Raw genomic sequence first — 72,089 nt, 5'->3', positions numbered from 1 at the left:
CTAACACCTGGGATAATGCCAGGCATATAGCAGATGCTTCATAAATATTGTTGAATGAGTGAATCCGTGTGTATGTGTGTGCGTGTGTGTGTGTTTTAAGATAGAGTCTTGTTCTGTCACCTATGCTAGGGTGCAGTGGCACAATCTTGGCTCACTCCAACCTCTGCCTCCTGGGTTCAAGCGATTCTCCTGCCTCAGCTTCCCAAGTATCTGGGATTACAGATGCCTGCCACCGCACCTGGCTAATATTTGTATTTTTAGTAGAGACGGGGTTTCACCATGTTGGCCAGGCTGGTCTCGTGCTCCTGACCTCGTGATCCACTGGCTTCTGTCTCCCAAAGTGCTGGGATTACAGGCGTGAGCCACAGCACCTGGCCGGCCATGTGTTTCTTTTTCCCCCAGTGGGAAACTTCACCACAAGGGGGACCCATTTTCAGCTCAAATCCATTCAAGAAGGTATTTATTTCACCAAAAAGCCTCTAGATATACCATGCTTTTCTCCTTGTTCCACCACAGGAGACTGCTAATCACTAAGAACAAACAGGAAGCTGCTCTGAAAAGTAAATGTTTAAATAAGAAAGAGGGAGAGAAAGCTGCAGGGCTTTGTCACCAAAGAGAGAAAATGGGAATTCAGTCAGGCTGGTGGGAAAAATTTTAAGATGAAATTATAGGAATTAAACACAAACCCTCTTGGAAGGCCTGAGGGTTTGCATAAAGTGTTTGGCTGAAGGCAACTGAACTCTCTTAAAAGCTTAGGGCATAGATACATAGGAATATAGAGTAGTTTATCTAAATAGCTTATTTACTCATGTGGTCCTGAGACGAACCTTTGATCAACCGGGGTTGCATAATTGCTCTCTACTAGGGGATCAGCAACCAGGTCAATTACCCTCTAGCAGTGTTTACTCAAGACCTTTGTCATTTAATCCATACTGAATAAATGTGAGCTTTGCTGGTTGAATGGGGCCATGGCTACTACTCTTTACAGCACCTTCCTTGGTATCTGTGAGGGTCCCTGACCCTTAGCCAGACTGACAGGCAGAATATCTGTGTCAGTGTACATTATTCATCCATCATTGGGTCAGTGTCTGAGGGACAGACCCCCACAAGAGAAGTCATTTGTGGGCCAACAATTCACATAGTAAGCAGGAGAATTCTTCATGGCAAAACTATTGGCAAAGTCTCTGTTATGAAAGTGTCCTTTGAATATACGTTGAAACAGGCATTGAAAGTACAGGTTCTGGTCCGAGAAAACAGGGCAGACTGTATTGGGATGAAAACAGCATAAGACTCAGAAGAGTGGATCAGCAGATCACAAATAATGAAAGAATATTTGAAATCTGGTGTAACAGTTCCAGTGGCTAAGACTTTGACCAGTTCCTTGGTGATGAGAAACTGGAAATTAATGCTAAACCTATCTCAGTAGATATGGAACTGTGTGCATGCTACTGGAGTTGTGCAGTAAATGCTACATGGTTCTCATGCCATAGTCTTTCTTTTTGTTGTTGTTGTTTTGTCTTGTTTTTTGAGATAGAAAGTGATTTGCCCACCTTGGCCTCCCAAAGTGCTGAGATTATAGGCGTGAGCCACTGCGCCTGGCCCCACAGTCACTCTTAATGAATTGTTTGCTGTTGTCATCAAGCCCTGAGTTAAACTGTACCTACAAGTATAGGCCTGGGTGAACACATGTGACAGATGCTCAATGCTGAGATACAGGATTACCCCCTCTCCTCACTGGTTTAATGATGTTTGTTTTTCTCTTAGAAGGTACTTGCAATATGTCTGCATGTCCGTTCTCTGCTTAGAAAACACTGTGTCTTGACTCTCAGCTCTAAGTTCGCTTTTATATCTTCTTTTACAGCCAGCATAAATGTCACCCTTTCCCAAGTCTTTCCTGACTCTCCCAAGGAGTTATTTTGACACTATCTCCACCATCCCATAGCCTTTGTACATACCTCTCTTATAATGTAGCTACTTATTTACCTGCTCTTCTCTCTAGATAAACTGCCAACTATAGGTTGCACCTGATTCTCCTTTAATCTCCCTCTTATTCCCAGAAATCACCAGTATGCAGTAGGCACCTGTAAATGCTTGTAAGTAGACCTTGGTCTGATCACCAGGACAGGCAGCCAAGTCTCATCAGTTCTTGGAAGATCTTAGTTAAGGGACAGTTGACTTGCTGTGGGCAAACATCTGGTCTTTAATTATTTAGCTGGTTAAATAGACCGTGATTGTCTCCGGTTGGTAGTTGCTATCTTTTTTACAGGAGAAATCAATCTGCTGATATATCAGTTAGAAGAAAGATAAAGTTATAGATAATGTTTATACATGGTGACCTAGTTGCCAACTGCATTGTATAAGCTAAGAGTATCATAACACTTTGACTTAGAAAGCTTATTATCATTATTATTAAGAAATCATTTGAATTTTTATTGCTGGAAGGACTTCATCTGGAATAAAGGCCCAACTAAAATGCAACAAAATTCTGCCTTTAGAAAGCTATTCAGCTTAATAATTTTGAAGACATGCCAATGGCAAACTACAAATTTAACTAATGATATTATGTTTCCTCCCTCTTTTTCCCTTCTTCTTTCTCTCTCTTCTCTCTCTCTTTTTCCTTCCTCCCTTCCTTCTTTCACTCTTTCCTTCCTTCCTTTTCCTCAGATATTTATTGAGCACTTACATTTTGACAATTTTGTTTTTTTGAGATGGAGTTGCACTCTTGTTGCCCAGGCTGGAGTGCAAAGGTGCGATTTCAGCTCACCACAACTTCTGCCTCATGGGTTTAAGCAATTCTCCTGTCTCAGCCTCCTGAGTAGCTGGGATTAAAAGCATGTGCCACCATGCCTGACTAATTTAGTATTTTTAGTAGAGATGGGGTTTCTTCACGTTGGTCAGGCTGGTCTTGAACTCCTGACCTCAGGTGATCTGTCTGCTTTGGCCTCCCAAAGTGCTGGGATTACAGGCATGAGCCACCGTGCCTGACTTGACAGATCTTTTTTATGCCTGACTTGACAGGCATAAGATACAAAGTGAAGGAGCTGTAACCCCCTGACTCCCAGTTGCTTTCTTTCTGGGGCTTTTCATTTGGAAAAAAGGAGAGAGAAGAGAGAGACTTTGAAATTTTTAAAAATGAATTAAGAGCAAGAGTTGGCAGCTAGTGATCAGCTTTGCACCGGTTGAGACAGAAAGCACTAAAAGGGTAAAATGTGACACCAGATAGTAAAATTCATTATTTAATTGCCATAAATGTAGACTGTATTAATTGTTCTTACTATATTCATATTGTATCAAATGAATACAAGATGTGGCCCCTGTCCTTGGGAACTTCATCATTAGAGTTATATCTTTTATGGAGATCTAAGTTCTTTGTCAACATGATGAAAGGCTAGCATTTTTATGTCTGTGGAAATGCTGGAGGAAACATGGTTCTAAGGGTTTGCCTTTCTAATCTAGATTAGTAATTCTCAACATGCCATCCGCAAACTTCCAGCATTATTGTCACTTGGGAATTTGTTAAAAAGGCAAATTATTAGGCCCAAGTCAGAGCTACTGAATCTGAAACTCCGGGGTGGAGTGGGGCAGCAATCTATGCTTTAACAGGTTTTCTCTCTGTAATTCTGATGAATGCCCAAGTGTGACTGAGAACCACTACTCCAGTCTTGACCCTTGATATGCACAGTGTGGTCCCTGGACCAGCAGCAGTCACTCAGAGCTTGTTGGAAATGTAAAGATTCCCATGTGATTTGTAAGCACATTGTATTTTGCAAAGCACTGCTCTAGACTAGATTATACCTGGAAGAGCACTGAGTCAGAGCCAGTCTATGACTCCTCCCATCTCAGTCATCAAAGCACTGAAGTAGAAGATAACAGGCTGTTCTTTCCACTTCCCTCAGCACTTGTGTGCCACTCTCTAGAACTGGCATTTTGCAAATTTGGACAACACTGCAGTTTCTACAGAGAAGACTCTGCTCCTGTCCATGAAGACTGGGGGTGATACCACATGAAACATAACCGGTTTGCTGGTACCAACAGATTGCTATTAAAATTATTTCAGTGTCAGGAGATTTCCCCTTTCTTAAGATACAATTAAGTTTTCTGTCTGGAGGAGGTAATACAATTTCCAACCTAAGTGGGTCAAACAGATTTACAAAATAATGAGTAATAGGAGAAATTTGGAATTTCTCAGCCTGGTATTACTTTGGTATCAGGAAGGGCCAGTTCAGTTAAAGTGATTAATACAAGATATTATAATTCTTCCCTAATGGATTGGTAAATAGCTGCTGTCCCATGCCACCCCAGCTACCTAGCTCTTCCTTTGGACTCTCCCTAGAGTTCCATATGACTCAGCAGTCTGCAATCAAGGTGTTCTTGCCTGGCACATCAGGAGTCCCTAGGACCTTAAATAATGTGGTTTGCAACTCTTCTGGTTTGTTAGTGCTCTTACCCTACCACTTGTTAGATAGAGTCACTGTTTACTATTTGCAGATTCCATATTTGTGAATATACTTACTTGATACAAATTTATTTGTAACTCCCAAATCAACAGTTGTGACGCTTTCACAGTCATTTGTGGACATGTGCAGAGTGGGTAAAAACTTGAGTTGTCCAACAAGTGTGGTCACAGGCTCCAAGGGTTTAGCCAGTAAGCTCTATCAAACATTTGTAAAACAAGTAATTCCAGTCTTAGACACCGTTTTATGTAAAGAGACTCATTTAATGAATTTAGCATAACTTTGATGTCCAGTCTCCTAAAGTGTGAATGAAAAAATCATGGGAGAATCTTGCTTGTAACTATGGAAGCAAAGATGCTAAGCAAAAAATCAGGAAATTCAATAATGTGTACAAAATGTCACATGAACAAAATGGATTTTTCCCAGAAATGCAAGGATGGCTTAATATTAGAAAATCGTTTCATGTAATTCTCCACCTTAATACACTTATGCCATGATCTCAATAGATAAAAAGAACCCCAATAATATTCATCATTTTAAAAAGAAGAAAAACTAACGCATCAAGAATAGATGGGAATCGCTTTAACCTAATAAAGAGTAGCCCCTCTACTCCCCCCAGTAATTAAGATGTTGTGACCAAAGGCTTGCAGGAACCTACGCTGTATTTCCTTAGGAGCAATGGTTGAGTACTTGCTAATTGAGAGTTCCAGGTAAATTTATAGTACATAACTACCATGCATAATGGGAATTAACTGTATTTAAAATATCACCTTATAGGTGTGGGTTTATAAATATTTTAATCTTTACTCTTGAAAGCTTTGTGAAAAAATGTGAAGAGTGCCATCATCTCAACTTTTCATTGGATTGTGACTGTTTTAAAGTACTTACCAGGTGGGAATGGAGGATGGAATAGTCAAATGTTGCAGAAGGATATTCTCTGCATGAGCGTCTTCATCTTTGCATTCCCAAGGCAGCATTTATTAAATGTTTCCTGAGTATGGTTAATTGATCGCACGTCTTCAAGGGGAAATTCCACGAACCAGTGACATAGTTGTGAGGAGAGATTGGGATCTAGTTAGATCCTTGGGCAATGATTCTTACAAAATTCTTGATTCTTTTTGCTACAAAGTGGATGTGAGGTGCCATAGGGAGAAAGTAGTAGGGAGAGCACAAAGCCATGAGCAAGACAGACATGTAAACAAAAAATTCCCACTTTGTAATCATAGCTATATTTGAATGGTTGTAGGAGAAGCTGTGGGAAATCGGAGGAAATGCCTGCCTTTTCTAGGCAGTTTCATGGAGAAGGAGATATTTGACTTGCGTCTTGAAGTATGGAAAGTCGTTTTATTTATTTATTTATTTATTTATTTATTTATTTGAGACAGGGTCTCACTCTGCTGCCCAGATTACAATGCAGTTTCTATGTTGTCCAGGCTGGTCTCAAACTTGGGCTCAAGTGATTCTCATGTGTCTGTCTCCTAAAATGCTGGAATTACAGGTGTGAGCCACCAGGGGAAGGAGTTCTTTAGGTAGGCAAGAGGGTGACAGTCAATTGAGAATTGAGAGGGGGCCGAATTTTAAACAGAGATAGGGGAATTAGCAGAGGAATGGACTTGTGTCCAGAGTGTGTGTGTGTGTGTGTGTGTGTGTGTGTGTGTGTGTGTGTGGGTGTGTGTGATATGTATGTAGAGTGTGTGGAGTGTGTGTGTAGTGTATGTGTGTGGTGTGTGTGAGGATGTGTGGGGCATGTGTTTGTGTGTGTGAGAGGGTATGGTGTCTGTGATGTGTACATGTGTGTGGTGTGTGTGTGTGTGTGTGGTGTATGTGGTATGTGTGAGAGTGTGTGTGGTATGTGTGTATATGATGTGTATGTAGAGTATATGTGATATGTATGGGAGTGTGTGCACGGCATGTGTGTGGTATATGTGAGTGGTTGTGATGTGTATGTAAAGTGTAGTGTGTGTGTGTGTGTGTGTGTGTGTATGTGTGAAGGAGGTTGAGCAGATAAGAAGGGGACAAAATGTTGGGGATGGGGTGAAGGGTGGTGAGTATCCTGCACAGTCAGGGGTTTGGACTTGATCTTGTAGGCCCCAGGAGAGCAGTAACAGGTTTGTTTAGGAAAGGTCACCCTGCCAGCAGTGGGAAGGATAGTCAATTAGAAAGTCCCTATGGTAACAGTAGTGCTGGTGACAACCCCCTTCACACTGCCTCTCCAGAAAAGTCTCTGTGCTCTTGGGGCCTTGAAAAGCAGACCAATACCTCTAATACGATTCTCTAAATTTAACCTTTTCAGACTTGAGTGGGCATACAATCTTCTTGTTGAAATGCAATTATGGTTCCATAGGTCTGGGTGGAGTCCGAGTCTCTGTAGTTCTAATGAGCTCTGGGTGATGCCAGTGCTGTTGGTCCACAGGCATGCTTTGAAGAGGAAGGCTTCACCCTGTTTGCACACTAGAATAGCCTGGGTTATAAAGAAATATTGATGTCTAGTGCCACCCTAGATAGTCTGATGCAACAGGTGTAGGTGTAGGGTTTAGGCAGGGCACTGAGAATTTTAAAAGTGCCCCAGGTGAGGGATCAGTTTTTTTGTTTGTTTGGTTGGTTGTTTTGTTTGTTTTAAATTTTTCAATCCCTTCATGATTTAAAAAAATACATTAAAAATAAATTAATAGAAAAATAAAATTGAGAAAAAAGACTTGCAAATATAAGCCAGAATTTAAAAAAAGTATTGTTAGATTCAACAGATGTGAAATGACTGTGTCAAGTTGCTATACAGGTTCTGTTTGCTTACTCTTCATTTCTGCACTTTTCTTGTTAGTGACCAGTAACAAAGAGTAGACCTACAATAGTCCTTGGACTACACTTTGAGCAGCGCTACAGCACACTCATATCTGAAACCACCAGCCATTCAAGGAGGGTAGAGAATAGGGGATTCATCGTTCCAGGAGGGCAGGAGCAATTGCTTTACCCTGGGATGGCTACTGATGGCTTAGCTTGATGGAATGAGATTTCTTGCTCACTGTATTTCCAGATTCTATGGTACCTGGTGAGATCTAGGGCTCTTTAATGATTCCCTGGTGGTGGTGGTGGTGGCGGTGGCTTTGCTTGTCAGAAAAATCATTATGGAAGAAGAAGGAGGGAAACTTTTTCTAGTTTCTTAGGTCTTTCTCTGTAAATCTTCTCTCCTTGCCTTCAAGTTTTGTTATAGTATAGATATTGGCTTTAAACTTCCTCCTTGAGAATGGTGACAGCTACCTTCTCCCACATTATATTGTGCAATAAGCCTTGTTATTTTATACAGGTTATTTCTTTTCCATGCCTTAAAATGCTAGCTAAAACCCTTAGCACAATGTTACATGGAAGTAATGAAAGTGATTGAGTGCCCATGAGTTGTTTCTGACTTCACAAAAAATGCATTCAATGTGTTACCACATTTTTTTCATTTCTTTTTTTTTTTTTTTTTGCTGGGGGTACGAGTTTGTGGGGGTTACTCCTTATTAGGTTAAAGAAATTCTCCCCTGTTCTCGATATGTTAGGAGTTTTTCTTCTTCTTCAAAATGATGAATATTATCGAGGTTCTTTTTTATCTATTGAGATGATGACGTAAGTTCATAAATTTATTAAGTGGCGAATTAGAAGATTTTCTAGGCTGGGCGCGGTGGCTCACGCCTGTAATCCCCGCCCTTTGGGAGGCCGAGGAGGGCAGATCACGAGGTCAGGAGATCGAGACCATCCTGGCTAACACGGTGAAACCCCGTCTCTACTAAAAATACAAAAAATTAGCCGGGCGTGGTGGCAGGCGCCTGTAGTCCCAACTACTTGGCAGGCTGAGGCAGGAGAATGGCGTAAACCCAGGAGGCGGAGCTTGCAGTGAGCCGAGATGGTGCCACTGCACTCCAGCCTGGGTGACAGAGCGAGACTCTGTCTCAAAAAAAAAAAAAAAAAAAAAAAAAGTGTTATGCCTTCTGATGAAAGTATTTCTGTGAAAAATCCATTTTATTCATGTTGTATTTTATATATATCACTGTATTTGCTTTGCTTTGTATTTAGCATTTTTTGCTTGGTTAGTAATAAGATTGTTCTGTGACTTTTCTCATTCATACTTCATCATATTGGACATCAAAGTTATGCTAAACTCATCAAATGATTCTCTGTTTACCTGAAAGAGTTTATAGAAGACTAGAATTACTTGTTTCATGAATGCTTCATAGAGCTTGCTGGTTAAACCCTTGAAGCCGGAAGTTTTTATTGTTGGCAGATTTTTAACTAATGACTCAAAGTCTATAATTGTTGTAATGTTCACTTATTTTTGTAGTGTGAATACTCCCACCCTGGCCAACATCAAGCTACCAACAGTTGAACAATCAGCTCACAAAATTCGTTAATAATTGACTCAGTAATTGACTCCTGGATTCCTGTCTGAGATGGATGCATGACACTCATTGATAGGGTTGTATCTTCTTGATTTTTAATTGAAATTGCATTATATTTTTCTACAGATTTATTCGTTTCTTTGTTTTCAAATTTATTGGCATAAAATTATACTATTCTCTTGGTATCTTTTAAATCTCTATACCATATTTAGCTATGTCCTTTACATTTTTATTCGTTTTTTTTCCTTGCTCAATCATGCAAATAGTTTGTCAACTTTTGTCTTTGTTGGTCCTCTCTACTGTATATGTGCTTTATATTGCATTAATTTCTGCTTATCTGTACTTTTTCTTCTATCAACTTTCGCTGGGTTTATTCTGTTTCTCTTAACTTCTTAAGTAGGATGCTTTGTATGCCAAGGTCCTGGCAAGAAATAAATGCATACTCAAAGGAAGACTTAAGAGAGTTTAAGGAGGAGAATATTTACATAAGTGTGTCAGGGTTAAAGAAACCAGTAAGAGATGAGTTATCCAGAACTAGCAGTAGTAGTAAGCCTCAGTACTAAGTTGTGAGGTGAAGGTAGACTCTTTCCAGACCTTTGATAGAGGGGCTGCTCAAAAAAGCCATGACCTTGGGCCTCTGCTAAAACCACGGCTTTAAGTAAGGAGGGAGCAGATATAATAAAAAACCTTATCGCTCTTTCTAACCTCTGATGTCCTGTCAATGTCACCCATTGAGTAAACCCAACTGGAAGTCAGAAGGAAAGTAGCTGGGATGATGCAGTCTTTACAGGCAAGCCTTTTGGAAGCACAGAACAATGGACAGAAGGGCAACCAATAGATCTAGAGGGGTACACTGAAGGTGATCAGCAGAGAGACTTAGCTTATTGATTTCAGTCTCTCCCATCCTCTCATTGGTATATTTAAGGTTATATATTTCCTTTTAAGTACTATTTTAGTTGCATTTCACAAATTATAAAATGAGGTAGTCCATTATTGTTTATTGCTGGATATATTGTAAGTCCTATTAAGATTTCTTCTATAACCCATGGAGTATTTAGATGTATGTTTATTTCCATACATAAGGGGTTTTGTGTGTTTGGTATTTATTTCTAACTTACTCACACATTGTGATCTGAGATAGTGTGTCTGACACTAATTCCTGGAAAGTTTTTGAGACTTTCTTTTTCGTTCAGTACATAAAGATTCTCTCTGTTTTTGAAAAGATAGAGTGTTTTGGTTGTAGTATTCTGTATACATCAGTTAGTCCTCAATAGATCAAGCTTCTTATGGTTTATTCAAATTTTCTATGTCTTTAATGATTTTTGTCTTGATCTATCAATTACAGAGATGGGTGTATTGAAAACTGTCATTATGATGATATGTTTTTTTCATTTCTCTTGTTTTCTGTCAACCTTTGCTAATACATTTGAAAAATATTTTATTAGAAAGAATTTAGTCAATATTTCTTCCTGGAGAATGCATCTCTTTAAAATATGTGCTGACCATTTTATCTTTTGTTTGTCTTTCTGTCTGAAAGTCTGTCTTGATGGACAATAATGTAGCTCTACTAGCTTTATTTGGTTAATATAATAGTGACATTTCTTTTCATCTTGGCTCTTTCATCTGGAATCACTTTTCTTCTGTAGGATGAACATTCATTACAAATTTCTTTAGTGAGAATCTGTTGGTCCATCTGTTAGGCATTTGAAAATGTCTTTACTTGTTCCTGTTTTTCAAAAATGTCTTTCCTAAGCATGTATTTCTGAGTGAACATTTATTCCTCAAGGGAATTATTTTCCTCTTTACTCATTTCCAAGTTTTAAAGTGCAATTTTCCTTGCAATTTCTGGGAGTTTGGATAGGGGGATCACTGAGGGCTAAGTGTAGGTTGAACTATAGAAAATTGTTTTTCATAAGTCAAAAATAATCAAATATTGGCAATTTCTTATGGATCAACCTAAATTGTCTATCCTTATGTGCAAATTGGATACCTTTGGGAAATCCTAGCTTTAGATAGAGGTGTTTGCTATAAGATCATCCATGTTGGTTGGGCTGTGGGTTTTGTCATCTGTCTTCCATATTCTATAAGGTCATGGAAACAGAAAATCAGTAACTAGACCAGGCAACTGACTTCAAGGTAAGAGCCAACTTTAATATTCAGTTTACTTCTTTTCATTTTTATTTTGGCCTCTAACTATTCCTTGGTTTCTTGCAAGCTTATCAATATATTTAAAATATATTTTGAATATTTTGGTGGCATCATTTTGTTTTCAGTGGGAGTGGTAATGGATTCAGTCTGCCACACTGCCAAAAAAAGAAGTGCTTCTCTTTGTCCTTTTTTCTGATATATTTTAAAACTGAGGTATAATCCACATAGCATAACGTTCACTCTTTTATTTATTTATTTATTTTGAGATGGAGTCTCGCTCTGTCACCCAGGCTGGAGTGCAGTGGTGCAATCTCGGCTCACTGCAACCTCTGCCTCCCAGGTTCAAGTGATTCTTCTGCCTCGGCCTCTTGAGTAGCTGGGACTACAGGTGAGCACCACCATGCCTGGCTAATTTTTGTTATTTTTAGTAGAGATGGGGGTGTCACTATGTTGGCCAGGCTGGTTTTGAACTCCTGACCTTGTGACCCACCCACCTTGGCTTCCCAAAGTGCTGGGATTACAGGTGTGAGCCACCGCACCCAGCCACATTCACTTTTTTAAAGTATGCGATCCAGTGCTTTTTAGTTTATGCACAAAGTTATGTAAATATCACCATTATTTGAATGGAAAACAGTTTATCATCACCAGAAGAAACTGTACTTGTTAGCAATCACTCTATTTCCCCTTCCCCCAGTTCTTGGTAACCACTAGTTTACTTTCTGTTTTTATAGATTTACTTATTCTGGACATTTAATATTAGTGGAACCACACAATACATTGGTCTTTTGTAACTGACTTCTTTTATTTAACATCATATTTTCACAGCTCATCCATCTTGTAGCATATATCATTAATCCATCCATTTTAATGGCTGAATAATATCCATTGTATGGAGACACCACATTTTGTGTATCCATTCCTCGGTTGATGAACATTTGGGTTTTTTCTACTTTTTGTCTTTTATGAATAATGTTGCTATGAACACTTGTAAACATGTTTTTGTGTGAACCTATGTCTTCAATTCTCTTGGGTATATACTTAGACATGGAATTGCTCACTCATCTGAGGTCATAAAAGGGTGTCTTAAGATAAATATCTACATTCTAAAATCAAATTGTGAGGACTTGCTTGAGAGGTGATCTGCGGCCTTGATGACTTCAATCCCCCTGGCTTCCTTTTCCCCACTTCAGCTTCCCCTCTTATCCCTGAACGTGCTGCTCCCTCTGCTGGGAACACTTTTCACATCCTCCTGTTACTTTACCAATTCCTGCTAATCTTTCAAGGCCCAGCTCATATGTCATTGCCTCAAGGAAGTTTTCTTGACACCCCACATGAGGTCATGCACCTGCTTATGTGAATGATTTAGCATCCTCATTGTCTCTTTTTAGTTATTTTTTTTTTGTAATTTTACATTCATAAGTGATTATTTGATTTCACATCTGTGTTCTTTATTAGATTGCAAGATCCATAATGGCAGGGAAGGTGCCTGCAGTTGTTCACCATTGTGTCTCTAGCACCCAGAACAGTCTTGGGAATTAGCAAGCTTTCAATAAGTATTTGATGAATAAATAGATGCAGTGAAAGCTGATTGTAAAGATGCTACATTAGTTTGCTACAGCTGCAGTAACAAAGTGCCACACATTGGGTGGCTTAAACAACAGAAATTTATTGTCTTCACAATTCTGGAGGCTGGAAGCCCAAGATCAAGTTATCAACAGGGTTGGTTCCTTCTGAGAACTGTGAAGGAAGGATCTGTTCCGGGACTTTCTCCTTGGCTTGTAGACTGCCATCTTCTCTTTTTCAATTCACATTGTCTTTCCTCTAACAATGTCTCTGTATTCAAATTTCCCCTTTTTAGGAGGAGAAGAGTCATTTGGTTTAGACCCCACCCTTATGATATTTTTACTTCATTTCCTCTGTAAAGGCCCTGTCTCCAAATAGTGTCACATTCTTAGGTACTGAAAGTTAGTACTTCTACACATGGATTTTAGAGGGATATAATTCAACCCCTAACAGATGGTTATAGACTACTGCCTTTAATGGCAACTGGAGTTTGAGGCTGAGAGGGATGGCAAGTTCATGACAGTGTGTGTTTCAAAGGAACAAGCGCCAAGAGGCATTTAGCTAGCAGTTGGTAGATCCAGAATGCAAAATCTTTAACCTAAAACAGGTTTGCTTATTTCCAAGTTTGGACCTTCACCTACTGTGGGATAATGCAATCCTTTGAACATACAGGATTTCAAAACATATAAGTCTAGGGAACTTTCCCCCATTTCTTACATAATCTGTACATAAGGGGTTTCATGATAAAATATATTTAGGAAATGCTTCAGACACACTTTGCTTTCTTAGAGTACTTTATGGCACAGTGAAATATTAGAGGCTCTGATAAATCTTGCAGTAAAGTGACTTCTTTAATCTAGTATTTCTTGAATTTATTTATTTTTTTTTACCAAGGAGTCCCCTCTTGGTGTTAACATGCTGTATCATTTGTCATTTATTATGTAATTTATTTATTTTGAGATTGAGTCTCGCTCTGTTGCCCAGGCTGGAGTGCAGCGATGCGATCTTGGCTCACTGCAAGCTCCGCCTCCCAGGTTCACAACATTCTCCTGCCTCAGCCTCCCGAGTAGCTGGGACTACAGGCGCCCGCCACCATGCCTGGCTAATTTTTTGTATTTTAAATAGAGACGGGGTTTCACCATGTTAGCCAGGATGGTGTCCATCTCCTGACCTCATTAACTGCCCACCTCGGCCTCCCAAAGTGCTGGGATTACAGGCATGAGCCACTGCCCCCCGCCTATTACGTAATTTATTACCTCACTGTATCATTTGGTCAGATAGGTTTGGGAAATGCTAGGGCTTCTTCTGTGAGTGGGAGAGAGATGCTATCCTTGGTGACCACCTTTCCGTCTTTCCTCCCCTTATAAGAGGGTAATTACCTCTCTATATCTCTCTCTTCCTGTTTACATCTCACATTTAGGTTTTGTATGAATATCAAAAACCCTGGCTGTGGCTGCTGTCACAAAAGATGAGAAGGTGGCTGTATTTACTGGTGTAAGTTTGTTTACATGGAGCTTTACAGGAAATATGCAAAGAAACCCTTCCTCATTCCACTGCTCTTAGAAACACTGTAAGCCAAACATAAGATCTTTTCTGGGTCTCTAAGTGCCTCAGCGATGATTTGAGCAATAGTCATGCATCTGTTGCAAGCTTTTCTTTGTTAAGATCCCAATTTTAAGAGCATCAACAGTATAAAATATCACACTTGAGTGGGAGGCTGATTTTAAAATGGCAGATGAGATAATAAGATCAGATTGATGTGAATTCCCTTACTGTGAATCCCACAGACTTTTGTGAGAACTGAGACCAGACTTATTGTAAGGCATCTGCTTTTTCCCACGTTCCTCCCACTTGAGACTGAGGAGGCAAATTGCTTGGGGAAACCCCTAGTCACGCACCTGTAGCCTCTTTAGAGATGGATAGAGCAGCACGTAGGTGAATGGTATTAGGAAGCAAGTGAATCACTGCATTTTGGCATCATAACTCATCACTGTCTGTGGCAGAGCAGCAATAGTCATTTTCCTTAAGCAACATCTGGGCATGACTGCATGAAATTACCCGTGGGATAACAAGAAGGCTAAGGAAAGAACATGAATTCTCTGACCTTCATCCTAGGAGCTCAGTTTGTCTTTGTTTTAGCTCTAGAAGTACAGCTCTGACTAAAACCTCATCTTGCCTGGTCTAAAGGACCCCGGGAAGGCCACAATGGGCCAAGGGGCCAGTTGAGAAGTTTAAGGAAGCTCGGTGGTGAGTCTGATGCCAGGAAACAGAGATGAGCTTGAATGAGCAGCCCTAAAGTGTTCTCTTAGGAGATATTCTCCAAGGTCTATTTGGCTGCTGTAATTCTGAGGTTCTTTATCCTAGAAATAAGTCAAGCACTCTGCTAAGTGCTTTACCTGCACGTGTTTTTTAATCCATAAAATAACTCTATGATACATGTTCTGTAATTATCCTTATTTTATAGGTTTTGAAACAGGTTCATAAAGGTAAAGCCACCTGCCCAAGATCAAGCATCACTAGGATTCACATCCAGATCTGTCTGACACCTGAACCCCTGCTCTGTACCACCATGTTGCCTAACTTCATGGGGGCGTGCAGCATGTTATGAATGGAAATGCGCTTTCACAATCATCTCCCTCCATCTCTACTATAATTTTGTTAGATAAATTATAGATTTATCTAACAAATTATGAGAAGGTATGATTATTCCCTTAGTGCAGAAGAGGAAATTGAGGCATAGAAAGGCTAAGTGACTTGTCCAAGGTCCTGTAGTGATAGGTGGTCAGATCAAGGGCCCAAGTCATATCTTCTCCAAGTTCAGTTTCTTCCCACCCCATGCCGCTCTTTGAGGTCTGCTGTTTTACAGCCCCTGCTTCTCTAGCCTGAATGTGTGGTCAGGGTTTGTGGTGAATGTGAAATTGAGTCAGAACCCAGTTAATTATGGAGAGTACATCATAATGCCCTTAGGATGAAAAATTATCATTATTGTTGTTTTCAAACACAAGACTCACCTAAAAACTTTCCATGAACAAAATTAGTTGGAAATATAATTGTTTCACTGACCTCTTTAACTCTCCTCATTATAAATAACAGGAAAACGATATGTAATAAAACTGACAAAACTGTAAGTTGCCTAAACAAAACCAGTTTTAAAAAAGTGAAGTTTTTACTTTATGATTGCTTAAGGAGCCTGAGGATATGAAAATGGCAGAGGTGGAAGAAACAAGGGCTGGGAGTTAAAAGGGGGTGTTTGGTGGGAAAGAAAAAACAATGAATTGCAGTACTTTGAGTTAAGAGCCACTGAAATGAAGCAGTATAAATTGCTCATTAAAAAAAAATTCTTTGTGAATTAAACTTTTGAGATTTAAAAAAAAACAAAAATTCTGACAGATTATAGCCTGATCAAGGTGCTCATCTTGCCCTTAATTTTTATCAAATTATTAAAAATTATGCATAGATGACATTAAGATGTCTGAGATTTTATTCAAAATAATCCAGTGGGCAGGATAAGTAAACGTGATTGGCCACTTGTTGAAAACTGCTGACACTGGCTGATGGGTACATGGGAGTTCATTATATTCTCTCTCGTTTTATTTGTTTGAAAATTTCTACAGTACAAAGTTTTTTTGTTTTTTTCTCAAAGAAACTTTATTTCTTGTAGCCATCTAGTGCCATCTATCGGTTGTCTATGGGAACTGGCCTTTAGGAGAGGAAAACCTGCTGAATCGCTAAGTGTGGTGCACAGTAACTAAGAAGTGAGACTCTTGGCTACTCAATTACTTCGAAGGACCAAACTGTGGGCAGTTGACGGGCTTGCTTCTACTTTTGGAGTCACAGAGTTGGGTATAGGTATGAAATATGAACTTTTCGGCCGGGTGCGGTGGCTCACGCCTGTAATCCCAGCACTTTGGGCAGCCGAGGGGGGGGCAGGGGTGGTGGATCATGAGGTCAGGAGTTCGAGACCAGCCTGCCCAACACGGTGAAACCCCGTCTCTACTAAAAATACAAAAATTAGCCGGGCGTGGTGGTGTGCACCTGTAATCCCAGCTACTCAGGAGGCTGAGGCAGGAGAATCACTTGAACCTGGGAGACGGAGGTTGCAGTGAGCTGAGATCGCGCCACTGTACTCCAGCCTGGGCGACAGAGCAAGACTTTGTTTCCAAAAAAAAGAAAAAAAAAATAACTTTTCATGTCTTAGTCATATAGAAACAATAGCATATATAAGCTTTTTTTTTTTGAGAGACCTTAGAAAATCATCAATTTGGAGGATCACAAAAATTCTATGATAACTTCTGAAAGTAGAAAATAATATTTTAATGAAATCATTTCTGCACTAATGTGTTTCTTAGGTTACTCAGAATCTGTACCAATGATAGATTTTAGAGTTCAGAGCCTCATGGGTTGAACTTTTGTTGTCTAATGGTCCCTTGTTGATTTGACCCTCTTCTGCCCAAACAGCCAACTTGCAGATTAAGCACCATTTTAGCCAGGAAAGGGATGGAAAGATAACCACTGAGTGTCTATTTTCTCCTGCTTTTTAATATTTTCTCATTTAATCCTCACAAACCCTCTGTAACATTGGTATTGATATTAGAGTGCTGGGGCTGCCATAACAAAGTACCACAGACTGGGTGGCTTCGGCAACAGAAATTTATTTCCTCACAGTTCTGGAGGCTGGAAGTTCAAGATCAAGCTATCAGTGGGACTGGTTTCTTCTGAAGTCATTTCTCCATGGCTTGTAAATGGCCATTTTCCCCCATCTGTCTTCACATGATCTTCCCTGTATGTGTTTTTGTGTTCTAATCTCTTTTTCTTATAAGGACACCAGTCCTATTAGATTAGGGCCCACCTCAATGATCTCATTTCATCTTAATTACCTCTGTAAAGGCCACATTCAGAGGTACTGAGGGTTAGGGCCTTAATACAAGAATTTTGGGGTGACACAATTCAGCCCATAACAGTGTTATAATTGTTACCTTTCTTTTTTTCCTGCCAGTGATAGAGGGAAGACTTGGAGAATTTCAGTATCCACCCCCCCCAAATCTCATAATGTGGAAGTGGCATGGTCTGGATTTGAATCTGGATTACTCTCACACTCTTTTCTCTCGCACACTGCATGCTGGTGTCCTGTTTACCCCTTTCTGCATGCTAGAAGACACTTCTTGTCTCTGACTTCCTCTTGATGGAGCTGAACAGCACCCCTCAGCTCTCTGCTGCTTTGAGAACAAAGGTTTTTGTTGTTGCTTTTATTTAGTAGTAAATTAAGTTTTTAAACCTAAACATTTAAATTCAGTTATATTTATTTAGGTAGTAACTGAAGGTTTGTACTGCTCATTTTTCCAGGGAAATAACCCAAATACTAAAGTAGTAGACATTTTTGTCCTGATTTCCTTGTCTGTTGTCTGGGTTGTCCTTCTTGGCTGGCTCTTCAGGAGCCCTGAGCCTTGTTCTCTTCTATTTTTATCCTGTAGATAAGCTGTTCCTCAGTTTCCCCCTCCCTTCATTGGCTCCATCTGTCCATCGCCCCATCTTCCCCTGATCTCTTCCTTTAGGAAGATGTCTACAGCCAATTCCTTACTGCGTTTAGAAGGCTTACTTTGAGCGGATCAGCAGTGGCAAATCAGTAGGTGATTCAAAAGACTCTCAAGCTATAATTTACATCTTAGGAAAAGCCTGAATAGGTAGCTCTCATTTTTCACAAAATTTTTTCTTACCTGTCGATAATAATATTAACAATGAATCTGCCTGTTCAAGATGGTTGACAGAGCATACCTGTTCAGTTCTCCTCCCTTCCCAAATTCTGTGAGAATGAATGAAGAAATATAAACATTGAACATAATAACTTATATTTCTACTTTCATGTACACTCATTTGATATTCACAACAAATCTGAAAGTCAGGCAGTAATGGCTACATTTTAGCTAAGGAAGGGAAAGCGCAGACAGAGACTAGCTTGCCCAAAGCAAACAGCCAATCAGTGGAGGAGCTGGCAGCGCAACCCAAATGTCCAGAATTGCCTCATTCAGAGCTCTAGTTTGTCAAGGTTATTTTATTGTGCGAGTCCAACCATCCAACCAGGCAGCCTCAGTTTCTAATTGCCTTAGAATTGCTCATATGGTGAAACAACTTTATATCTAACTTAAAATTCAAAGGTCTGTTTTTATTTGCATTAGATCTCAATCTACAGCATAGGCTGTATCTGATTTTACCATCCATCCCTCCTGTAACACAGGTGCTCTCCAGAGTATCAGAATTTTCAGTGGTGTCTGGGTGATGCCCAAGATTCATTGAGCTGGCCATCTTAGGCAGCTCTCTATCGCATTTAGTATTATGACAGTATCTATGTTTTGGTTTGGTGGATAAAATAATAATGTATTTCATGTAACCTTATTGGTGTCTACATGAAAGCAATGCCAAGTGTCCAGTTTCTAAAAGTGATGAGCAGAAACAGATGAAGCAGGTGTCTATGGAGACTTTGTCTTGTCCTTGATTTCAAAAAGGTTTGAGAACCATGGTTTCAGATCATCCTAAATAAAGTGCAATATTCCAGAGCAGTTGTGTAAAGAGGAAATGCACCCAATCCACGGCTTTACTGACATCATTAGGCAAACAATTATTGACCGAAAGCTGTTTAGGAGAAAACTGAGCATAAATCCTTATACTGGCCAAGGCAAACAACTTTTAGCTGTACATGGCAGATCGGTATGAGTGAATTCTACAAATCAAACCAAATCACGCCAAACAAACAAAACACTAGTACCTAAATCTGAGAATTTGAGAGCTGTCAGATAAGGTGGTAACCTACAAGATACATTTAATAACAAACAGATTTGAATATACTGACATTTAAAAATAATTTTTCTTATTTGCTTTATGCTTTTCAAGAAAATTTCTTATTTGATTGCATTTATTGTAGAATTTGGGAATAAACTACTTGTTATTTTACTATATGGACATATTCACTGCTACTTTTTGGTTACATTCTCTACCATCCTCTGTATCTTGTTCACTGATTGTGTATAGACAGTACATATTTGCACACGTACCATGTGTACCACATATGCAGATACACTATGTAGTTAGTGGCTACCACACATACATACACACATACACATCAGGATTATATTGCACATGCAATATTGTAAGCTTTTCTCCCTTACTTATATAATGAATTCATTTGCATGGGAACAAATAGACTTATACATTAAAAAGTGCCTTATGTTCTAGGCCAATTTGTAAGCACACAGGCTGTAGAAAATGAGGCCCATATTACTACTGAATTTCCACCCAGCCAGCAATATCCATTGCTTCTCTACATTGGATTTAATTTTTTATAGTTTATCATTTCCAGATTGGTGTTCAGGGTTTAGGTATCTGGTTGATAGAGAAGTATAGGCATTCCTTGTTTAGGCATGGGATGAATTCTTGGAACTGGGAGACCAACCAAATGAGCAAAATGAGCAAGAGGTAGTGTTAGCAGAACATAACCTCTCTGAAGGTGCTTTTCTGTAGTTGATCTTGTAACTACCTTGAATTCCTTTTTTTTTTTTTTTTTGAGATGGAGTCTTGCTCTGTTGCCCAGGCAACCTCTGTCTCCCTGGTTCAAGCAATTCTCCTACCTCAGCCTGCTGAGTAGCTAGCTGGGATTGCAGGCATGTGCCACCACGCCCAGCTAATTTTTTTTTTGTATTTTTAGTAGAGACGGGGGTTCACCATCTTGGCCAGGCTGGTCTCGAACTCCTGACCTTGTGATCTGCCCGCCTCAGCCTCCCAAAGTGCTGGGATTACAGGCATGAGCCACCATGCCTGGCCCTTGAATTCTTTTAAAATCTCCTAAAGTTAGGAGATGCCTCAGGCCAAAGTTTTTAGGCTATGATTCCCTCAATTTTGGTCATTCTTCCCAAGTTGCAGTGGTAATGCCCTGACTACTTTTGACAGGCACCCTGTTTTCCCTGCCGTTTCTCTGAAGGCATCTTGAACTGTTTTAAAATTTGTGTTTTAATACTCAGTGTGATAATCTTCCTCGCCACTTTTGAGTCACTTTCAGCGTAATTACTTGCAAACATTTTGTTATCCATCAGGAGTCAAAAACTTTCACTGGAACATGGCACAAGGGCAGGAAGAGACAAAGTGACCAAAGATAGTGGTATAACAAGGGTGGTATTGGAGGGAGCAGTCCCCTGTGGGTGCAGGAAATGAGTGGGCGCATTGTCTGTAAAGAGCTTAAAAACAGTAATAAGACAAAAAATTGGTCTGCTTTGTTATTACTGAGCACCAGCAATTCTTAATGATGTCAGTGATAGAATTCTTCTCTGTACTTCAGCTGACTGTTCCCATCTGCTGCTGCTCTGGGAATACCACTGCCGAGCAAGCACTAGATTTCCAGGCTCTGTCCACAGTGAAGGAAGCACAGTTGAGTTCATTAGTACTTTCTGGATGAGAGCATTAAATATCATAGCCACATGTGGCTGTTTACAGGGATATCAATGAAAATAATATTATAAATTCACTTCCTCAGACACATTTTAAGAGTTTATTAGCTCTATGTAAGTAATAGCTACCATACTAGACAGTGTAGACATAGAATATTACCATCATTAATGAGAACTCTAGGAGACAGTGTTGCTTTAGACTCTACCAGCAGTCTGGTCATAAGAAAAACATATATTAAATTCACTGCTCAGATGTACTGTATATAGTAAACATTATTGTATGTATTCCATATATACAGTCATAACATTTACGAGAATAAATAGTGGCATAACAAGTCAGCATTTTATGGGGCAGCATTAAATGATACAGCATCTTTGCCCATAAAAGTTTGAGAGTAGTTTAGCCCAATGTTAATATTAAATGCCCACTTTGTGACCAGATACTAGGCTAAATATTGGAGGTAGCAGAGTAATTAATCGAATGCCTGCTTAGGAGTAGTTTAGATCTAGTAGGGGAAACAAAGAGGTAAACAAATATTACATTACAGTGAGATAGTTATAATAATTGAAACGTGTTTATAGTATGTGATCAGTACAAAGGAAGGGTTAATAAGCCATCTCTACCTTGAGGGTGGATGTTGGTATTTCAAGTATGTGTGGGAAAGGGCAATATGGCAATGTAATTGGAGAAATGAAGACCTAGGATGGTTTACTCACAAGGATCAATTTAGCTCAGGCTACTGTAAAAAGGAATAAACAAGGTGGTTTCCAGGCTTAAGGAAAAGGGGTGAGCTGTACTGCAAGCACTGATGTTGTTAACCTGGAGGATGAGTTAGGTTGTCAGGATGAGAAATGTCAGCTGAGTTAATGTCATAGAATCACAGTGTCATAGAATCATAGAAATCATTGTACGAAGATTGAATTATGAATAATAAGTATGAAATGAATTGCAGATAATGGCATGCTAAGACAGGGGAGTGGGGAAGAAGTAATAAAGGGCAAAGTACAGCAGGAAAAAACAAAGAAACACTGTTTGACCCAATGTTGAGTCCCATCTAGAGTAACATTTGTGCTTTTTGCCATAATTAAACCAGCAGAGTAACGAGCTCCAGAGTCGGGGTAGTTTTGTCAAACCCCGGCCTTCTAGGGACATTGGTGCCTTTAAAACACTTGTAGGGTAAATATAAACGGTACTTATTGTAGTGAAGAATTACCTAAGGAGCTTGTTAGAAGAGATTTTCTGGGCAAGTCCCCACTCCACTCGAGTATGTTTGGGATGAGGCCAATAATTTGCATTTTTAATAACCATCCCAAGCATTTCTTATGAAAGTGGCCCCACTGACCACAGTTGGAGAAATACTAGTTTATTAGAACAATGAAATGGGAAAGAAAGAAGTCAGGACATACGAAGACTTCCTGGTCACTTCCCTTTCAAAAGAAGAGAAGGAAAATGCAAAGTGAATATTAGTTTTGATTTCCAGAGAAATTTTCATCTAAAGCAAATGGTAAATGGGTTCCAGACATTGGCTATTACATGTGGAAATGAGCTGACCCCATTAAGAATAGTAAGAGAGAAATAATTGCTTGCACTTTAAGATTTATTTAATTTGCAACATAGGTTTATTAACAATAATTTGTTTATTTCTATAAATTGGGGACAAGGCTAGGGTTTGTCTAGCCACAGCTCTGGGTGAAATTCTAAGCAGACACTTAGTGAAAATCAGGTCTTTGTTGTAGCCAGCATGCTGCCTCTCCATTAGTTCTCGAAGATCCTTTTTAAGTTCCTCTCAGGAATGTTTTTCACTCGAGATAAAGGGGAAGCTAAATATCTTCCTAGGTCACCATTATTGATCTGCCCTAAACTTTCTTTCTTGCCAAAATGAAGGGCTCTGCATCAAGGGATCTTCATGGAAGAAAAGCTCCTCTCAGCAAGCAGGGCACAAGATGGCTGATGTGGCTGATGTTCTCTATCCTTGGAGATAAAAGAGAGCAGAAACGGTAACTGGGCTTCTTGGAATAGAAGAGAGACAAAGTCTAGGAGAATGTGGTAAGGTGTTTTGAATCTTTGGGGCTTCCTTATGTTTGATCTGGGCATTCTTTAAAACTCTAATTTAGTGATAAAGTCCTTAAATGGGTAGTGTTTGGTCCTTATTGGATGGACGGCATAGGCAAGGGGGGCCTGGGGAAAGCAAAGTCTTGGAGAGAGCTCTAAAAGGAAATCCATAAAAGAGGGAGGAGAACAACGTCCCTCCCAGAAGCCTGCTGGAAAGGAAAGCTGATAGAAGGTGCCTAGAGATAAGGTATTGAGTCAGAAAAGGTTAAACAGAAGAATGCCTTTTGTAAATGCTGAAAATCTCATGGCGGCTCATTGTTACTGCCCTGATATAGAGTTTCATCTTCTTCATTTGCCTGGGACCAATATGTCTGAGCTCTCTCCTCCAGGACAGGAAAGTAACTGTCTAGTGATTCTGGGGACCCGAAAACATTGCTACCAAGTGGGCCTGCTAACTACCACTGAGCTGGCTAGGTAAAAAACTTTCTGGGTGATGGTAGCCTTGAGGTTTGGCTACGGTCACCCTCCCGTGACCCAGCATAGGATTGGCTGGAGGCTGAGGTAGATGGATAGACAGGGGAAATTCAGGGCTGATGAGGAGGAAGCACAATGGATGAAGGGTGGAGGGGGAAGAGGTGACCAGGAAGTGGGAAGAGTCTAGCTTGAGATACCTTTCTCAATAGATCACCTTTGAGTCACTTCTTTCTCCAGCCTGCAGTGTTGCAAATAAGCCATCTGACTCATGATGTGAAAACCTGCATCCTTCACCTGCATGATCAACAGCAATAACAGAGGCCACTGGCCCACAGGATCACTGCTGAAGCAGTTTATCTTCTCTGAGTTTTTAGTTTGAGGAAACTGTAACTATAGAACACAGCAAAAAGTCTTAAGAAGGGCTATTTATATCCCCATGGAAACACTCTCATAATCTAAAACAGTGGTTTTCAAAGCGTGTTTCCTGGACCGGCAGTATTAGCATCACCTGGGAAACTGTTAGAATTGCAAATTCTCAGGCCCCACCCCTGGCCTACTGCATCAGACTGTCTGGATCTTAGCTGAGCGCATTAGCCATCTGAAGAAAACATTTTCTCAAAAGTTCTGTAATCCTTATGCCCCTTAGCTCTAACTAGGTTACTGTTTTGGAATTTTTAGGAATTTTAGGAAAATGTTTTGAGTATGCCTCCCGCCTCTCACTTGGAGCACACAAAAGAATACCTAGTGAAGGAAAAAACTCAATACTTCTATCTCTTCGCCCATGGCATGAGCTCTGATTAATATGTATGTTTCTTTTCTTTTCTTTTCTTTTTTGAGATGGAGTCTTGCTCTGTTGCCCAGGCTGGAGTGCAGTGGTGCTATCTTGGCTCACTGCAACCTTCGCCTCCCGAGTTCAAGCAATTCTGCTTCAGCCTCCTGAGTAGCTAAGATTACAGGCATGTGCCACCACACCTGGCTAATTTGTGTAATTTTTTAGTAGAGATGGGGTTTGACCATGTCGGCCAGGCTGGTCCTCAAACTCCTGACCTCGTGATCTGCCCACCTTGCCCTCCCAAAGTGCTGGGATTACAAGCGGGAGCCACCGCGCCCAGCCCCTAATTTTTTTTTTTATTAGCATGGAAAATCCATAGCAAAATTTAAAGCTGCAGGTGCCATGTTAAGACCAAGGTCTTGCAAAATGTGTATCCTTACAAGATGTGCAGGTATCTTGGAAAGAGAAAGAGAAAACAAGGCGCACAGGCACAGGCTCCAGAGAGGCGGCGACCCCTGCTGCTCAGCCTTGTGCTTTCCCAGCTGCTTCCATTACTCACCCTTAATGATGGTGGTTCTTGCAGTGGCTGTCCCGGCAGGCCTGCCTCTGACTTCCTGGTGCACCATCATCTGCTGCTGCCTTCAGCAGCTGCCATATTTTATTCCTCCCCCTCCATTTCTTACTTGAGTTGAATTCAGGTGAGGTTGCTAGATTTACCAAATAAAAATACCGGAAGCCCAGTTAAATTTGAATTTCAGATAAACATTGAGGAATTTTTATAGCATAAGTATGTTCCATGCAATACTAGGACATAGTTATACTAAAAATAATTTGTTATTTATCGGAAATTCAAATGTAAGTAGGTGTTTTGTGTTTTATCTGGTAAGCTTATTTAAGGAAAAGGAATTACTATTTCCAGTTGCCTGACTCAGGAGGGGGCATTTTCTTTTAGAAACGAACACATTTTGCCGTATAAATAAGGACAGGCTTATCTGCATACACCTGTGCTATCTATTAAGCTAGTCACTAGCCACCTATCGAGGACCTAAAATGGGACTAGTCTGAAATGTGTAAATACTGAGTTTTGAAGAATTTGTGTGAAAGAGACTATAAGATGTTTCAATGTTTTTTTTAACAAATAGGTTATATGCTGAAATGATTTTGGAGGTACTGGGTTAAAAAGTATTATCAACTCTCTTCTCCGGCTGGAACCAGGGAGAGTGTCGAAGAGAAGAAGAAGGTTCCTGCTATGCCAGAATCCCTTAAGAAAAAGTGAAGGAATTTCGCAGAGCTGATGATCAAGCACCTGAGAAATAAGTTTGCCCAAAAGATGCTTCAAAAGGCAAGGAGGAAGCTTATCTATGAAAAAGCAAAGCACTATCACAAGGAATATAGGCAGATGTACAGAACTGAAATTCAAATGGCGAGGATGGCAAGAAAAGCTGGCAACTTCTGTGTACCTGCAGAACCCAAATTGGCGTTTGTCATCAGGATCAGAGGTTATCAACTGGGTGAGCCCAAAGGACTGAAAGGTGTTGCAACTTCTTTGCCTTCGTCAAATCTTCAATAGAAACTTTGTGAAGCTCAGCAGGGAATCAATAACATGCTGAGGTTTGTAGAACCATATATTGCATGGGCATACCCAAATCAGAAGCCAGTAAATAAACTAATCTACAAACGTGGCTATAGCAAAATCAATAAGAAGCGACTTGCTCCGACAGATAATACTTTGATTGCTCTATCTCTTGGTTAATATGGCATCATCTACATAGAGGATCTGATTCATGAGATCTATACTGTTGGAAAAAATAACTTCCTGTGGCCCTTCAAATTATCCTCTCAACAAGTTGGAATGAAGAAAAAGACCAACAATTTTGTAGAAGGTGGAGTTGCTGACAACAGGGAAGACCAGATCAATAGACTTATTAGAAGAATAAACGTGCCTACTACGATTATTTTTTCTAATCTGGCCCATTAATAAACAGTACCTGCTCTCAAATTGAAAAAAACACAAAACCAAAAAGTATTATTAAGATTAATGTAGTCTGTTTCTTTTTCCTCTTTGACTGTGGCTACTAGGACATTTAAGATGGCATAGGTAGCTTGCATTCACAGTCCACATTCCATGGCCACTGGACAGTGCTGGCCTGGAGCCGGAGCCAAGTCAGGGAGACATAATGACCATCAGGCCAGGAGCAAAGTGCCAACCTTTCCAGAAAGTGTGAGATTCTCCTCATTATAAGCTTGTGGCTTAAATGGCTGGGGGTGTACAGATTCCTTGAATGTAGTTTTTATTCACATAGGTTTTCATTTTCTGTCCTGACAAAAACTTGGTGATGTTTGAATGATTATAGAACAAATGGGATTGTGGTTTATGTTTCCTATTACGCATATTTGGCAGTTGAAATTATGACATTAGATTGGGACATGGTGAGAGGGGGCAGGATACGGGGTAGGAGGAGGGGAGCAAGTTACAAAAGGCCCTAGTTCCAGGAAGCTGGGCTGAGTTGTTCTGTTTAACTTCTTCTTCCTTTTAGTCCTATGGTTTTATGATTGCAAATAGGCAGTGGCAGGGCAGCTCTGACTATATTTGCTAGAAGCAGATGTCCACATTAATTTAGATGTTTAGGGATTGAAAATCATAGAGGGTGGCACTAGGAAATATAGAAAATGCCAATGAAAATTTTTGTCAGGCAAATTAAATCTTCGCAAGTCCCCTGACTTCTGAAAACTATTTACAGAACTGGATTCTGAAAGTGGGACATCTTTTTATAACATAAAATATCTGGGGATTTCAAGGTTTAGATCTGGGACTTTTAAGTCCTGGGTTTGATCTGCCAACCCCTCTCTCTTCCCTCCTCCAGTACTTAACCTTTTCCCTCTGAAGTTCCTGGAAAGCAAAGAAACTTTCATGAAAGCAAAGGAAACAAAAATTTAAGACCTTTTAGAGGCCAAGAGCTTGGTCAATGGTAAAATAACCCGATCTTTACCAAGCTCCATTTAAAATGTTTATTCTAACCATGTCAAATTGAAGAATCGGTTCTCAGCTGTAGGATCCACCATCTGTTGATTTCCATTTTTTCTTCCTGATCTCACCACCCACTGCCTGGGATGCCACACTGCCCTTCACAGATGCTTTGCCACCTGATTCTAAGATGTGACATCCAAGATCTCAAGCCAGAAAAAGAGTTGCTGCCACATCTTGTATGAACTAGCAATCAAGTGGCTATTTCATCCAGCCCATTAACCCTCCACCCACCCCCTTGGTCTTTCACTTGGCATTACTTTCAGTATCTTGAGGTTTATTGTAGCAACATGTAACACATGGCCTTTCAGTGAGAAGAGTGTTGATGGCATTGCCTGGCAGAAGGAAGTAGAGAGCAGAGGCTTAGGGGCTGTGTGCCAAATGGCATTTTGGGAGAAGGAGAACATCTCACTTCTTTGAAGGCTTGAGATTTCAGGTCCAAAGGAGACTGAGTGTGTAGGAGGAGTGGTAGCTACTGACCAGGAAGTTGTTGCTTGCTGCACTCCCCTCCTGATAGGGAATCCTGGATTGCCTGGAGAGGGGTCTGAGGCAATTGTATCTGGTTTGGGGTTCTACCAAGTGAAGCTGGAGATTTGTAAAAGCTTGTCATCCATTGATCATTGGTTCTTGTACTATATCAGTGTGGAGATGGAGATGTAGTGCAATTTGCTAGATTTAGGTGCCAAAACAAAAAAATCAGAAGTCTCAGGCTCATCTCAACAGATTATAATGCTAAGTGTCAAGTATTAGACTACGACTTCATTCTCCTTATTTACTGCCTAATTATAGTCATGTTATGCACCATTGTGTTTGTACTATTTTGAGATTCAGCTATAAGGCAGTGCAGTTCATCAGAGCAAATCAAAGCAGGTGAGAGGAAGGACAGGGTTTGGGTGTAGCCTAGTGTGTTTGATGGTGGTGAGGGATAGTCAGCAAGACAGAAAAGGAACAGGACGCAAGGGCACTGCAATCTCTCATCCTGGTTGAGGCATGAGATGGTAGAATGCCCCAACAGGTACAGCAATGATGGGAAATACAGGCAGATAGTTTCAGCTAGGGCTGGAATGATCTAAAGACTTGTTCACTCACATATCTTGTTGGACCTTAGTTGGGGCTGTTGGCCTGAATACCTACATAGAGACTGGTGATAGTGGGACATCAGCCTCAGGTGTTCAGCTTTTCCATGTGGCAGCTTGGACCTCATAGCATGGTGGCAGGGATCCAAGAGCGAGGATCCCAGGAGAAGGAGGTAGAAGCTGCACGTCCTTTTCAGACCTAGCCTCAGAAGTCACACAGCATTACTTTTGTCATAGCCTGTTGGTGTAGAAGTCCTGAGCCGCTGGCCTGAATTAAATGGAGGAAATATTCAATGAGAAAAACATTAAAGAAATTGGGGTCATATGTTAAAACACAATCTGTCTTATGACCACAATTGTTTACTTTCCTCCCACATGCAAAGTATATTCACTTCCCCAAAGACTCTAGAAAAATCTTATTCCATTATTAAATCAGGCTCAGACTCAAGGTCCACATGCAATTGAGGCTCCTGCAGCGTGGTTCCTCAAGTCCGTCTTCTTGAGTACCATCCTTCTCAGTCTGAAAACCTGTAAATTAAAGAGACCGATGATCTGTCCTACGGTGGTGGAACAGGAATAGGATAACTGCAGTAGATACTCCCATTCAGAAAGCGAGAAAATAGGAGGCACACAGTAGCCACTAGTGCACAGCAATTCTGAAATCCCCAAGGCACATGTGGCTAATTCCTTTATTAGGGCTTAGTTTGCTATTATACTGACTATCTGAGAATGATCTCCCATGGCTCTAGTCTCTGCCCTGTAGGCTCTGAGTTACTCTTCCTTGTCCTTAAGAAATGGACTCAGGTAATTCTAGGAGATTTGAGAAGAGAGGAAGCTAGTACCTGGCTCACTTGTTCATAGGGAGCAGAGCTCTGGACCTTGGGTTTGGTTCTGGAGCAGGGATCTGGCAGTCCCTGGGCATAGAGACTGGTAATAATGAAACATATGGACCTGGTTCCTCTAGTGGGGAGTAGACAGACATTAATGTCTCAGGCCCCTTACACAAAATGAGGGACTGGCTTAGGTATTCTTTAGCTCAGGTAGGGTAGAGGACCCAGATAAATAAGGGAGTTTCCCTGTAAGGAAAAGATTAAAGCTATTTCAGTCCATGGGAGCTTGGTCAAATTGACAAAAGATAGGCACAGGTTTTTTTTTTCTCAAGCCAAATTCACTTCCTAGAAGTAAATCAGGGCCCTTTGAGAGCTGAATTGCTTTCAGCAACATTAATATAATACATTAACTTGCTGTTCCTAGGTGATATAATCAAGGAGTTTTAAATTGAGGTAGTTTTCCTTCAGAGCTGCTAGAATATTTTAACTATTTCCTTATGGTATGTATTCCACTTACTTCCAAATGGGATTGAGACAGTATACATCTAAAAAGATTATCAAAACAAAAATAAAGGACCAAAAACTATATAAATAAGTGTGCTAAGACTTAGAATTAATTTAGTAACAATGATTGAATATTAAATGTGCTCTAAGCTTCATTCCAGAACATACTTTCATACAGCTGTGTCTATGTTTGGTATGTCTTTGAACATGCATAAGAGTCTAAGTATTTGCTTCTGGAAATACTTACTTCCAACTTCTTTAAAGGTAAAGCAACTCATTTATTTAGAATGGAATGTTTGAAGTTGGAGGAGTCTTGAGAGATCATCAACTCCAGCTTCTTCTCTCTGCAGCTGAAGGCTGGAGGATCCAGAAAGATTCAAGGGCTTGCCCAAAGGTCAGACTGACTGATCAGAGTTGACGTTGACTTCATAGCCCAATGTTCTTTCCTGTATACCATAAAGGAGCAATTCTTTTTTTTTTTTTTTTTTTTTTAAGGTGGAGTTTCACTCTTGTTGCCCAGGCTGGAGTGCAATGGTGCAATCTCGGCTCACTGCAACCTCCGCCTCCCGGGTTCAAGCAATTCTCTTGTCTTAGCCTCCCAAGTAGCTGGGACTACAGGCATGTGCCATCACGCCCAGCTAATTTTGTATTTTTACTAGAGATTGGGTTTCTCCATGTTGGCCAGGCTGGTCTTGAACTCCCGACCTCAGGTGATCCACCCACTTCGGCCTCCCAAAGCGCTGGTATTACAGGTGTGAGCCACCGCGCCCAGCCCATAAAGGAGCAATTCTTAGAGCTGACGTTTTCAGAGTCACTGCTAATTAATAATTTAATGAGAAAGGAAAAAAACTATATATTTGTAATAGAAAATTATGATTTGATACACACAGATCTGATTTTAGATATGAAGTGGCTCTAAACACACATGAACCAGCAGGCTCATGGCTGGACAGTGGTGAATACAGGGGGACAGAAAGAGTAGAATAGAGACAGGGTTAAGGGTGAAATTGTGAGGAGAGACCCCTGAGGGAAGCCAGAAGTTGTCCTCCTGGTCCCTGCACACAGTGAGGCTCCAGAGAAGGTGAGAAGTCAAGTCTGGATGCCACTACTCTCCTCTTCAGCCATTTAATGAAGTGAAAGCCATTACAAGTAAGATTTGGTCAAATCAAAGAATTTCAGTCTTGTATGTTATTTTTTGACTTACTTCCAAGGAATTATAATTCAATCAGAGAAGAAGAACCATATAAGTGATATAAAAGATTTATTATAGGGATGAGATCTGACACAATTGTGGGAACTTGGTGAGAGTATAGGTAAGTCTGTTGCTCCTGTGTCTAGTGCTGGGCTTGAAGTCAGCAAGGCCAGAAGTCTGGAAAGGAAGATCAATATGAAATGGGGGAGAGAAAGGATGAATTGGAACCCACATCAGTCTCTCAATGCTTCCAAACCTCCAACTCCAACAATGTTGGGATTTGCAGAATGGTTGGCTCATTTCACCCTAAAGCTGCTCACAAACTTGGCCCAGGATTCGGAGAAGCTAAAGAGGAGATCTAGTAGGAAGTGGAGGAACTATGGGCCTGCAGCTGCCCTGATGGACAAAGTGAGCCACAAGATCAGTGACTATGGGCAGACTGCAACAGCACCTGCTTCTACACCTCCATCTCATTGTAAACATGCTGCTGCCTCACTTCCACTTTCACATCTGCACATTTTCTTGTGGGCAACTCTGATAGACAACCATGCAGAGAAGGGAATTCTGGGAGATTTATTTCCAGCTTAGCTAAGTTGATTTCATACAAGCCACTACATCCATGAATTTAATTATTCTCCTTATTCTCCAAATAATCTTATATTCAGTGCACTAGCCAAAGGGTTGGTAAGCTTGCTTTTTTTTTTTTTTTTTTTTTTTTTTTTTAATTCTTAGGAAAGTTTAGAGAGGGAGAGTATATCAGAAAAAAAAAAAGACATTTCATTAAACAAATTAGCAGAAGCGTTCATGGAGGGACACACTGATCTCACTGATATGGTAGTCACACAGTAACTTTTAAGGAACAAACCTTTCTCATAAAACAAGGCACATCTCTACCTGAAATTGTAACCACTGGACTAGAACAAAGTAATCTGAGCAGCTTGAATGCACCTTGTAAAGGGTTTTTGTTTCATTTAGAAAATAACTTGAACCCTGGGAAAATCTGGGTCAACTTGAGAGAGAGAAAGAAAGAAGAGGGGAAGAGAGAAGAGAGAGAGAATTAGTTTGAGAGTGAATTTTAGAGTAAAACATAACACATTTTATGACCTCCAGGCTATAATAGAGCAGACAGTCTCCCCTGAAGGCTTTTGAGAGGTAAACTGCAAAGCATTGACTAAATATATCATTTGGCCAATTTTTCTATGACAATTTAGTTTGGTGCCCTTTGACTGGGACATTCTTTTTCTTTTTTTTCCTTAAAAAAAAATAAAATAAAACTAACATGTACCTCTCACCTGGCTGAAGGCGTAACAAAAACTTGAAAGACTTCCCTAGACCACAGTGCCAACGGAGTGGGAAATCTGGGCACAAGGCCTAAATCCAGATGCTACTTCTCCAAGACCAGAAAATAGACTAGTATTATTAGCTGCATTTTGTTTTGGTGTTAAGTGAATAATGAAAAGGGCTAAAGGACACCATGACTATCAGGGAAATAAAGAATGCCAGGTGGTGGGATGCCCTGTTGCGGGCAGAGAGAGGCGTTTGAGTTTGCGATTGAGTTGAAGGAAGAGTTTTTCTTGGTCTGTGGATCAGGCACCATCTGTTCAGTAAGTTAGAGGTTGCAGAGTAGCTTATCCTCAAGTGAGATAACATGTGCCTGTGCTTGCTATTTCCACAATAGGCATGCAGTTACTTTCTTGAGATGGTTTACTTCATTACACAAATTCTTTCTAATATTAGACCATAGTTTTTTTTTTTTTTTTTAATGTGGTAAAACATTATATAGCATTAAATTCACCATATTAGGCATTGTAAGTGTATAGTTCAATAGCATTAAGTACATTCACATCATTGTGCAACACAGTTCTAGAAGCTTTTATCTTGCAAAACTGAAACTCTATACCAACTAAACACTAATTTTTGCCTCCCCAACCACCTAGCCCTTTGGCAACCACATTTCTACTTTCTGTTTCTATGGTTTTTACTGCTTAAGATACTTCATATGGTTAGACTCCTACAATATTTATCCTTCTGCAACTGGCTTATTTCACTTGGCATAACTCGAGGTTCATCCATGATGAGGCATGGGACAGAATTTCCTTATTTTTAAAGGCTGAGTAATATTCCACATTTTCTTTATTCATTAATCTGTTGATGAACGTTTGGGTGACTTTCACCTCTTGGCTCTGTGAATAATGCTGCAATGAACATAGATCTGCAACTGTCTTTTGAGATCCTGCTTTGAATTCTTTTGGATAATACCTAGAAGTAGAATTGTTGGATCATATGGTAATTTTATTTCTAAGTTTTTAAGAAACCTCCATGTTATCTTCCGTAATAATTACACATTCTCACCAACAGTACACAAGAGTTTCAATTTCTTCACATCCTCAACAACCCTTGTTATTTTGTTCTTTTGATAGTGGTTATCATAACAGGTGTGAGGCAATGTCTCATTGTGGTTTTGATTTGCATTTACTTATAATTAGGGATGTTGAGCATCTTTTCATAGGACATAGGCATTTATAAGAACAAATATTTTGTGCAAACTAATATGGGGAAAAATTAAGATAGTAAAGTTGAGGGTGAATCTTGTGGCCGTGGTAAGAACATATTTTCTTTTTAATGTAGGATTGTATTTGAAACCTCTCACACAGTTTAATCATTTTGTTCTGCCATTATTTGGCCATCCTTGTACTTTCTGACTTGGTCCTCCATGAGAAAGTCGTGTTTGAATTTGTGAGCCATTAATTGTCAGGATTGGAAAAAATTTAGTAGATCTTCTAATTGCAACATCTGCATTTTACAGTTGAGTAAACTTTGGATTAAAAAGTGAAAAATATTCAATTGAGGAGCAATATCTTGATATAAGGGGAAAACCCTTCTAATTACTGAAAATTTTATTTTTTTCCTGGCTTCATTGAGGTAAAATTGGCTAATAAAATTGTATATATTTAAGATATACAATGTTATAATTTTATATACATATACATTGTGCAATGATTATTACAATCAAGTTAGTTAACACTTCCATTATCTTACATAGTTACCATTTTTAAAAATTGTGAGAACCTTTAAGATTTACTTTCTAGGCAAATTTCAAGTATATAATACAGCATTTATTATTACCTATAGACACAATGCTGTACATTAGATCCAAAGAACTTATGCTATAATGGAAAGTTTTTAACCATTTGACCAATATCACCCTATTTCTCCCACCACTAAGCACCCAGCAACCACCATCCTACTCCACATCTATAAGTTCAACTGTTTTTTAGATTCCTCACATAAGTGAGATAATATAGTATTTCACTTTCTCCGTCCAACTTTTTCACTTAGCATGATGCACTCAAGTTGCATCCATGTTATCACAAATGGCAAGATTTCCTTCTTTTTAATAGCTGAATAATATTCCATTGTGTTTATGTGTGTGTATATAAATATGTGTATATATAAGTATATACATATATGTATATATAAGTATATGTGTGTATATGTATGTATATAAGTATATATGTATATGTATATATATTATACACACACACACACACACATACTTTCTTTATCCATTCATCTGTTGCTGAACACTTAGGTTGTTTCCATATCTTTGCTATTGTGAATAATACTTCAATAAACATGAGGGTGCAGATATCTCTTTGAGATACTGATTTCATTTCCTGTGGATATGAAACCTGAGGTTTTCTTCATGTCCTCGCTAACACTTGTTATTTCTTGTCTTTTTGCTAATAGTCACCCTAACAGGTGTGAAGTGATATTTCATTTGATTTGCATTTCTATGATTATTGATGATGTTGAGAACTTTTTTTATGTAATTGATGACTGTTTGTATGCCGTCTTTGAGAAAATGTCTATTTATGTCCTTTGCCCACTTTTTAATTGAACTATTTGTTTTTTTTTCTATTGAATTGTAGGAGTTCTTACATATTTTGGATATTAACCCCTTGTCAGATACGTGGTTTGGAAATATTTTATCCCATTCTGTAAGTTGCCTTTTCATTTTTTAATTGTCTCTTTTGCTATGCAGAAGCTTTGAAAAACTTAAATTCTAGTTTCCATTATTAAATAGTTTTATGGAATCTAGAAATATTAGGAGGTTTCAGTTTCTAAAACTCTGTGGTTGAACATATTTTGAATAATTGCCACAATTTTTCTGAGATCTCTGCAAGATGTTTTGTTTTGTAATTCCCTCCTTTTTTGTGGCTCTGATGAAAATCTTTGAGTGCTAGGCTTTGGAATCAGACCAGATTGTTTGACTTATGTACCTTATAATGAAAACAAACATTAACTTTTACTTTTGCTTATGTTTTGAGAGCACTGAGAGCAAATTCATAGATGTGGCCTCACGATGGCAGAGGGTTAGGAATATAAGAGCAGATCAGTTCGGCTCCTGTCTTGCGGCAGGTGCTGTTCTGGGCCTCATGGGGTTTATACCATCTCAACAAATATGGACAGGATCCTCAAAACTAGTGCAGACCTGACTATTCTTCCCAAGTATTCTGTGTGTATTAGTCAGGGTTCTCTAGAGAAAAAGAACCAAATACGTATGTGTGTGCGCATACACACACACAAATATATATATATATATACACACATACATATATACACACATGTATATGTATATAGGTATATGCTTGCACACACACATACACATGTATACATATAGAAAGACATTTATTACGAGGAATTAGCTCATATGATTATAGTGGCTGAGAAAGCCCAAGATCTCTAGTTAGCAAGCTGGAGACCCAGGATTGCTGATGGTATAGTTTCAGGCTGAAAGTCAGCAGGTTGGAGACTCAAGAAGAGCTGATGTTTCATTTTGAGTCCAGTGGCTGGAAAAGACTGATGCCCCAGCTCAAAGCAGTCAGACCAGAGGAGTCCCTTCTCACTCAGCATTTTTGCTGTATTTGGATCTCAACTTGATTGGAGGAAACCCACCTACATTAGGGAGGGCAATCTGCATCACTAGTCTGCTCATTCAAATGTTAATCTCATCCAGAAACACCTTCACAGACACCCAGAATAACGTTTAACCAAATATCTGAACACCCTGTGGCCCAGTCAGGTTAAAATATTAAATTAATAAGTAACTATGGTTACCGCTGAGGGTTTCCAGGATGACTTTGGGGACATATGGACAAGTTGGCTAGCTGTGTGACCTTGGGCAAGTTATTTAACTTCACTGTGCCTCAGTTTTCTCATTTGTAAGGTAAAGATGATAATATTTCCTCCCTCATTGGATTGTCTTGAGGATTAAATGAATTAGTATTAGTAAAGTGTTGAGAAGCATGCATGGCAAGTTGTAAATGGAACATGTTAAATATGATTTTAACATACTTTAATAGTTGTATCTATTTATTTTGATGTACAGTAAAAAGAAATACAACTAGCATGATTTCAAGGATATTTTTGGTCAGGATGAGGCTAAGTAAAAAAGCAGTAAGTTGACTGCAAGACACATATTAAGTAAATACTACTATAGGACGGTATATGAAAATGATAGAAACTGTGACAATGGAAAAAGTAAGTGATAATGTTTAGAAAATACCCAATTTTCTGAGGAATTTCCTGGAACCGAAGGCTTTCCTGGGATGTAGAACATTTAGTACTAAAACTGGGTAAGTCCCCAGTAAACGAGGATGGTTGGTCAACCTGTACACAACTACAGCCTGATATTTATCCCACAAGCATTTTTTGAACACTTGTATTGTTTCAGGCAGTGGGAGCTTCCAAAGGACCCCCACCTCTAATGGGCTCTAAGTAGAGTGGATCCCAGTCCATATCCTGCCACTGACATGCTTGTGATTTTAAGTAAGGCTCTTTGGCTTCTCTTAATCTGTGTTTCTTAGTGTACAAGAAGAAGTGGATGAAATAATGATCTCTAAAACCCTTCCAGCACTGGAGTTCTTTGATATGAAGCACACAGTACGTCTGCTACTGTTAAAATCTCAACTCCCTGATGGCCAGCATGAGGAAAGAACAATGAGCAAAACATGCATTGTGATTCTTTTCTTAGCATTCAGTTCCAGCCTAAGGCAGGGGAGCCTCTTCTATGCTCCCAACCAACCAAAACTCTGACACAAAATGATCATCCCAAATGTAGGATCCCTTGAAAATGCCTGAATAATGTAAGTGGCCTAGGAAATTGGCAGAAGAAAGACTCAAACATGTAAGATTTACATAAGAAGCACCTGCACAATTTATTAGGGTGAGAGGAGATATTTATGAGGTCAGGAAATACAGGTTGCTGTAATTGTGGTTGTGTTTACAAGTTGAAAATGAATCTTTGGTGGTAGGACCAGGATAAATTATTTACTTGGTTGATTAAGAGACTCTCATCTAGAGTCTTGTTTCTCTTCATCAAATAACCTTTCAAAGTTGACAATGTTCCACATTTCAGGCAAGTTATGTTACACAAGAGTGTAACTCACTGACCATCTGTTTTTGTGTGACTAAAATCATCTTACAGTTGTGGCTTGGAAAAGCTATCTCACACAAATTGTTATTTATACATATTTTTTTCCAGAGTCAATTTAATGCAACAAATATCTGGAGTGCCAGTTATGAGCTCAATTCTGTGAAGTCATGAAGAGGAATAAGAATCTCAGTTGCTAGGAGCCTTGGCTAAGAGAAACTCGACAGGAATCCAGTCATCCACATTATAGTGCTGTTGCCATTTGTGGAGAATCTGATTATTTTTACTTGGAACTGAGGTTTGCCTTCTGTGAGATATGGTGGATAGGAATAAGGCTCTGGGTTCTGGCCAGTCTAAGAAGAGTTTCTTGGCTCCTGAGAACTTAGTTCTCAGGAGTCCTGTCTTTTTTCATAATAAACCTCTTCTAAAGCTTGTAATGCCCAGACTTCCTTCAGACAACATTCTAATTATAGCTCCCCTGAGTCACTGGAGGTTTTTAGAATCAGAATGTTGAGAGACAGAGAGAGAGATAGACTATAAAAGCAAGCTTACCAGTGTGGGGGTATAGCTCAGGGGTAGAGCATTTGACTGCAGATCAAGAGGTCCCTGGTTCAAATCCAGGTGCCCCCTGTGCATTTGTGTTTTTGTTTCAGAAGAACATGGATTGACTTTGACTTCTTATCTTCTATGGCTCATGGCTGATTGAATAATAACTAATGTCCCTTGCTTGCATTCTTAGTACATGCCAGTCTAGGCCCTTTACATTGGTTCTCCTCTATTTCTGACCACAGTTTTACAAGATAGATGCTTGTTTGTATTTCTGTTTTACATGAGGAGGCTGAGAGTTGGAGATACTTAGTAATTCACTCAAGGTCAAAAAGCTATAAAGGGCAGATTCAGGATTTGAACCCAGAGCACACACTCTCCCTGACTTAAGTATACTACACATACTGCTCTCCTAATGTTAAAATCTTTGTGACAAAATCCTACTAGGCAATGTTCCCACAGTCCTGTAATTACCCACAGAGTTTCAGAACCTGCTGGCTACAAGGAAAATCAAGGACTTAGTGACTGTGCCCACTTTGCATTGCCCTGGGGAAAGCGAAGGAATAGAGGTTTATCCACAGAACATTTTAGGGGAGGTGAAAAAGAACTGGTCTGAAGTTTAAGGAACTGCACTTTTTCCTCTTTAAATCTTAAGGATTTCTATTACCTTCCATCCCCTGTTCATTTCCTACAGCCAAGTACCCCCACATTGGGTAACTTCACTCAGGACCCAGGCATGGAGCCAGAAGTCAGGTGTAACTCCCACCCACAATACAGGCAATGCTCTGTTTTTAGATCAGTCTGAACAACATACACTGGGCACCTACTGTGTACCAGAACCATGCAAAGTGTAAACCCAGAGGTGAATAAGACATTAGCTCCTCCCCTCATTCAGGATGTAGGCATATAGAATAAGAAAATAGAGTGTATGAGCTGTACCTCGCTGTGATAGGTGCAGTAACACAGAAGAGGCAGTGATTACATCTGTCCAGAGGAGGGGAGGTGAAAGTAAGCATCTGGAGGAGCTGACAGATGGAGGGTGGAATGGAGGTGGAGTTTTGGAGAAGGGTGGTTGTAATTCCAGGCAGAGGAAACAGCGCAGCAGAGCTGGAGCCAGGTAGATACAGATGGAGGCAGCTGGAGCACAAAATGTGACATGGGGAGTGTCAAAAGATAACACTGAAGCAGAGGAGACAGCTAAAAATCAGAAGAGAAGAACTGCATGCTGTGCTAAGAGACTTGAAGTTTATTGTGAAGGCGTTTAAAGGGCAGTGATCTAGATGGACTTACTTTTCCAACAGGCTGCTCTGGAAGCAGTACAGAGTGGATGTGGGGGTGGAGGCCGGGAGGATATTTAGGAGGTGGTGGCGCTGACAGTGTGGGGGTGGAGATGGATTTGAGCAATGTCAAAGATAAAATCAATAGCACCCAGTGATTCACTGGAATTGGGGAGGAGAGGGTGGGAGGAGCCTAGAATTGCCTTAAGTGTTTTGGTCTAGATGACTGAGTACAGGGTGGTGGCATCTCCAACCAAGACAGGAAGGAGACTGCTCAGCTGGTTAAGCAGGTGGGCTCTTCACACAGTCTGAGCCTATGCTGGAATCCTGGCCCCACCACCTGCTAGCTGTGTGACCCAGGGCTAGATATTCCAATCAATCTGTGCCTCAGTTTCCATCCTGTATACTACTACTAAGGCGGATTTTATAAGATTTTTGTAACAATTACATGGGAGGTTGTCGGTAGAACTTTTAGTACCATGCCTGGCATATTGAAAATGCCCAACATATGTGAGCTATTATTATTACAACAAAGCAAAATAGATGGAGAGGCAGGTTTGGACAAGAAGATGATAAGCTTAGGTTTGGGTATACTGGGTTTGAAATCTGAGGCTCCGGTGGGGCATCAGATTGGGCAGGTGCTGGGAGTGGGTGTCTGGGGCCCTCAGACAGCTTGTGAGCTGGAGCTCTGGCTGCTGTTTGTTCCCTGGCTCCATGGCAGCTGACAGACCTCATCAGGGAAAATGTGTTGCACTGACAAAAATTTCCTTGACCTTTTGCTCAATCTTGGAGATGCACGAGATTGAGTTCTCAGATTGGAACTCAAAGGAATAGGAATCAGAGGTGTTCAAAATTGAATTTTGTGCTTTGGAACATCCAGGTACTTTGTTTTTCTCTTTGGTGGTTTTTGTTGTTGTTGTTGTTGTTTGTTTGTTTTTGGTTTTTGTTCTTTTTTTTTTTTTTTTTTTTTTTTTTTTTTTTTTTTTTTTTTTTTACTCTGGAGTGAGAGAGTTGGTCCTGGATGAGGTCTTTATTGAAAATTTGATGAAAATATGCACAATATACAATATGTGCAAATACATAATATTTGCCTATAATTTCAGAATTGAACATGAACATCTGAAGTCCATTTGTGGATACCCAGTTTAGATCCCTTCCATGTCCAATACTTGTTGGTAGCCCCTAATGCTCAAAACATTCATTGGTGTATCCAGAGACCTATGGGCAACTGGTGGTGTATTTTTTAAAGCTGGAATATTAGACTGAGAATACAGCATTGAACTTCAGGTGCTGGGAAGAGAATGAGTATACATGCTCTGGGAAAAACAAGAGATGGTACAGCTAGGAGGAAATTGGGGATGAGTTTAAATTCAAAAGGAATCTTAGACACCAGAAGTATTTATGAGGTGTTTTGCAGGTCATAAAAATGGAATGAATGTTTATTTGAAGCCTATTGGTGTCAAGGGGGTGTAGCTCAGTGGTAGAGCATTTGACTGCAGATCAAGAGGTCCCTGGTTCAAATCCAGGTACCCCCTATGGTATACTTTTGCTCCTCTTGGCAGCTTCATTAAAAGTCCTGGACTAGGGTAAGGCAAGCAAGGTGTGTAAGGCTCAAAATTTAAGCAGATGCTTACTCTCAGGTTCATGCAAGTGCCTTGGCTCATTAGTTCCCTTACAGCAGAGCTACCATCTCACATAAACTCACCCTGCCTCTAATACGCACACACAAACCCAGTCCTAAACCATGACACATACACACACACGTGTACTTTCTTACATGTGTTTTTATCTCTTTTTTCCTGTATATTTAATCTTATTAATCAGGTACTTTTTCTCTCCCTTTCTTCAAGTTTTTTATTTATTTTAGGTTTCATGGAAGAGTTTATAAATTCTGTAAATTTTAGATTTACAGAGGAATTGTTAAGATAGCAATAGAGAGGTTTTGTATACCCTCTACCTACCTTGCAACATGTTAACATGTTACATAATCATGGTATAGTTATCAAAACTATGAAATGAAATGTTTGACGTGATGGATATGCTAATTGCCCCCAATATGATCATTATACACTGGATACATTTATCAAGATATCACACTGTATCACAATTATTGTATGTCCATTAAAGGTAATAATAAAATAAAAAAAGAACCTATGAAATAAATGCTGGTCCAACACGATTTTTTACTTTTTGTCAGTATAGACTAGATGTATATATGTATGGGTTCCATGAGATATTTTGATACAGGAATGCAATGGTGCAACACTGTTAACCAAATGACAGACTATTCAGATTTCTCCAGTTTATTTTTTCTGCTACTTCTCCCCCGCCCTTCCAGGATTCAATCCAGGATACCATGTTGCATTTAGTTGCTATCGTTGTAACGTCTCAGTCTTCTTTAGACTGTGACAGTTTCTCAGTCTTTTCTTGTTTTTTTCACTTTTCTTTTAACCTTGACATTTACGAAAAATCCTGGTTAAATATTTTGCAGAATGCCCTCACTTTGGATTTGTCATGATTAGACTGGGGTTGTGAATTTTTAGAAAACCTATCACAAGGATAATGTGCCATTTTTTTCATATCACATCAGGGGTAGAAGATAAGGCCGCAACGATTTAAGGTTCTGCTACACTGGTAAAACTTTTAGGGCCGGGTGTGGTGGCTCACGCCTGTAATCCCAGCACTCTGGGAGGCCTAGGTGGGCAGATCACCTGAGGTCAGGAGTTCGAGACCAGCCTGGCCCACATGGTGAAACCCCACCTGTACTAAAAGTACAAAAATTAGCCGGGCGTGGTGGCTGGCATCTGTAATTACAGCTACTCAGGAGGCTGAGGCAAGAGAATTGCTTGAACCAGGGAGGCGGAGGTTGCAGTGAGCTGAGATCGTGCCACTGCATTCCAGCCTAGGAGACAAGAGCAAGACTCCGTCTCAAACAAAACAAAACAACAAAAAAAAACAAATAAAACTTTTAGGAGTCCAGCACCTGGGGCACATCAGCATATGCCTTCTAAAGTGAAAGATATAGCTATGCCTTACACTGCTCACCACACAGAACAAGGCCAATTGCTTGGTGGGCCACTTTGGATTTTGGTGGCAATGTATTTTGATGTGCTTCTCTGTTATATTTACCAGATAACAATAACCCATAAGACTGTCAGGTTCCAGTGGATCTTGGACCAAGAAAAGGGTCTGCAGTAAGAGTAGACTACAGTGAAATCTGGTCTTCTATTTGAGTGTTATGACTTAGTATTGAAAGTGTATGTGTTTACACGTAAGCTCATTATAGCATTATTCACAATAGCAAAGATATGGAATCAACCTAAATGCCCATCAGTGATAGACTGGATAAAGAAAATGTGGTACATATACACTGTGGAATACTATGCAGCCAGAAAAAGGAATGAGATCATGTCCTTTGCAGGGAATGGAGGGAGCTGGAAGCTGTTATCCTCTGTAAACTAACACAAGAACAGAAAACCAAACACTACATGTTCTCATTTATAAGTGGGAGCTGAACAATGAGAACACATGGACGCAGGGAAGGGAACAACACACACTGGGGCCTGTCAGGGCGAGGGGAGGAGGAAGAGCATCAGGAAAAATAGCTAATGCATACGGGGCTTAATACCCAGGTGATGGGTTGATAGGTGCAGCAAACAACCATGGCACACATTTACCTATGTAACAAACCTGCATGTCCTGCACAGGTATCCCAGAACTTAAAATAAAGTAAAATTAAGGGCTGGGCACGGTGGCTTATGCGTGTAATCCCAGCACTTTGGGAGGCCAAGGCGGGCCAATCGCTTGAGCTCAGGAGTTTGAGACCAGCCTGGCCAACATGGCGAGGCAGAAGTTGCAGTGAGCTGAGATCACGCTACTGCATTCCAGCCTGGGCGACAGAGTAAGATTCTGTCTCAAAACAAAAAAACAAAACAACAACAACAACAACAAAAAATTAAGTTAAAAAATAAAAAAGAAAGTGTATGTGTCTAGAAGCTGAGAGTAGTTTGGTGGGGTAGGTTGTGGAGATGTTGATCAAAGGATACAAAATTTCACCTAGACTGGAGGAAAAATTCAAGAGGTCTATTGTACAACCTCGTGGTTATAGTTAATAAAAATGTATTTATACTTGAAAATTGCTGAGGATATGACTGAGGTGAGTCTCAATCAATTTAGAGGTTTATTTCACCAAGGTTGAGGATGTGCCTGGGCAAAAGGAACACAAAATCACAGCGACATCTGTGATCTGTGCTGTTTTCAAAGAGTAAAGGTTTAGGGACTTTAATATTTAAAGGGGAGAGAGCAGGCAGTAGGGGAAGGAGGACAGAAAAAGGGAAGGAGAGTTGATAAGAGGCAAGTGGTTGCACTCCTCTGAGGCTTTGAGTAGGGTTCACTGAATTCACATTTTATATGTGAAAAGAGGGGATAGAGAAATAGTCAACTATTCATTCATCGCTTGCTCCATGAATATGAATTTTTACGTAAGATGAAGAAAAGATAGAGTACAGGATGCAGCCAAATATGCATTTGTCTCAGGTGAGCAGAGGGATGACTTCTAGTCCTATCTTTGTCCTGTACCTGTGAAAATACAGGACAACGTTGATTTACATTGTCAGGGTGAAATTCCCTAGAACTCTGTTTTAAGGTAAAGATCTTGGGACCCACAAGGAATTTCCTTCTGAGCAAATTGTAAGGGAGGCCTCCTAGGGTGGTATGTGAACTTCTGTCTTTGGAGCTACCTATTGAGAAACAAAATGGGAGACAGTTTTGCATGACTCAGTTCCCAAGCTTAACTTTTCCCTTTGACATAGTGAATTTGGGTCCCTGAGATTTTATTTTTCTTTCACAAGATATACAGTCAGGCATCACTTAACAGCAAGGTTAGGTTCTAAGAAATGTGTCGTTAGGTGACTTTTTCATTGTGCAAACATCGTAGCAATGTACTCACACAAACCTACTACACACATAGGCTCTATGGGATAGCCTATTGCTCCTAGGTTACAAGCCTGTACAGCATGTTACTGTACTGAACACTGTAGGCAATTATAACACAATGGTAAGTATTCGTGTATCTAAGCATATCTAAAAGATAGGAAAGACAGAGTAAAAATGCCATATAAAAGATTAAAATGCAACTGTTGTATAGGCCACTTACCATGAATGGAGCTTGCAGGACTGAAAGTTGTTCTAGGTTAAGTCACTGAGTAAGTGGTAAGTGAATATGAAGGCCCACACCATTACTGTACATTACTGTAGACTTTATAAACACTATATACTTAGGCTACAGTAAACTTTTATTTATTTATTTATTTATTTATTTATTTATTTATTTTGAGACAGAGTCTCTTTCTGTCGCCCAGGCTGGAGTGCAGTGGGGCAATCTCGGCTCACTGCAAGCTCCGCCTCCCAGGTTCATGTCATTCTCCTGCTTCAGCCTCCCGAGTAGCTGGGACTACAGGCGCTCACACCACCATGCCCGGCTAATTTTTTGTATTTTTAGTGGAGACAGGGTTTCATCTGTTAGCCAGGATGGTCTTTATCTCCTGACCTTGTGATCCACCCGCCTCAGCCTCCCAAAGTACTGGGATTACAGGCATAAGCCACCGCGTCCAGCCTGTAAACTTATTTTTAACAATTTTTTTCAATAATAAATTAACTTCAGCTACTGTAACTTTTTTACTTTGTAAACTTAAAAAAAAATTTTAAAAACATTTTGGCTCTTTTGTAATAGTACTTAGTTTAAAACACAAATACATTGTACAGATATAGAAAAATATTTTCTGTCTTTATATCCTTATCCTATAAGCTTTTAAAAATTTTTACAATTTTACAATTTTTATTTTTTTATTTTAAATAAATAGAGACTGAGTCTCACTATGTTGCCCAGGCTGGTCTTGAACTGGGCTCAAGGGATCCTTCCGCCTTGGCCTCACAAAGCGCTGGGATTACAAGTGTTAGCCACTGCACAGAGACCATTTGTTTTTTTATATTTTAAACTTTTTTGTTACTAAGGTACAAATACACACATTAGCCTAGGCCTACACAGGGTGAGGATTGTCAGTATCACTGTTTTCTACCTCTACATCTTGTCCCACTGGAAAGTCTTTAGGGGCAATAGCATGAGCTGTCATCTCCTGTGGCAACAATGCCTTCTTCTGGAATTCCTCCTGAAGGACCTGCCTAAGGCTGTTTTACAGTTAACTGTTTTTTGTTTTAAATAAGTAGGAGTATACTCTAAAGTAACAATAAAAAGCATAATATAGTTAATACATACACCAGTAACATAGTGCTTTGTCATTATCAAGTATTATGGACTGTACGTAATTGTATGTGCTATACTTTTATATAACTGGCAGCAAAGTAGGTTTGTTTATCCCAGTGTCCCCACACACATATAAGTAATACATTGTCCTACAATGGTATGACAGCTATGACTTCACTAGGCAACAAGAATTTTTCATTCCATTATAATCGTATGGGACCCCTGGCATACATGCAATCTGCTGTTGATGGAAACTTTGTTATGTGGCATGTGACTGTATAAACAAATATATTTCAAATTATTTAGAAACTATGGTAATTTATTATGAGACAAGAGTTAGGTTTCTCATATTTAAAAAGCAACTTATTTTTGTTTTTCTAAACAATTTTTTGAAAGATTCAACCTTGAATTGCAGAAGACTACCTTGTCTATGCCTGTGTTTATCAAGTAAAACACAGAATCATTTTTAAACCATTTTTTTACTTTGAAAAACAGTGTTTACTGCTCTGTCTTCCTTTCTAAAACTGTCCATGTGAATTTGTGATCTTTTCCCACTATAAAATCAAAGTACCTTTATTGTATAAAACTTTAAACATACATCAAAGGATATAGGTAGAAAGAAATACAATTTGGCTGGATCTTAATCACTGTTTTTATTTTAACTGTTGTCATTTTTATTTGTAACTGTGTTCAGGCACGTGAATGTGAGTGGGTTTTTTTGTGTGTAAATATTTAACAAAATTTGGAATACATATGCATCAGGCTTATCTTAAGCAGCATGTCAAATCTTTTTGGCCTTGACTATTTCTTTTTTTTTTTTATTTTTTTATTTTTATTTATTTATTTATTTTTTATTATACTTTAAGTTCTAGGGTACATGTGCATAACGTGCAGGTTTGTTACATATGTATACTTATGCCATGTTGGTGTGCTGCACCCATCAACTCGTCAGCACCCATCAATTCATCATTTATATCATGTATAACTCCTCAATGCAATCCCTCCCTCCTCCCCCCTCCCCTCTCCCCATGATAGGCCCCAGTGCGTGATGTACTTGGAATCAACCCAAATGTCCATCTGTGACAGACTGGATTAAGAAAATGTGGCACATATACACCATGGAATACTATGCAGCCATAAAAAAGGATGAGTTTGCGTCCTTTGTAGGGACATGGATGCAGCTGGAAACCATCATTCTCAGCAAACTATCACAAGAACAGAAAACCAAACACCGCATGTTCTCACTCATAGGTGGGAACTGAACAATGAGATCACTTGGCCTTGACTATTTCTAAGGCCTTTGGCCACCAATTCTTCCCTGGCTGCCAGTAGGTAACCAGATGTGTGGGCTCTACAAACTGCACACAGACAAAAATCCCTACTGTCCTTTACCTCTTGCCCACACTGGATGTCACTCTCCTCCCGCTCCTGGCTTCCCTCTTGCATTTGAGGTGTGTGAAGCCATGAGACCCACTTGGTGTCCCACATGCAGAATCTGGAAAGGTTGAGGAGTTAATGCACCATGAGGAAAACCTTTCACCAATGAGATACAAATATTGAGGGGTAAATTCTTCTCCTTGGGACAGACTGTCCCAGGATGCAGTACATCGTACACTCTCTTGAGAGAGAGCTTTATGAGATTAGGAAATCAGTTGCACTTGTTGTCACGTAATGGGGCCAGCTTGGAAATACAACCTTGAGCTAACTTAACCCTGTTGTTCGGCTGCGCCTTCTTTCACCTAACTCCTGCTCCCAGGGATTTCACTCTCTGAAAAATATAGCACATAAGCTTCAGCTTCAAGTTCTAGATTCTGGGGTACTCAGGTGTAGCAGACACTGTGGATGCTCTGCCAATTTTCCCCTTAGCATTTACCACAATAGTTCACACTGGCGGGATTTCAACTGCCAGTTTCTGCATCTCCTTTCCCAAGGGTTTTTCTGGCAGCCAGAGCCTATTCTGCACCCATTCATGGCAAGCTGAATGTGCCAGAGAATAAATGGCCTGTGGGAGCACACCTCCAACAATGACTGACAGAAATTGCTGTTTAAATACCCAGATTCCTTACACCCTTTGTGGGATAACTCTGAGCTGCAATACCTTCTACGGACCTGGAGTTCCTCAGTGGAATTAAGTCTGGTTTCCCACGGTATAATTTGCATAATAATGCAAGCTTGATGGGTTACTTTCCATTTTACTTTCTTTTTCTACCAGTATATTCTGGGGTCACCTCCCAAATAAAGTTGCACTTGAATTCTTGACTTGGGGTTTGGATCTATGGGAATCCAAACCAAGACACCAAGACATCAGCCTAAGATCTAAGATATAATTTTTCTTCTTCTCTCCTTCCTCTTCTTCTTCCTCTTCTTCTTCTTCTTCTTCTTCTTCTTCTTCTTCTCTCTTCTCCTCTCCTCCTCCTCCTCCTCCCCCTCCTCCTCCTCCTCCTCCTCTTCTTCTTCTTCTTCTTCTTCTTCTTCTTCTTCTTCTTCTTCTTCTTCTTCTTCTTCTTCTTCTTCTTCTTCTTCTTTTTCTTCTTCTTCTTCTTCCTCTTCTTTTTTGAGACAGCGTCTCACTTTGTCACCCAGGCTGGAGTGCAATGGCATGATCATGGCTTACTGCAGCCTTGACCTCCCCAGGCTCAGGTGATCCACTCATCTCAGCCTCTGAGTAGCTAGGACCACAGGTGTGTGCCACCATGCCCAGCTAATGTTTGTATGTTTTGTAGAGACAAGGTTTTGCCATGTTGCTTAGGCTGGTCTTGAACTCCTGGGCTCAAGTGATCTTCCTGTCTTGGCCTCCCAAAGTGCTGAGATTACAAGTGTGAGTTACCATGCTGGGCCAAAAGACACAATTTTTAAAAGAATTATAAACTGACTTTTAACATTTAATAGTATATCCTATTCATGACATTAGATATTCTGAAAATTTTCTAAAATATGTGTTTTAAATGCTACATGATATTCATCATGAATTAACAAAATTTATGAAAATAACATATTGGGTATTTCCACTGTTTCCAACTTTTTTATCCAACTGTAATTGAGCCAGCAATAAACAGAGCTAGTTGAGCTTTGTCCCATGGGTCAGAATTACAAATTAATGTGCCACAGATGGATCATTTGTACACATGATGGAAAAGAAATACTCCGTATGGAAATTTCCTTTGACTTCTATTTAATGTTTTTTGAAGGTTGTGGTGTAGAATGGGTCCTTAGAGAAAAATCAAAGGATTCTCGATTATATTCTACTTTAAAAGAAAATGAATTGCATCCAAGCTTTCATTAAACAAGTTACTATCTCTGTCTCATCTCTCTTTGAAAATAAATGACTACTAAAGCTCATTTTGTGGTACTTTGCTACCTTATGGATTGTTTTATTCTGGGGCAAATTGGACTTCTTGCTTACAAAGGACTGTACTTCTTTCATTGTAACACAATTAGGAAGTCTTTACAGTTTTATTCCAGCTCCCTGAAATGATCTGAGGTCAGCTAACCAACTTTACTGAGCTTTGCATTCTTCTTATTTGTACATTGGGGAGAATAATATTCCCTTTACTAAATAACATGTCAATAGAGTACATGGCACGTAGTAATTGCCCTGTAAGTGGTAACAATTCTTATTTTACAGTGACTTCTTTTTCAATGGTGAAAGGAGTAGCAGAGAGTGGGGTCTAAGAAATATTAAGGGGGGTGTAGGGACAGGACACACAGATGTCTAGTTAGATTCAGGGGACATGAATGGTTCTCTGCTCAAAGATACCTCCTTTACACATTCTTCCTATTGTGACAAACTTGGTCCCATACCCTTGAATGATCCCAGCCTTTCTACCCAAATCCTACTATAATCTAGCTCAGTACTTCTCAAAGTGGATCAGCAGAATCAGCATCACCTTGGAACTGGTTAGAAATACTAATTATCAGTTCCCGCTCAAGAGCTGCTAAATAGAAACTCCGGGCTTGCGCCCAGTAAGATGTGTTTTTAAAAGCTCTCCAGGTGATACTGGATGCACATTAAAGTTTGAGAAACACTGATCTATCTTGAACCTTTAACCAGACCTACCCAGTCACTCCTCACATAGCCAGCTCCTGGAGTCCTGCCTAATTCAGATTCCCCCTGCTTCTAGCTTTCCTTCTGAGCTCTTACTATTTGTTTTGTCTCATCTATGCATTGCTCTCCAGCTCTGATTTTGATAGCTTGTCTTTAGCCTCATTCTAAGATGTTGGTTCTGACATATAATGTGATTTTGACTTGCTCCTTGGTATCTGCATGCTTGCTCCAATTTATTTTGGTGCAGTTTATCTCCTGGGACTTCAATCTTTCTGAAGCTGGACCAGGAAGCCAATATTTCTACTAGGTTCCAACTCCTGCAGCAGGATTTGCCCATTACCAACCCAACTTCCAGGCTCAGTCCTGCCCCGGGCTCTGCAGCATGGGAGAAATAGAAGAACCTCTGCTTCTAGGACTCAGTCAAATGTGTAGTTCTTGCTTTGACTTTACCCCAATTTCTATCTGGAGTTCCTGCCTTTGTTCCTAGCTTAGTGCCCCATTTCTTCTGGAGCTGGAGTTCTGCCTGGCTCTTTCGTTACTCTTAGTAGCTGGAGTCTTGCTCTTTAGTCAGTGTATTAATGATGTATTTCTGCATTAAAGTTACTCCCCAAACTTACTGGCTTAAAGCAACAATAAACACTTATTATCTCACAGTTTCAGAGGATCTGACATTCAGGAACAGCTTTGCTATGTGATTGTGGCTCGGGGTCTCTCATGAGGTTACAGTCAAGCTATTGAAAGGATGAAGATATGGCTGGGGATAAGTTAATGCTGGCTATTGGCAATAAGACCCAACTCTTTGCCATCTATATGTCCCCATAGGACTGCTTGAGTGCCCTCATGACATGGCATCTAGCTTTCCCTACAGTGAGTGATCGAAGAGAGAGTAAGACATACTTTTTAGGATGTAGTCCCTGAAATCATAAACCATGATTTCTGTCACAATTTATTTGTTAGAAGCAAGTCATTATGGGTAGTCTAGACTCAAAGGGACAGAAATGAGTCCCCACCTTTTGAAGGGAGGAGTGTCAAATAATTTGCAGGCATATTTTCCAAACACCATCGTTAGACTTTGGAGAAAGCTTCCTACCAGTTATCACTCAGTTATTAAGATGCTGCACTTTGCTGGCCCATTTCTGGCAAATTCTAGAGGCTGACCTTTGTCCTTTGCCAGGTATCCTGCACTCTACACCAGATGAATAGCCCTTTTTGTCTTTTCCAGTACTTAATCCAGGTTGAATTGATATTCAAAGGACCTTATCTTATACTAATTATAAAATTCAGCCATTTATTGAGTACTTACTGTAGAGATTGACAACTGGTGCATTTGACAACTGGTCATTCCCTTATTGCCTGTTTTTAACTTGGTGAATGTGACATGTCCTAACAACAAATGCCTTGGTCAATAAGATAATACTTTGAGTTAGTAAGTTTGAGTTCTTTGTATGCTAACCAGGCTCTGGCTACCACAGAAATGTATCCAGTTAGAGCATTACACAAAGCTGCCCACCTGAGTGTCAGCAGTGGCTAAAATCCAGCTCCCACTCCGTAAGCCACAGAACTGCCTGGTTAGGGTTGCATGTGCTTAGAGGAAAGGGAACCTTTTTCTAATGAGAACTGCGAAAATAAATACAAATCTAAACTGTCGGAACTTTCAATTATTTTGAGTCTCAGAGAATTGTGATTATGGGGCCTGAGTCACATGATGGGCAGCTGTAACCCAGGCAGTTTTAACCTTTGTTTCTCCGATTATAGATTAGCCTTCTTCCTTACCTATCTTGTTTTGTAAAATGTTGTAACTAGCTACAGGGCACCGGGGCAGACCCCTTCCCTCTTACTGTTGATCTTCATTACAGATTAGCTTTCCTCTTACCTCTCATACAAACACTTCATGGTTATCACATTGTCTAAGACAAAATGCTAAGTACACTTTTTTATTTTATTGAAAAGGAAATACAAACAAGCTGTATGGAAAAGAAAACAAACTGTCACTAATTCAATTGTTGCAACTCATAAACCAGCCTTGTATAAGAAATGTAATCTTGTTAAATGTCTTTGTTTTGTTCCTATGTAAGCAAAACCCTAACTTTTAACTTCAGAGCACTGACCTCATTTCTCTGGAGTCTGTGTTTACCAGATGACCAGTACCAGCTTTTCACTTGAATAAACTCTTTAAAAATGGAGTCTGATCCTTTTGATTGTTTCAGGTTGATAACACACATGCTCCATCAATTTGCTGAGCCTTAAATCCACAGGGCTGTACCCGAGTAGGACTTTTTTTTTTCTTCTTCTAATTCTCTTATAGGTGTGAATAGGCTAACAGTGGCCTGGTTGTGTCTTTTTCCATTGCACATGAGAGAAACCCAACTCGAACTGGTTTTAGAAAAAAAGTACCTTAACTAACAAACCTAGGTTTTGTATTGGCTTTAAACATGGCTGAATCCATCTATCCAAGTCAAGTTATCAGGAATCTGTTTCTCTACTCTTGGATCTGTTTTCTCTATGTTAAGATTGTTTTCAGGAAGAGTCCCTACATGTGGTGGCAAGTTGGTCAAGTTTACTCACTGCCCTCTTGGCAATCCTAGGACAAAAGCAAGTTTTTCTTCTGGATAGTTCCAGCAAAAGTCCTGTGATTAAGTCTCACTGGCCTATTCCTGAACCAGTCATTGTAGCATTGACCATGGAATTCTCTATTCAGCTGGACCTTCAGTCTTTGCATATTTCTGGACTAGGAGAGTTGGTCCCACCTCATTCAAACCACTAAGATTGGGAGTTGGTAGTTATCTAAGGAAAGGTTGGATTTTTTTTTTTTGAGATGGAGTCTTGCTCTGTCACCCGGGCTGGAGTGCAGTGGCCGGATCTCAGCTCACTGCAAGCTCCACCTCCCGGGTTTACGCCATTCTCCTGCCTCAGCCTCCCGAGTAGCTGGGACTACAGGTGCCCGCCACCTCGCCCGGCTAGTTTTTTATATTTTTTAGTAGAAACGGGGTTTCACTGTGTTAGCCAGGATGGTCTCGATCTCCTGACCTCGTGATCCGCCCGCCTCGGCCTCCCAAAGTGCTGGGACAACAGGCTTGAGCCACCGCGCCTGGCCTTTTTTTTTTTTTTTTTTAATCAGAAGAAGAGGGACATAGATCTTGGATGGATTTAAAAAAATGTATTTTCTATACAATCACTGGATTCACACGTTGGTGTAACTAGTCATTATATAGCAGAATTGCAGAGAGGAAACTGAGTTCAGTCAGGGCTCCCAGAAGTACATTGCAGCCTGGGTTTGAAGAATGCTCATGGTATACTTTGCATATGTTATTTCTTGATATCACCAGTCTTTCCTTTAGCCTTCTTATGCTGGCTCATTTCTGAATATTTTTCTGAGGACCGGGAGCTGATATCACAGGTACTGACTCTTCTGAAGGGAGTCCAAAGAGTTTTTTTTCCTCATATGTAGGAGGTAGGTTGACCTACCTGAGAAAAGGCTAGAAGGAAGCTTAGAACTCTGGTGCTCTAAGAAATTACAGTTGGTTGTGCCACTTCTCAGAATCCAAAAGTTTGATTACAAAGCAAGTGTACTAGAGGAGTTTGAGGAGTCACTTGAGTTTACCCTGTTTCAGGCCATATGCTTTGGGATGGTTCATACTTGGATCAGGGCCCTCAACCAATCAGACAACTGCATTTCTCTTTCTTCAGTAACTGATTAGGAAACAGAGTGACAACTCAAGCACAGCCAATGCTTCTCAAAGAGACTTTATCTGATTTTTTTGGGAAAGGGATTTTTTTCTTTTGTCTGTTTACTTCCTGCAGGCCTTGAATTTGAAAGCATGCAAAGCTGGAGCTTTTGTAATCAACTGAAAACCGTAAAGGGCAGTCTGTTTTGCAGATGGAGCTGCCCGTACAGAAGATGTTACAGACGAGAGACAGACAGAAAAATTCCCAAGACCTGGTGACATGGTTTTAGCCCCTAGAGCAAGTCACTCCTGGACTTTTCAATTGTGAGACCCAGTAAATTCCTTGTTTTTCAAGTTTTCTGTGACTTGCAAACAAAAGATCTCCAGCTGATGCATCCTGACACCAAGCTGCTCCAGTAATTACCGAGGTCCAATAAGGCCCAAGTCCTATGCTTAGCACCAAAACCTAGTTTTCCTACACTCTAAACCTTAACATCAGAATTCCATTTAGTCCCTTCACCCTGCTGAGCATGTTCCTCTCTTTGTGAATCTCTGATAATAAGTTGTGCCGTCCACTACCTACAGAGGTTGAGGACTAATTAAGAAATCTTCTGTTTTCATAAAATGTTAGCAAAAGGGCTCTGTACATTAATATCTCTTACTCTTGATTCTCCTGACTTCTTTTTAACGTCCCCTTTACAAAATAAAAATTGTTTTTTAAAAAAGGACTAATTATCTAGATTCACTTCTCAAGATGTAAACAGCTAAACTAAAAATATTTCTCTCTCTGACAAGAGGTGAGAAGATTTAGGTCTTCTCACCTGGACTGGGTCTGTCTTTTCTGTTCGTTTACTTTTCTTCCTCAATCTTTCTAAATTCTTGACTTTTGGGTTTCCGGAACTGGAAAGATACTCAGTTATTCAGAAAATGCCAACACCAGTGAGCTGTCAACTTTATTTATTTGTTTTGAATCTAGGTTTGTCAACAACTGGTATCATTTTAAGAAAATATTCCATTGATTTGTGTGAGTTAAGTAGATTTAGTATGGAGGAAATTAACAAGATACAGACACCAGAAAAGAAAAGGAAAGTGAAAATATATTGGGAATGAAGAGGAGAGATAGAGAGAAGACAGGAAGCAACATGAATTGAGTCAGAAAATATACTTGGATCAACCTGTGACCATGATGTCAAATTTTGGTTGGGTAATAGAATATAGGTAGGGGTGCCAGATTTAGCAAACAAAAATACAGAATACCCAATTAAATTTAAATTTTAGAAAAAGAATACTTTAAAAATATAAGTATATCCCATTTAAATATTACATGGCAATGCTAAAAGTGAGAATATGGGGATTTTTCTTTTCTGGGGACAATGGGTTATCTTATTAGCATCCTGGGACCTATAGGTGATACAAACTGCAGTTATTAATAATATGGTAAGACCACAGGATAGTTGCATTGTAAGTTCTTGGAACATAGAGCTTCTTCCTTGTTTCAACACATGCCTTTAGCAGGATGAAGTATTCACATGTTCTTTCTTACCTCTCATTTAAGCACTATGACTACACTGTATATAGTTATTTTATATATGTATATATTTTATATATGTATTTTATACAAACATTTTATATATTGTAGAGAAAATGTATATATGTATTATATATAATTTATATAACATAATATTTATATAATATAGTACAGAAAATATATATATGTTTTATATATACATTTATATTACATATATTATATTACATATATTACATTATATCTATTACATTTATATATTATATTACATATATTATATATTATATTTATATTACATATATTATATATACTATATATGTGTATTATATATACAATGTATATATAACACATGTATTATATATACATTTTCTGTACAGTATATATTATATAAATATGCCTGAGGAGTTCGCTTTTCCTTCATGTTGTTTTGTTAGTGGCATATATGTTATATATAAAATAATTATAATTAGTTAAAATATATATAAATATATGACATATTTTATATATTTTATGTATATATATTTTTATTATGGAAAAATAGTATTTCTTTTTTGAGACAGAGCCTCACTTTATTGCCCAGGCTGGAGTTCAGTGGTGTGATCTTGGCTCACTGCAGCCTCCACTTCCCAGGTGCATCTCTAGTGTAGAGTTTTGGGTCAACAAGAATAATGCTGAGCTTAAACGACTGGACGCAGACTCTTGAAGTCAGGGGATGATGAGAAGGTGACTATAATCTATTCATTCAACAACTACCTATTGAGTACCTGCTATGTGGCAGGTGCTGTTCTAGCCGCTAGAGATGGAGAAGGTAATAACACAGAGCCATTGTCCTTATGGAATTTGTATTTTAGTGGGGTGAATAAAAAGGGGCACTCTAGGTGGGGCCCAGAAATAGAAAAGTAGAAAAAATACAGTGATGAGTCAAAATCAAATAATAACCTGTATTTTTCTCTCATAGTTCTGGAGGCCAAAAACCCCACGTCATTTCCATTAGGCTAAAGGCAAGGTGTTGGCAGGGCCACCCTCCCTCTGGAGACTCTGGGGGAGAATTCTTTTTGTGTTTTCCAGTTTCTAGAGCTTAATTCCTTGGCTCGTGGCCCCTTCCTCCATCTTTGAAGCCAGCAGCATAGTATTTTCAAATCTCTCTTTCTGCTTTCATCACATTGCCTTCTCTTTCTCCTATTGTGCCAATAAGTGAAGATCATTGGGGGCTGTGAAGACTGTAGACACAAGGTGGAAAATGATCCAGGAAGGAGGGTGGAAATACTATTGGAAAACAGTGATCATAATGTGCCACTGCTGTCACATGAAGTTGTGTGGTCATATAGCAAAAAGGGTAAACATTTATGAGAAGGTTTTCACTTGCCAGGAGTTTTACAGCCATTCCTTCTTTAAATTTCACAATAACCCTTTGAGGGACGTACTGTTTTACACATACAAAAACCTAAGGCTCAAAGTACAACTTGCCCCAAGTTGGATGGTTAATAAGTGGTAACATCAGGATTACAAGGCAAGCAGCCTGCCTCTACAGCAGAAACCTAAAGAAAGCTTTGCTAAATATGTTCTGTGGACTAGCAGTCCTGAGATCACCCAGGAACTTGTTGAAAATGCAGAGTCTCAACCTCCACCATAGACTTGCCGAATCGGAATTTGTATTTTATCAAGAGTCCTATTGATCCAAATGCACCTTAAAGTTTGGGAAACATTGCTAACCAAGCACTACATTTGAAATGCAGTGAAACTACATTTTCAGCAGCTGTGAAGCTGACTGAAATATCTTCTTTTTTTGGTCTTTACTACAACAATATTAGGGGGCCTAGTCTGATAAGTCATTTGGCTAAGCAAATGACAATTAAGAAAACAATGAACCTCCTTAATTTTATGTCTCTGGGTCTAAGGTCTAAACGACACCACAGTGTATTCTAAACAGCAGTTACTTGTCTGCTGAGAGCTAAAATACTTGCTGACTCAGTTATTTCTCATCTCTATGTGCGTCAAGATCCAGTGTGATAAATTATGGAGGAGAGCGTTATTACAACGCTCTCTCTTACATCAGATGATAGTGTTAGGCGTAATTTGGGCACTGCAATCATTGCGTAGCACGTAGAGAATCTTTCATGATTATTGTACTTAAAAAAGATGCTTATTGATAGAAGCTTGTTTTTACCCCAGGTCCTTGTTAGGCTGTTACTCCATTGCTAAACCTCAGAGTGTGTAGTTTTGGCTGAATCAAGAAATAGAATAAAAGAATAGAAGATGGCTAGTAGACTAATGTTTATTATGGACCACTTCCATTAGAATTACCTGGTGCTGGTTAAAAATGTAGATTTTGTTCAGGCGTGGTGGCTCACACCTGTTATCCCAGCACTTCGGAGGCTGAGGTGGGTGGATCACGAGGTCAGGAGTTCAAGACCAGCCTGGCCAGAACTCATCTCTAATAAAAATACAAAAATTAGCCAAGCATGGTGATGCGTGCCTGTAATCCGAGCTACTCAGCAAGGCTAAGGCAGGAAAATCGCTTGAACCTGGGAGACAGAGGTTGCAGTGAGCTGAGATCGTGCCACTGCACTCTAGCCTGGGGGACATAGCAAGACTGTTCCCCCCATCCCTGCGTAAAAAAATGTAGATCTCTGGGCCCCACCTGTAAAATTAGTTTCTAGGGGTAATACTTAGGAATTTTAACTTATAACATGCTTATCAGACAATTCTCCTATAAACTAATCTTTGAGAATTATCATTATATACCATGAGACCTAACCTTTGTTATTATATGGATTAGGAATCAGAAAAAGAGAGTAGTATAATGACTTTCAGTGCCTCACATAGAGTTACATTTCCCATTTTCTTTTATTATATACATGGATATATATATATATATATATATATCAGTCTGGTATAGATAGCTGGCTTTTTAGGAGAAACTTTTAGATCTACTAGTATCTAATAAAGGCAGGGCTAGCTGCTTGTGAGTCGCTGAATGTGGGATAGGCAAGTGAGTGCTAAAGAAACAGTAAACTTAAAACATCTCCTCTCATGTGAAATTAAGCAACCATTTGTCACCAGAAATGCCAAATCCACAGGATTTAACTAGAGTTAAGACAACTGGCTGAGTTCCTTGAAAGCTATGACATCGTGCCACAAATTGCCAGGCGGGGACAGCAGAGAGTTGCCAAATGGCCTGTCGATGCCAGGTGAACCAAGGTTATCAATAAGGAGGAGGTTAGAATTGAAGCCAGGTGAACCGAGGTTATCAATAAGGAGGAGGTTAGAACAGCAGCCAAGAGCTGGCTACCCTAGGAGTGTCTGCTGAGGACACACCTAATTTGGGCAGGTTGAAACTTAGCCTTAAATGAGGAGAGCTGAGCCTGGAGGAGAGCTGAGCCTGAAGCAGAGGCAGTTACCTACCCCCATGAGAAAAGGCAATGTCTGGGCCAGTGAGTGGAAGAGAGAAGCTGAAGTCAAGAATGCAAGCTGGCAGGTGAGGAGACGGGGTAAGCGGTGAGTGTGTCAGACTGGGATAGCTTATGGGCTGCCAGGGAGTACCAGCTTCTTCGGAGGTAGTTATCCTGATTCACAGTATTCTAAGGGGTAACTGTCCTGGTAAGATCAGGAAACAGTCGGGCTTCTGACAAAGAACCATAAATTAAAACCATAACCATATTATTTAAAAATGTAGAACCCAATCCCTTATTTGAAAAACCCTTTGGTAGCGAGATTTTCAAATTATTTTCAGAAAATGGTTTAGTATTAAAAACAAACAAGACATTATATGATTAAATACTGCAATTATGGTGCAATCAATACTTGCTCAAAAAATTTCAGTGAAAGGGGAGACCAATGAAGCTTTGAGTGGCCAAGGAGTACTTCTTTAAGGAAGTAGAATGTGATGATCCTTAATGAATGAGTATGACTTAAGCATGGAGGACACTCAGTGAGGCAAGGGAGAAAAGCTCAGTCTGTTTGCAGGTTTGTGAGGAGGTCACTCATCTGTTTCCAGAGTGCCTTGAGTATGCTATGGGTTGGGGCATAAAAACATTAGTTTGACCTTTGATAAGCTTGGTTTTGTTTCCAACAAGTTTCCAACAAGTTCTGAAGCAACAGAGTCCAGCTTCTTTAAACAACAGCAGTGTATCATTTACTTGAGGAAGTAAGTATCGATGCCACTTGCATCTGACATAGGTAGCTTCCAATTAGATAGTTTGCTAGGGAGGATATAGTGCCTGATTCCTTCAAGCTGGGGCACCATAATCTTGACTCTGCGAATAGATAAAACATGGTCAGTTCCTGTCTGGATATATAAAAGATGATAAAAGGTTTTGCTGAGAATGCTGTAATGAGAACCAGGTACAGTTAACTACGCAGTTATACAATGAGGGACACAAGTGATACATTTTCTACCCACTAATGGGCTGGTGACTATCACTGTAATTGTGGTCTAGAAATTAGTTATGACTCAGTAGGTAGACTTTCTTTGTATATCCCATCTCTCTAAATAATTGATAGCTCATGTTTGCCTTTGCTTATGCATTTGTCTAGAATATGTCCTTTTCAATTTTTTAAAATTAAATTTATTTTATTTTTATTATACTTTAAGTTCTGGGATACATGTGCAGAACGTGCAGGTTCGTTACATAGGTATATATGTGCCATGGTGGTTTGCTGCATTCATCAACCCGTCATCTACATTAGGTATTTCTCCTAATGCTATCCCTCCCCTAGCCCCCAACCCCTAACAGGCACCAGTGTGTGATGTTCCCCTCCCTCATTATTCAACTCCCACTTTTCAATTTTTTATAAAAGTTGTCATGCCCTTCCAATATGACTGTATAAAGCAGCAGTCCCCAACCTTTAAGGCATCAGGGACCAGTTTCGTGGAATACAGTTTTTCCATAGAAGGTAGGGGTGGGGATTGTTTCGGAGGCAGTAGACTCTCATAAGGAGTGTACAATCTAGATCCCTCACATGTGCAGTTCAAAATAGGGTTTGTGCTCCTGTGAGAATCTAGGGCTGTTGCTGATCTGACAGGAGCTCAGGCATTGATACTCCCTCGCTCACCACTCACTTCCTGCTGTGCTGCCTGGCTCCTAACAGGCCATGAACTGTTACTGTACCTTTAAAACAGGGGGCCCCTGTTTTAAAGCACTACCTTGTATTCAGGTTGGTGACACAGCAGCTCTTGTTTCTCCATTGTAGAATGTTTCTCAACTTTATTATTGTTATTTTTGGTCTAAGCAATTAGAAAGACTAACCTCTTTTCCATTTGTAGCAGTGGCTCTCTGTGGTAGTGATTCTTATAGAAATGGAGATAGGGTTGGGGTGAAGTAGGAAAGGACGTATTACCCATCACCAAGGGGCACATCACAGAGATTCTGAGAAATGCTCTTCTCCTCTGCTTGAGGTGCTTTTAGTTAAGGAGCATTGCTGTAACTTCAGAATTCAGGATACTGTGTTGTATGTATGTGGATAGTCATAGATGCCTTGCAGTAATTTGTGTGTCTCACTGCTGTTGGTTTGGGAAGGATGTTTTAAAGGCTTTTGGTGGATCCCTTTGGTGGGTTCAATCACTTCCCATTTGAGATCTAACATGAAGGCACATTCCTCATTGGGTAGTACCAAGGATGCCAGGATGGTTCTTGGACAACACCTCTATGTTTCTTCCTGACAACTTATTTAGAGGAAGCTCAGAGATAGTTATTTAATCATTTAATGCCCAATATTGGGATATGCCTTTAAGACATTCCTCAGTCTCTCAGGACATCCATAGAAAATTATTTGAAGAAGATTAAAAAAAAGGTTAGGGTCAGTTGTTTGAAGCTACATGAAACAAGAATAACTTAGATGAAAAGATGAACCACTTGATGGCCTCAAAATGGCAGAGAGTTATTAAAAGTAATTAACAAATGAAATCACAGGTGAACACAGCTTTAGTGAGTCCAGGCCAATAGTTTAAACAGTCCTTATAGGTTTATGCTTATTTTCTTTTGAATAAATTATCCACTCTCTTCTTGTCCTCACCCATTGTGCCTCTTCAGAGTGGTGGTGGGTGCATTAGAGGGTGCCTTATGTGACCTTGGCTTGGTGGTGGTGGGGTGACATTCTTGAACTGTGGGTTGTTTTCTGGAATCACTGTGATCTCTCTGGCAGAAGGGCTAAGCTGGGCTGCTCCTTGGCTTGGAGAACTCCAAGGACAACTAGTTCCATCAGAGGGGTGTTCCACTGATGTCTGCCATTGATGTTGTCTGCTTCTCTACTCCCATGATCTGGCTGCTCTTATTGCACCAGATTTCTCTGTTAACTTAGCCCCCGCCTTGGTTCTTGCTGTGTCATGGGTAACCATGAAGTCTGACTGGGACTTCTCCATTGTGATCACTTCTGCAAAACTTCCCAGACTGGTTTTCAAGAGCTTTGGGAAGCTTCTGGTCCTACTCATGGGAGCAGAAGGCAGCTTTGGAGAGTTAACTGAGGCCTTTTCTCTGCCTAATTGTTTCTCATCAAATTGGATTTGAGGCCAAGTGCTCACCCTGGTGCAAGGGCAGATTGAGGAATATTTTTCTTGTGTTGGCAGCCACAAGCTGAACAGATATCTTTTCCTTTTTGGAAATTCCGTCATCTCCCTTTTACTATAACTCTAATCTCTGGGACTCTAAGCCAAAGAGGTGAGACTGAGCTAGATCTTGCCTTGCTCTACCTCTTTTGTTAATTATACCATCCCTCAGGTTGAAAGTGAACAACTTTGGGCTTTCCATTTTCTCTACATTTTATATTCTTTCTGCCTAGGGCAGCAAGCCTCATGGTGAGCCATCAAATAAATATACAAGGAGTAGCTTCCCTAAGGTGTAGCCTCACTCAACATGTGGTCCATGGGCCAACAGCAATTGTAGCACCTGGAAGCTTATTACACATGCAGAATCTCAGGCTCCACCTGGCCTGAGATGGATCAGAATTTGCGTTTTTAAACAAAATCCCCAGGTGACCTATATGTGTATTAAATGTTGAGAAGCACAGGTGTAGAAGAAACTTTATGATCTAGCTTACTTAGGCTTAGGCCTTAGTAAGTTAATGAGAGTTAAAAAGATTTAGGAAATCCTTTTTCTCTTTAACAAGCTTGCTTTTATAAACCATTAAGTTGCTACAAAATCCTATTTTGGAATTTTGAAGCTGAATATTAATTGTTTTACTTCTTGCACAATTGCTATAATCATTAACCTTCTCAAGGGAAATAGATGTTTCTGGTAGAGGACAGGAAGTTCAGTATGTGGAAACATAAAAGAGAAAATTACTTTTATATTAAAATATTCTTATTTTGAAAAAAGAATAATGAGAGGTGAATAAAATGGTTACGTTGGTCACAATATAATTTGTTATACTTAAGTTTTTCTTTTATGTCTTTATGCTGATATTGTGCAGTTTGTTAGTAGAAAGCAAATTGATTTGCATCATTATATCCATGCATCTTAAAGTGTGTTTCACCAAAATGCTCTAAAAAGGGAGATTTCATCATCAACTTAGTTTGGACAATGCTGTAAATTATATATTCCTCTTGAAGACTTGCAGTAAACATCATCATTATAAAGATGCTCCAAAGTCCTGCCAAGAAATCCCTCTAACCTTATTTAACAGTTTCCAAAACTCATTTGACCATGGAATCCTGTTTCATGTAATATCCATTAGCATACCACATAACTTGTGTTTTCTGAAACATGTTTTAGAATATTCTAAAAACCCTTATATTAACTATGAAATTATTACTAAGTCTAACTTGTAGTGTCCCGAAGTTCCACCTGGTAACTCATAACTAGTCCATACTGACCCAAGATTCTTTTCCCTCCTCAGCAAAGTGGCTATAGGATCTACTGAACTCTCTTGAGGCAATTGAACCACCCCTGCCTCCCCAGTCCTGGACTCAGCTGCTGTGCCTTAGATGTATTTGTATCTGGTTCTTGTTTTTTTTTTTTTTTTTTTTTTTTTTTTTTTTTTTGCCAATCTCATCAACCTATTCAGTTGACACCACTGATTGCTTGCCTTCTCATTTGGTTTCACCCCAGATGCTACCTCTTAAATCTCCTTGAAATTGAGAACCCAACAGCTGATAAAGGAGCCAACATCTTCCACCCATAACCCAGCTCAGGCTCCCAGGCTGGGTTCCTGAAATTCCTGCTGTTTGGGAGAAAAGTTGGACAATTACTGAAGTAAATATATTTTAATGAGTCAGTAGTGATCACTTGACAGCTGTAAGGGACAAAGACATGGCTTTGCAAACCCAAAATGAGGATACACCGTCTGCAAAGAATTTCTGTCATTCCCTGGCATAGTCTTGGAAAATTTTTCAAATTCAGTGTGAGGCCAGTTTTACAATTTCAGGTTCTTTCCTGTACTATTCTATAGATGAAGCACATAAATGTTTAGAAAGTATGGTGTCTGAGAGATTTTTTCCTCTTTTTCTCTTATAGTGTAAAGAATCTTGTGTTTGAAAATCGAGCCTCATTCCACAGGAATGCATACAGCCAGTTGTGTATAGACGAACATTAAGTACATTCCATGGAACTAGTTTGGTAAATACTAGTCAGAAGAAAGTCCTGTGGTCCAAAATGTTGGTAACTGCTGGAGATGTTAGTTGAAATATTGATGGGGTTAAGATGAGATAAAAGAAATGCCAGAAAGCCAATGAGTTGTCAGAGAGTGGTTGAATCGCACAGCCAAGCTCATGCCATGGCCCTGTGGTGGGTGGGATATGTTAGCTTGCCCCTGGACTTGGGTTTGGCCATATGTCTTGCCTTGGTCAATGGGATGCCAGATCTGACATAAAAAGATGCTTGAAATATGCTTATGCAAGAACTTCCTCTGTGTAGTTGCTGCCACTTTAGCCTGGACCCCAGAAGCTGACCTGAGTCCAACTGATAGCTCAAAGTCAAGCCCAGTCAACTTTCAGCCTGAAGCAGAGGTGCCCAGCAGAGCCCAGCCTAGATCAGTCAAATTATAGTAAGCAGCAGATTTGTAAGTGTTAGAACAAATGTTTGCTGTAAGCCACGGTGTTTTATACTAGGTTAAACAAAGTTAAACAAACTCCTCTATTACATTATTTCTTAAAGAATGTAATGTACTAAGTACATGACAAATCATTAAGATGGTCATAGAGGGAAAAGCATTTCCTGTTGGACCCTTATTTTTCAGAACAACACATCCTACTAAGGCAGATAGAGATATAACTAGTGTTAGCCTCTAGGGGAAGGGTAACCCTTCCCCCACCATCCTCCCAATGCAGCAGATACACAGAAGATCATTCTCAGAAGGATTGCTACCATAATGGCTTTCAAGGCAGATAGCTATTGGGTCACAGGTTAGGAAGAGTAGTTTGAGGTGTGAAGAGGAAAGAGGTGAAAATTTTGAGATTACTCCACATTTTATCTTCATGCACAGAGTTGTTAATATATCAAATATTCATTCTTTAAGACATGGCTACAATGAACAGTATTAAGTGGAAAACGCACCTAATCTCTCTGAGGCAAAGAATGTACCTAGCTGTGAGGCATGTAAGACTGGGACTGTGAGGTGTGACAATAAAGTAATCCAACTAATTCCCATGCCCGCTAGTCATTGGGGTATGTTTTCTTTCTAAGTTTATCAAGTGCATCACTTTCTCTTATGAGGGCTGTCATGGAGCTGTCCCCTTACTGAAAGGAGTCTTCTGTCTTTGGAAGACCTAGGGGGGCAACCTTGTCCTGCTTTGCCAGAGGTCTCAAGGGGAAATGTTCAATTTTCCTCCTGGGCACACGTGTTCTTGGGTTTCTCTTTCCTTCTTACTCTGCTCATTGGTGTGATAAAACCCGGATGCTAACTAAGATAAGGAGACCATAAAAGCCACTTGCTTCTAGCCTTTGGGACACAGGTTAGAAGAACTTTTTCTGTTTTTCCAGGGCCAGAATAGTAAATATTTTAGGCTGTGTAGGTCATACAATCTCTATTACAACTCCTTATCTCTGTTGTAGTATGAAGCCAGCCATGGATAATACTTAAAGGAATGAGTGTGGTTGGGTTCCACTAAAACTTTACTTATAAAAATAGACAGTGGACAGGATTTGGCCCATGGACCATAGTTTGCTTCTTTGGATGATAATTTCTTGCAGCTAACATACTGCCATGCTTTAAGCCCACCAAAGTGCATTGTAAAGAAAATGCATTTTTCTGAGATTGCCCCTATGCATATCTTCCTTATGAACCTGTGGCACAAAGTGTTGGATTTGCAGATCCTGGGTTTATGTCATTTCTCTCTTTTTCTTTTCCACAGACAGGACAAAAATTAACTTGTGATGTTCTTGTGAGGTGAGCATATTCCATAATAATTTCCCCTATTTTGCAAATGCTCTGTATTTACTTTTACATTTCCTACAAAAGAGAGGATGTTGGAAAGCAATAGCAAAACAAATTACAATGAATTAAATATTACAACTTGATTAACTGCAAAAAAACGCAGTTAAATTAGTAAGATAACCATCACTGAGACATAAGACACTGGTATATTGCTTGTGCTTTAGAAGGATAGTCAGCATATTTGGCTTTGTGATAGGGCAGTAGGATAACGATGAATTCAATTCTACACTAATGAAACCCATACTATCTGTACAATAGCATTCCTGCATTTCTGCGCATTTGAAATTTTAATGACACTACCTCAAAATATGGCCTAGATTTCTTCCTTTTTGTGAATCTTCTAAGTTTTGTGCCATCACTACTTCTTATAGGATAACTGCAGATAGTGTGTTAAAGCAAACTGAAATAGAGTTGCACGAGAAGTCTTGCCTGCTGTTCACGGTCCACTTAATTGCCAGCTTTGCTAGATCACTCATCATGTAACCCAAAACTTTTCTAAAGAAACAGCCAGAATCAAGGAGAAAGATCTGACTGATGCCAGCACATGGCTGCACTTTTCTGCCTTTCCAATGGCCTCATTTTCAGACATGCAAAGGCAAAGAGGTCCTAGGAACCTCCGGCTTAGTTCCACAGTGAGCAGTTTCTCCAGTGACTAGGGGAATATGAAGAATGCAAGCAGAGAATTCTGGCACTAATTAAAACAATCTCTATCTTAAATTTTACCCTATTGACTCTTAACTATGAAATATAATTAGATAATTTTCTATCTGATTTTCTCCCCAGAATTTATGTGCCCTTAAATCTCCTCATTTCAGTGTCTAATGAGTAGGATCAGGTTCATGCTTACTAGCTGGTTTTCTTGAGGTCTGTGAAGCCATTTCCAGGGTGAAAAACCATAGAAAATAGTCTCAATTAGGAGAATGTGAGTAACTTTCTTCTAAAAGAACCCAAAGCAGTAGCAGGGGTACATTTTCTATGCATTTAGTTCTTGATTTCAGTATGTAAAACAGGCAGGTTTTCTGAAACAAAAACAAAAACAATAAAAACAAAGTAGAGTCTGTTCAATACGTGAAGGGCTTTGTCAATGACTCAAACACCAGCATGAGGTAGATTACTGTAATTGCTTCTTCTATGCCATCTTTATGACAGTAATATCTTGAATGACCTAATGAGCTTATCAGAGGGGATATGTTTTGAAAAGCAGTTTATTTATGTATATAACATATTGTATCTAATGAAGTCACAAGGTCAGATTTTGTTTGCCTTTCTTTTGGGCATTCGGCATCTGTCTATCTCACTTTTAGTACCAGTTCTTTGGGAATTTTATCGGTAAAATTTTACTCTTTCTTCAGAGAGAAATATGTTACCTAAGTCAATCAACTCATTGCATGCCTTCTAGCTACAAAGATGAACTTTGATTGGGTCATAGGTTCATTGCTAAGCCAATGGTATATGTTTGGACTGTCACTGAGACATGGGATGGAAAGAAGTAGTGTTTTCACTAGGCTTGAATTGAAGAGAATATAGATCTTTGCATTGCTGCAGCATGTTGCTCTCTTGTGAATGCTAAGACTGGCGTTAATACTTAGAGCCAAGAAATAAAGGTTTCTGGAAACATCCTTGAAGTCTTGATTAATCATATCTAATTGCCCCCCCCAGCCAAAGAATTTTAAATTACATAAGATAATACATTCCCTTCTTGCTTAAACCATGTTGGATTATGTTTTCTGTTACTTGCAAGCAAACAAGGCCTAAAAATATTCAGATCTGGATGACCACTGTTCATGCTGAAAGGAACCTGAGAGTTGATCCCCTTCGACTTTATTTTATGGAAGGAGTAAGCCAGGGTGGGCACCTGTCACATAGTCTGGTGGTGGTGGAATTTCATCTAACATCTGGGTCTCCTTCCTTTCCTAACTTTAAGAACTGTATCCATCATTGGAGGTGAGATGTTTTTAAGGAAGTTGTTTAATCTTTTAAAATTATTAACCTTTTGATATGCCGGTTTTGAGGTCAGTTCTCATATACATTTATCTTCTAGAATACAATCACAGCTGGCTTGCCAACTAAAACAAAAATAAGAGTGATTGTAACAGGCCCTTGACTTATTTATCTGAGATTGAAAATATCTCCTATGGCTATATGATGGGCCTGTAATACCCTGACCTCTGCTACCTCCAAAATACATCCTACCCACTGGCAGGGTAACTTGATTTTGAACCCAACTCCCACAGTAATTTCTAACCAGTCTAAACTCTGTGACCTGTGAAGCTGAGCCCCTATTCTGCATCTCCTGGAGATGGCCTCTGTTCAGGCAGTCACCTTCTCTGCTTTGACCTGAGCCCCTGGTCATCCCCAGGGTTGATGCAGAGTCTGATCTTCAGCCATACTTCCCTTCTGACCCTTGCTGCACTCTCTTTCCAGGAATGTTTATATGTGATTTGAACTGTGGTTCTCCTTATAAACTTCTGCTTATGTTCCCTTCTGCCTCATTACAGAATGTTTATGGTGTTTTCCTGCAAAGATGGCCTCCAGGACTCCTCTGACCACACTCCTTGGGAATTCTGGAATATTTCTTTTTCAGAAATAGAGCAATTACCCTAATTGCTACCCTTAGAATACATTTAGCTACTACAGAATACCTGAGGGCCTAATTGAGTTTATAGACTCAAGAAACAGTAAATATGAGCCAATGTTTAAAAAGCTATAGATTTTATATTGTGAGTATCCAGTTTTAGTCTACTCTTGAAAGTTCGATGATCTGGCAATACTGTTTCCCCATTTCACATGTCACAATTGATGGATAAAAGTTTCAGTTGCCCCCTTTGGAGAGAGTATGCTGCAGCCCCTCTTATTTCTACTATCTGGCATCCAGCTCTGTCATCCCTTTACCTTATATGTCAGTCCAGTATTCCTATGTGAGCTGGTAACCTCTTCCCAAGTTTAACTAGTCTAATACTGTTCTCATCTCAGGTATTATTAATGACTCTTATCCTCAAGGAAGATTTAGTTCTGAAGTTCTCTGTGTAATTCAGATTACTCATATACTGATTTAACTGATCTTAATTTATTATTTGCATATCACATATATGTATACACACACGCACACACATATATATATACCAATATGTTTTAGATTATAACTACCTTAGCAAGATAGATTCTTAGAAATATCTCTTGAATCGACATTTATGGAGAAGCTACCATGTGGTAGCATAGTACAAACTTTCTAAATGAATGGTTCAGAAACCACCAATTTTAGAATCACCTCTGGTGCTTGCTAATGCATGTTAATTGTATAGATTCCTAGATTCCATCCTAGATCTACCATAGCACATTATGTGGTGTGAGGCCCTGGAGTCTGCATTTTATACAGGATATTGTTTGAGACTTACCTGTGAGCAGCTCTCCAGAGGAGGCAGTAGTAGCAGCACCCATGCTAGTGGCAGTGACCGTGGCCTGAGCAAAATGATAAAAATGTGTTCCAGAAGGAATAATACCTAGAAATTCTGCTGGCCAGCCCTCTGCACAGTGGCCCACACAGAGTGACCGGACCAGCTAGGAGGTAAGTAAGCCCATCAGAATGGGCTATGGTTAATGAGGAGCTGGATTGGATGAACAGGGGTAGTGATTGTCTAAGATTGGGTTCTCTGGGAAACGGACTTGGAGATTTGAATGCGGAAAGTTTATGGCCAGTGCTCTCCAGATCAACCCCTGTGTGGGAATGAAGGAAGCAAGACTGGGAAGAAAGGAAAGTTGAACTAAAATGCAGAAGAAAAAAAAAAAAAAGCCTCAGTCAACCTAGAGGGAACTCTGGGTCTGGGATGGCCTTTCAGAGTTGTGCTGGACTGCACCAATGCAATGGGCCCCTATAGTCCCTCATAACCAATCACTGGATATGAGCTGCCCTTGAGAAGACAGAGTTTACCTTGGGCAAGGTTACTCTCTTCAGCTGAGAGCCTTCAGCCTCCACTATTTCTAGCATCTAGATCTATAACTACTTTAGTCCTGGAAGAGAGATTCTGGGTAGCAACACAATAGTACCTACTATGGCAGAGTTTGGCAGGCTATGGCCCAAGGGCCACATGCAGCCTTCCATGTATTTTAGTAAATATGGTTTTATGGGACATAACCATGCTCATTCACTTACAAATTATGGTTGCTTTCTTACAATAATGGCAGAGTCGAATGGGTGTGCCTAAAATATTTACTATCTGGCACTTTTATGAAAGGTTTGCCATAGACACATGATATAAAAAACAGCCCAATCCAAAGTATCTTTTCCAACAGGGGTTTTGGTGGCACTTGCCAAATACTGGGTCACTAGAGCGAGGGAAGGGACAGGGGAAAATGTGCAGTAAGGGGAACATTTTTGCTCTGGAAGTGGGTCACAGCAGAAAATCTGCCTCAAGCCATTTAGGCCTAAGGAGATAACCTATTGAGGATTCCACTGAGAAGACTTGCAAGCTTGGCTAAGGGTTTTCTTTCCTTTACATGATGGACAAAGAAGGAAGTTCATAATTATTTTTACCAGAATAATGTGATACATAAGAGACATACATTCATACTTTAAAACTCATTTGCTACTGGTAAAGAGTTGCTTAACTTAGTGTCTCTTGTGTTTAAACAGGGCCTGTGAAATAAAGGGTTTGGAATATCCTGGAACCCTAAGGTGCATGTTAGAGGCAGGGAGAGGAGCCATTTCTCAGTCACCATGGTGAGAGACAAACACATCTGAATGCCCAGTCAGCCAAGATGTGCATTTAAAACAAATAAGACATCCCAAGTTCTAGTAAGAGCTTGTTCATTTCAGTGGAGTATGTGGTGCTTCTTTGTTATGCACTTAAAATAGGTAGTTTATATAACAACAGTCTTAATTTAAATATATGCGTGCTCATCTCTTTGTTATGGAGGATAACAATGTTTCAAAGACACTGTTCTGCTTTGCAAATCACTTTCAAGACAAAAAAAGATGTTCTGAGTCATAAATTCATAGGGGACTGAGCCTGTCTCACTCAATCACCTCCATAAACTCTCCATAAACTCTTCCATAAACTCTTAGTATTTTGGGGCAGAACCCAGCCACTTCCCAAGGCCAGAGGCCTTTTCTGTCGGTGTAGCAGTACAATCAGTTGCACTTGAAATATTGGATCTGGGCTGAGACAGTTAAAAATGCGAGACACTCATGAATGATCATAAGCCTTCAGTAGGGGAGGTGGGAAGGAAGGTTCAGGACACCACATAAGCATCTTGAAGGGTAAGGGCAGTATTTCCCAAATCATGAGAAAAATCAACTACATCAGAGTCACTTGGAGAGACTTTTTACAAAAGACTCCTGGGCTCCAACTCAGTACTTCCAAATTGGATTCTGAGAGTGAGACCGAAAAATCTGGACTTTGTTCAAACAAGTTTTTTGGTAATTTTGATACACAAAAGTTTGAGGACCAGGGATTTGTCTTGTCTTTTGTTCCATTGCTGCCAACCTCATTCAGAGGAAAACGTGTTTAAATGGCCATCAAGAAGAATTCTGTGGAGGGATAAAATCACCGTGAGGGACTTATATTCTGGTGGATTTGGCAATTTAGAAATGTGATAGTGATCCCATTAGAGTTTATGATTTTATGCATATAAACTGCAGGTCTTTCATTATTTTAAATTCGGTCAATGAACATTTAGACATTTATTGAGCACCCACTGAGTTGTAGGCAATGTGGCTAGGCTGTGTGGGTAAAAAGAAGTATACAAAGGCAGTCGTGGTGGCTCACACTTGTAATCCCAGCACTTTGGGAGGCTGAGGCAGGTGGATTACTTGAGGCCAGGAGTTCGAGACCAGCCTGGCCAACATGGCGAAATCCCTTCTCTACTAAAAATATAAAAATTAGCCAGGAGTGGTGGTGGGCACCTGTAATCCCAGCTACTCAGGAGGCCGAGGCAGGAGAATCACTTGAACCTGGGATGCAGAGGTTGCAGTGAGCGGAGATCCCGCCATTGGACTCCAGCCTAGACAACAAGAATGAGACTCTGTCTCCACAAAAAAAGGTATCCAAAGAATCCCTACCTTCAAGTAGTTTACAGTCTGGCAATTGTTTCCACTTCACAGATGGATTGTGGTTCAGAGATGTTAAGTAGCTTACAAAGATGGACTGCTGATAAATGACAGAACTGGGACTAGTTCTGAATTCCTGGTTCCTGTCCAGTGTTCTTTTGAGTTTACCTTCTATATTTTTAGATACAACAAGGCCCTTAAAAATAGACTTGGCTTGGAACAAGCTAAGAACATGAAGAATCATACTCAGCATATCTTGCTCACTTTTTCAATGTTGCAGCCATCTTTCTCATTAACACTGGAAATTCTTCTGTCATTTGAAAATGCATCTGCTATGCAAGTCCCTCACTATGATCATGTTCAAGCCTTGAGACTTACTAGAATGAAAGGATTCTTTCAAATGAGGCTCTTGGAAAAGTTCATAAGTACACTCTCTTAAAAGCAGGTCACAGAGGACAGTGTCAAATACTGCAGTGATGTTGAATAAGAGGAAAATGGAGATGGGCCATTGAACATTGGACTTAGGAGGCCATTAGTAACCTTGGTGTGAGCAGTTCTTATCCAGTGGTATGGACAGAAGTCAGAAAGCAGGAGCATGAAGAGGAGCTGAGGAAGGAGTGGGAGAATTGTGCTGAGCTCAGATGTTCAAGACAAATGTGGGCAGATAAATGGTGGGAACCAGGGTAGGGAGCAAAACTAGGCCAAAGAAATAGAAACTGAGCACAAGGAATGGAGGGTTAGAGCTGGAGTTGAGGTTATTTGCAGAGATACAGAGCAACACCCAGAGGCTGATGTTTGCAGTTGCCCAAGTGGGCAGACAAAGCCTTGTTATAGGGAGTGGAGCTTTGCACACAGTTCTGGTGTGGAATCTTGTCCCTGAGAAGACAAACACTTTGTTTCTCTGGCGTCATTGTGCCTGACATTTGCCACCAGAATAGGCTATGGGATATGTCTGTCTATGGAGCTTTTTCTACGTGATAAGCCACCCTGAAATGTAGTAGCTGAAAACTAACACCATTGGTT

General features: G+C 39.8%; 2 non-coding genes across 2 annotated transcripts; both read left to right on the top strand.

The window, feature by feature from the left end:
- The first annotated feature begins 37,890 nt into the window (after positions 1-37,890).
- TRNAC-GCA lies at positions 37,891-37,962 on the top strand. The gene has a single exon. It is a non-coding gene; the product is annotated as a tRNA-Cys (tRNA).
- A 2,656-nt stretch (positions 37,963-40,618) lies between these two features.
- TRNAC-GCA lies at positions 40,619-40,690 on the top strand. Its single transcript has one exon. It is a non-coding gene; the product is annotated as a tRNA-Cys (tRNA).
- The last annotated feature ends 31,399 nt before the right edge of the window (positions 40,691-72,089 follow it).

This window comes from Rhinopithecus roxellana, chromosome 1 (genome assembly GCF_007565055.1).
Source record: "Rhinopithecus roxellana isolate Shanxi Qingling chromosome 1, ASM756505v1, whole genome shotgun sequence".
In the NCBI taxonomy this organism is placed as follows: Eukaryota; Metazoa; Chordata; class Mammalia; order Primates; family Cercopithecidae; genus Rhinopithecus; species Rhinopithecus roxellana.
Note: the sequence above shows the minus strand (reverse complement) of the source record. Positions and strands in the feature narration are given on the sequence as shown.